We start from the raw sequence: 72,089 nt of genomic DNA on the forward strand, positions 1-72,089 counted from the left end.
ACAGTACGGCTCAATACATACAATTGTTAAGGGGATGCAGACCTGAGAAAGACGCTTGTCTTGTTTCCATCAGGGTCCCCCATTTTCAATTCATATAGACATTTATGACATACACAACATACATGACATTTATGGCATAGGGACATATAGGTATTTAGTACTGATACATTTGTGACATAAACGGTATTCAAATATACAGTACTGTTACCCCTAGATCCTGACAGAGTATATATGATGGGGAGGGGACTGTACATTAGGAGGGGGTGGGTGGGTGGGAGAGAAATATACATACGGCGGGGAGGGAATATATACATGCGGTGGGGAGGAGACTGTCTATTAGGAGGTGGTGGGGGTTTTGGGCATTTACGGTGGCCAGTTTCGAATTGCAGCCTCCCGTAGGTGCTCTTTTAAGAGCGGTTTTGAATGTGGGTTGTGATTCACATTCCTTTACAGCTTTGGGTAGGGCGTTCCACATTGTTGTGGCATAATTGCGAAACGTGTTTAGTCCCTTGTTTGAGCCGAATCTGGGTTTAACATGATTTGTGGAGCTACCTCTGGTGTTGTGATCGTGGTATTCACTGACCTTTGGGAAATATTTTGCCATGTACATGGGTACCTTGGTCGTGTAGTGTGTCTTGTAGACCAGGCCCATTGCAAGTTGCTGTACTCTGTTGTCTACTCTAAGCCATCCTAGGTTGTCAAATTGGGCAGGGGTGAGGCGGGTTCTAGGAGTAAGGTCAAGCAGTAGTCTGACCCGTTTGTTTTGAGATGTTTGTAATTTTGTTTTTAGCGCCTTTGAGGTGCTTTGGTACCATGAGGTGCAAGCATAGTCATAGTACCCTTGAATGAGTGCTCCTGCCAGAGTCTTCAGGGTATTCTTGTTTACCAGAGAGGAGATCCGGTACAAGAATCTAGTTCGTTGGTTGACTTTTTTTTTATTACATTGGATGCCATTTTGTCACAGGAGAGATTAGCCTCTAGGATGGAACCCAGGTAGGTAATTTCATCTTTCCTTGTGACAATATTGTCACCCACTGTAACTGACAGAAGAACTTGACAGAAGATGTCGCAGATGACAGAAAAAGCAACTCAAATTGACATGCCATCCTTTGCATTTGGATCATACAGATGCGATCAGATTAGGCACAGCAAGTTAGACATTACAGCAAGCTTATATGTAACGGAGATGATAAATATTGTAATAACAGGACCAAAATCCAAACTATTCAGTCAGATAGCGATTTATTATGAAAATGCAATTACAATTTCAACAATAACTTTCCAGCACTTTATACACAATTGAAGCACATTTAAAACCTTGAAAACAGCACATTGAAATACAAGCATTTTTCAAGGATTTCCAGCACCACGTACGAACTTGGCTAGCTCAGGACAACGCTGATCAATGTCACTAAGAATTGCAAAATGGGGGACCTTGATGTTTTGAAGAGAGTGTCTTTCCTCAGCCTTGGAAAATAGCCAAAGTAACTCCACTACCAAAGAACTGTAAAGAGCCATTTACAGGTTCAAACAGTAGGCCCATTAGTATTTTACCAGTAATAGGTAGAATTGGAAGTAATTGGAAGGAATTGTGTTCAAGCAGATTCAAAAGTATTTAAACGAAAACAACATTAATTCTGATTTCCAGCATGCATACAAAGTAGGATACTCTACAGGAACTGCTTTAACATCTCTTACAGATAGCTGGCTACAGCTGATCGATAGGAAGTTAGTTGTGGGTACAGTGCTCTTGGATTTCGACATCATAGATCATGACCTATTATTATTGAAATTACACTGTACTGTATTGTATTGAAGACACTGCCATGGAATGGATGAGAAGCTACTTGTCTAATAGACAACAATGTGTTATATTTAATGGTTCCATGTCAAATATGGTAACACTCCAGTGTGGTATTCCCCAAGGAAGTTGTCTTGGACCCCTCCTTTACTCTATATTTGTAAATGATATGCCTTATGTATTGGAAAGTGCAGGTACAGCGATTTATGCTGATGATACAACTATATATGCATCCGCTGAGAGCACAGAACAAGTGAATAAGATACTTCAGAGTGAATTATTTATGATTTCGAATTGGATAACTGAAAACAGACTCAAATTAAATGTAGCAAAAACAAAATGTCGCTTCTCGGGTCACATCTCGCTGAGGCGTCCGCGTGAGCCCACCTCGGATCGGAGGCTACCTGGTTGATCCTGCCAGTAGCATATGCTTGTCTCAAAGATTAAGCCATGCAAGTCTAAGTACACATGGCCGATACAGTGAAACTGCGAATGGCTCATTAAATCAGTTATGGTTCCTTTGGACGTTCACCTGTTACTTGGATAACTGTGGCAATTCTAGAGCTAATACATGCAAACATGACTCTGGTCCTCTTTGGAGCTCAGCTGGTCCTGGATGTAAGTCAGCTGCTCTGGGACCGGCGGGTGTCCAGGGAGCTGCTCAGCCCCTTGCCCATGCCCAGCTCTGGGTAGGACTCCACCAGACTCCCAGGCTTCGGGGACATCAGCACTGGGCCTGGAGGTCACAGGGAAAAAAGGCAGAAACCCGTCATTAGTCATTAGGATGTGGTCCAGGGCGCCTGTAGCTGTTCCGCAACCATTGCTATTTCCGGGGTAGGCCTGATTGGCCACACTATTACACTATTACACACTATTACACTATTACACACTATTACACTATTACACACTATTACACACTATTACACACTATTACACTATTACACTATTACACACTATTACACTATTACACACTATTTTTCCGGTTTTCGGACTTTTCCGAGTTTTTGAACTTTTTCGGATTTTTGATGTTTCCGAGTATTCGGATTTTTTAGAGTTTTTGGGTTTTCGGACTTTTCCGAGTTTTTGAACTTTTTCGGATTTTTGATGTTTCCGAGTTTTCGGAATTTTCCGAGTTTTTGCATTTTTCCGGGTTTTCGGGTTTTCGGACTTTTCCGAATTTTTGAACTTTTTCGGATTTTTGATGTTTCCGAGTTTTCGGATTTTTCCGGGTTTTCGGACTTTTCCGAGTTTTTGAACTTTTTCGGATTTTTGATGTTTCCGAGTTTTCGGATTTTTCCGAGTTTTTGAACTTTTTCGGATTTTTGATGTTTCCGAGTTTTAGAAATTTTCCGAGTTTTTGGATTTTTCCGAGTTTTCGGACTTTTCCGAGTTTTTGAACTTTTTCGGATTTTTGATGTTTCCGAGTTTTCGGATTTTTCCGAGTTTTGGGATTTTTCGGAGTTTTGGAACTTTTTAGATTTTTCCGAGTTTTCGGATTTTTCCGAGTTTTCGGGTTTTGGGATTTTTCCGAGTTTTTGAACTTTTTCGGATTTTAGATTTTTCCGAGTTTTGGGATTTTTTCGAGTTTTCGGATTTTTCCGATCAACATCGACCAATGGCACAATCCGCAAGTCTCTACGACAAACAGTTCAAGAGATACACTGAGGGGGTGTGGCCTAAGGGGGCGTGGTCTAAGGATCGGGGGAGTGGTCAACATCGACCAATGAAAGGTGGTCAACATCGACCAATGGCACAATCCCCAAGTCTCTACGACAAACGGTTCAAGAGATACACTGAGGGGGTGTGGCCTAAGGGGGCGCGGCCTAAGGATCGGGGGAGTGGTCAACATCGACCAATGAAAGGTGGTCAACAGGGGGAGTGGTCAACATCGACCAATGAAAGGTGGTCAACATCGACTAATGGCACAATCCGCAAGTCTCTACGACAAACGGTTCAAGAGATACACTGAGGGGGTGTGGCCTAAGGGGGCGTGGTCTAAGGATCGGGGGAGTGGTCAACATCGACCAATGAAAGGGGGTCAACATGGACCAATGAAAAATGAAAGAGGATATCCCTACTGAGTACAATGACACAACCCACAAGACAGAGGGCGCTGTCAGCAATTCAGTACTGCAACACAGTGATGGCCAATGATGGGTTAAGTGGATGATGTCATTGGCAGCTCAGCCACGAGCCACACAGCTGAACCAATCATGAGTGAGCCATGAGCCACACAGGTGAAGCAATCACTATGACTTGCATATTTCTATGGAGGCAGATGCATGACTGCATTGTCACATTGATTAAAAGAAAACTATAAGAGATGAAGCGTTGTGACGCGCACATGAGCACTACAACGAGTAGGCGAAGGGTTGTGCGCGATATTGTGACATTCGTGCGATATTGTGGCACTCCTTCGGCGATCGGAACAGAAGGCTAAAAAATAGTGTGAAAAATGTGATTTCTAGAGTGCGATTGCATGGCGGTCAATGGGGAGGAGAACCTTCAAACAAATGGTCGTCAGTTGAGATAGAAATGTCCAATTCCATTTATTTTTCTTTTGTGAGCGGGTTGACAGCCGTGTCATCGTTTTGATGTGTTTGTTTTATTTCTACGTCCAAAATTGAGATCACACTCGCAATTCACCCAAGGTAGGGGGAAAAAGATTATTTCAGCTGCTACACTCTAAAATGCAATGCATTCCCAATGGGACCGATATTTTACCGTTTAAAGTCGATTCGTAGCCAGACGGTGCGGTGAAACTTTACGAGTTCGGAGACCGGTGTTGCCATAGGCAAGCCGCTCGTTTTGATACCTTTCACGTGTATGGGGCGCGAACGCTTACGTGTTGCAAAGTGTTTGCAAAATCGGTGGAATAAATAAATAAATAATAAAAAGAGTATGGATATGTATACTCTATATTTGTAAATGATATGCCTTATGTATTGGAAAGTGCAGGTACAGCGATTTATGCTGATGATACAACTATATATGCATCCGCTGAGAGCACAGAACAAGTGAATAAGATACTTCAGAGTGAATTATTTATGATTTCGAATTGGATAACTGAAAACAGACTCAAATTAAATGTAGCAAAAACAAAATGTCGCTTCTCGGGTCACATCTCGCTGAGGCGTCCGCGTGAGCCCACCTCGGATCGGAGGCTACCTGGTTGATCCTGCCAGTAGCATATGCTTGTCTCAAAGATTAAGCCATGCAAGTCTAAGTACACATGGCCGATACAGTGAAACTGCGAATGGCTCATTAAATCAGTTATGGTTCCTTTGGACGTTCACCTGTTACTTGGATAACTGTGGCAATTCTAGAGCTAATACATGCAAACATGACTCTGGTCCTCTTTGGAGCTCAGCTGGTCCTGGATGTAAGTCAGCTGCTCTGGGACCGGCGGGTGTCCAGGGAGCTGCTCAGCCCCTTGCCCATGCCCAGCTCTGGGTAGGACTCCACCAGACTCCCAGGCTTCGGGGACATCAGCACTGGGCCTGGAGGTCACAGGGAAAAAAGGCAGAAACCCGTCATTAGTCATTAGGATGTGGTCCAGGGCGCCTGTAGCTGTTCCGCAACCATTGCTATTTCCGGGGTAGGCCTGATTGGCCACACTATTACACTATTACACACTATTACACTATTACACACTATTACACTATTACACACTATTACACACTATTACACACTATTACACTATTACACTATTACACACTATTACACTATTACACACTATTTTTCCGGTTTTCGGACTTTTCCGAGTTTTTGAACTTTTTCGGATTTTTGATGTTTCCGAGTATTCGGATTTTTTAGAGTTTTTGGGTTTTCGGACTTTTCCGAGTTTTTGAACTTTTTCGGATTTTTGATGTTTCCGAGTTTTCGGAATTTTCCGAGTTTTTGCATTTTTCCGGGTTTTCGGGTTTTCGGACTTTTCCGAATTTTTGAACTTTTTCGGATTTTTGATGTTTCCGAGTTTTCGGATTTTTCCGGGTTTTCGGACTTTTCCGAGTTTTTGAACTTTTTCGGATTTTTGATGTTTCCGAGTTTTCGGATTTTTCCGAGTTTTTGAACTTTTTCGGATTTTTGATGTTTCCGAGTTTTAGAAATTTTCCGAGTTTTTGGATTTTTCCGAGTTTTCGGACTTTTCCGAGTTTTTGAACTTTTTCGGATTTTTGATGTTTCCGAGTTTTCGGATTTTTCCGAGTTTTGGGATTTTTCGGAGTTTTGGAACTTTTTAGATTTTTCCGAGTTTTCGGATTTTTCCGAGTTTTCGGGTTTTGGGATTTTTCCGAGTTTTTGAACTTTTTCGGATTTTAGATTTTTCCGAGTTTTGGGATTTTTTCGAGTTTTCGGATTTTTCCGATCAACATCGACCAATGGCACAATCCGCAAGTCTCTACGACAAACAGTTCAAGAGATACACTGAGGGGGTGTGGCCTAAGGGGGCGTGGTCTAAGGATCGGGGGAGTGGTCAACATCGACCAATGAAAGGTGGTCAACATCGACCAATGGCACAATCCCCAAGTCTCTACGACAAACGGTTCAAGAGATACACTGAGGGGGTGTGGCCTAAGGGGGCGCGGCCTAAGGATCGGGGGAGTGGTCAACATCGACCAATGAAAGGTGGTCAACAGGGGGAGTGGTCAACATCGACCAATGAAAGGTGGTCAACATCGACTAATGGCACAATCCGCAAGTCTCTACGACAAACGGTTCAAGAGATACACTGAGGGGGTGTGGCCTAAGGGGGCGTGGTCTAAGGATCGGGGGAGTGGTCAACATCGACCAATGAAAGGGGGTCAACATGGACCAATGAAAAATGAAAGAGGATATCCCTACTGAGTACAATGACACAACCCACAAGACAGAGGGCGCTGTCAGCAATTCAGTACTGCAACACAGTGATGGCCAATGATGGGTTAAGTGGATGATGTCATTGGCAGCTCAGCCACGAGCCACACAGCTGAACCAATCATGAGTGAGCCATGAGCCACACAGGTGAAGCAATCACTATGACTTGCATATTTCTATGGAGGCAGATGCATGACTGCATTGTCACATTGATTAAAAGAAAACTATAAGAGATGAAGCGTTGTGACGCGCACATGAGCACTACAACGAGTAGGCGAAGGGTTGTGCGCGATATTGTGACATTCGTGCGATATTGTGGCACTCCTTCGGCGATCGGAACAGAAGGCTAAAAAATAGTGTGAAAAATGTGATTTCTAGAGTGCGATTGCATGGCGGTCAATGGGGAGGAGAACCTTCAAACAAATGGTCGTCAGTTGAGATAGAAATGTCCAATTCCATTTATTTTTCTTTTGTGAGCGGGTTGACAGCCGTGTCATCGTTTTGATGTGTTTGTTTTATTTCTACGTCCAAAATTGAGATCACACTCGCAATTCACCCAAGGTAGGGGGAAAAAGATTATTTCAGCTGCTACACTCTAAAATGCAATGCATTCCCAATGGGACCGATATTTTACCGTTTAAAGTCGATTCGTAGCCAGACGGTGCGGTGAAACTTTACGAGTTCGGAGACCGGTGTTGCCATAGGCAAGCCGCTCGTTTTGATACCTTTCACGTGTATGGGGCGCGAACGCTTACGTGTTGCAAAGTGTTTGCAAAATCGGTGGAATAAATAAATAAATAATAAAAAGAGTATGGATATGTATACTCTATATTTGTAAATGATATGCCTTATGTATTGGAAAGTGCAGGTACAGCGATTTATGCTGATGATACAACTATATATGCATCCGCTGAGAGCACAGAACAAGTGAATAAGATACTTCAGAGTGAATTATTTATGATTTCGAATTGGATAACTGAAAACAGACTCAAATTAAATGTAGCAAAAACAAAATGTCGCTTCTCGGGTCACATCTCGCTGAGGCGTCCGCGTGAGCCCACCTCGGATCGGAGGCTACCTGGTTGATCCTGCCAGTAGCATATGCTTGTCTCAAAGATTAAGCCATGCAAGTCTAAGTACACATGGCCGATACAGTGAAACTGCGAATGGCTCATTAAATCAGTTATGGTTCCTTTGGACGTTCACCTGTTACTTGGATAACTGTGGCAATTCTAGAGCTAATACATGCAAACATGACTCTGGTCCTCTTTGGAGCTCAGCTGGTCCTGGATGTAAGTCAGCTGCTCTGGGACCGGCGGGTGTCCAGGGAGCTGCTCAGCCCCTTGCCCATGCCCAGCTCTGGGTAGGACTCCACCAGACTCCCAGGCTTCGGGGACATCAGCACTGGGCCTGGAGGTCACAGGGAAAAAAGGCAGAAACCCGTCATTAGTCATTAGGATGTGGTCCAGGGCGCCTGTAGCTGTTCCGCAACCATTGCTATTTCCGGGGTAGGCCTGATTGGCCACACTATTACACTATTACACACTATTACACTATTACACACTATTACACTATTACACACTATTACACACTATTACACACTATTACACTATTACACTATTACACACTATTACACTATTACACACTATTTTTCCGGTTTTCGGACTTTTCCGAGTTTTTGAACTTTTTCGGATTTTTGATGTTTCCGAGTATTCGGATTTTTTAGAGTTTTTGGGTTTTCGGACTTTTCCGAGTTTTTGAACTTTTTCGGATTTTTGATGTTTCCGAGTTTTCGGAATTTTCCGAGTTTTTGCATTTTTCCGGGTTTTCGGGTTTTCGGACTTTTCCGAATTTTTGAACTTTTTCGGATTTTTGATGTTTCCGAGTTTTCGGATTTTTCCGGGTTTTCGGACTTTTCCGAGTTTTTGAACTTTTTCGGATTTTTGATGTTTCCGAGTTTTCGGATTTTTCCGAGTTTTTGAACTTTTTCGGATTTTTGATGTTTCCGAGTTTTAGAAATTTTCCGAGTTTTTGGATTTTTCCGAGTTTTCGGACTTTTCCGAGTTTTTGAACTTTTTCGGATTTTTGATGTTTCCGAGTTTTCGGATTTTTCCGAGTTTTGGGATTTTTCGGAGTTTTGGAACTTTTTAGATTTTTCCGAGTTTTCGGATTTTTCCGAGTTTTCGGGTTTTGGGATTTTTCCGAGTTTTTGAACTTTTTCGGATTTTAGATTTTTCCGAGTTTTGGGATTTTTTCGAGTTTTCGGATTTTTCCGATCAACATCGACCAATGGCACAATCCGCAAGTCTCTACGACAAACAGTTCAAGAGATACACTGAGGGGGTGTGGCCTAAGGGGGCGTGGTCTAAGGATCGGGGGAGTGGTCAACATCGACCAATGAAAGGTGGTCAACATCGACCAATGGCACAATCCCCAAGTCTCTACGACAAACGGTTCAAGAGATACACTGAGGGGGTGTGGCCTAAGGGGGCGCGGCCTAAGGATCGGGGGAGTGGTCAACATCGACCAATGAAAGGTGGTCAACAGGGGGAGTGGTCAACATCGACCAATGAAAGGTGGTCAACATCGACTAATGGCACAATCCGCAAGTCTCTACGACAAACGGTTCAAGAGATACACTGAGGGGGTGTGGCCTAAGGGGGCGTGGTCTAAGGATCGGGGGAGTGGTCAACATCGACCAATGAAAGGGGGTCAACATGGACCAATGAAAAATGAAAGAGGATATCCCTACTGAGTACAATGACACAACCCACAAGACAGAGGGCGCTGTCAGCAATTCAGTACTGCAACACAGTGATGGCCAATGATGGGTTAAGTGGATGATGTCATTGGCAGCTCAGCCACGAGCCACACAGCTGAACCAATCATGAGTGAGCCATGAGCCACACAGGTGAAGCAATCACTATGACTTGCATATTTCTATGGAGGCAGATGCATGACTGCATTGTCACATTGATTAAAAGAAAACTATAAGAGATGAAGCGTTGTGACGCGCACATGAGCACTACAACGAGTAGGCGAAGGGTTGTGCGCGATATTGTGACATTCGTGCGATATTGTGGCACTCCTTCGGCGATCGGAACAGAAGGCTAAAAAATAGTGTGAAAAATGTGATTTCTAGAGTGCGATTGCATGGCGGTCAATGGGGAGGAGAACCTTCAAACAAATGGTCGTCAGTTGAGATAGAAATGTCCAATTCCATTTATTTTTCTTTTGTGAGCGGGTTGACAGCCGTGTCATCGTTTTGATGTGTTTGTTTTATTTCTACGTCCAAAATTGAGATCACACTCGCAATTCACCCAAGGTAGGGGGAAAAAGATTATTTCAGCTGCTACACTCTAAAATGCAATGCATTCCCAATGGGACCGATATTTTACCGTTTAAAGTCGATTCGTAGCCAGACGGTGCGGTGAAACTTTACGAGTTCGGAGACCGGTGTTGCCATAGGCAAGCCGCTCGTTTTGATACCTTTCACGTGTATGGGGCGCGAACGCTTACGTGTTGCAAAGTGTTTGCAAAATCGGTGGAATAAATAAATAAATAATAAAAAGAGTATGGATATGTATAGTGTGGGTGGCAACCTGGCTTCGCCAGGTCACCCACACTAACTAGACAATTCCGCGCGGGGGAAATTGTGAAAGTGTGGGTGACGCCTGTGCACCGCCGGCCAACGGGGGAGAGGGTCTCTCGCGAGTCTCTATGACAAACGGTTCAAAGGATACAAAAAGGGGGCGCGGCCTAAGGATCGGGGGAGTGGTCAACATAGACCAATCAAAGAGGATATCCCTACTGTGTAGTGCAATGACACTCTCTCTGCAATGATTCTCTTTCTAATTTCATGGCCGTCAAGATCTATATGACTACAGATGTGATTTTATTAACTATAACACAAACTCCCTTTCGTGTTGTATTATTTAATACTCACCCTTTCTCATGGCACCATGTGTCCAAGAAGTGGCAGATCAAAGGTCTCTTCTCACTCAACAATTACTGAACCCCAGGATGCGTCAGTCACCATACACCGGCTGTTTCCATCATCTGCAAAAGCAACGCAAAACATCTCTGATCAGTGCTGCATAGTCAATTCAAGGTGCATCACGATTGCATTACCACAATTACATTATCACAAGTAGCTTTTATACAATGCGGATGTAGCCAAAGGATAAGATTTCAATTCTCCTTACCTAAACCAGTTGGATATGCAGACTTGTTTTGATGTTGACGTCTGTCATCACATAGCTACTGAACTTGGCACCGTGCCCTAAATTCACATAAACATATTTGTAATTAAAGAGTTTTGTTGCTGTTGTTAGTCTGACCTCTCACCTGGGACTAGTACAGCAAGGTAGAACCTTTGAGGATCTGCTCATGCTGGCATAGTACTCAGGATCATTGGGGCACACAAGCTTTCCCACCACGCCAAGGTCACAGCAAAAGGGAAAGAACTAGAGATGCACCGAAAATTCGGCTACCGAAAATTATCGGCCGACAATGGTTAAAAAGGCTCTTTCGGCTCATACTACACTACACGTATGAACTCGACATAACGTTAACGTTACTCCGTTTAAATGAAGTGTTTAATTAGCAGCAATCTGTTGTTGAAAATGTATTATCGTTAAACCGGAAATGGAAATGCGAGGACAGGAAGTCGTCATCAATCGTTGTAGTCTTTTAGTCTTAACAGTCTGGAATTAATGTATGCATTCAAAAGTGCTGAATAAATGTTTTATGGGCCCATAGTGATTATTAATATTATTTAAGTTAAGTTTAGCCATAATCATGTATTTTGCCATAATCAGGTAGCTAAAAAAAAATATATATATATATATATATATATATATATATATATATATATATATATTTATATTAATCATTTTCGGCCTTTCGGCATTCGGTTTTCGGCCAACTGTTTCCTATTTTCGGTATCGGTTTCGGCCAAGAATTTCCCATTCGGTGCATCCGTAGAAAGAACTAACTCAAACAGTCCACTCAGGTACATTCCACTCGAGGCAGTTTATACGAGTGGCAGAGATGAGTGTTCGACTAGGCTTAATCAAACCATGACGTCTTTAATTTTTTACGCCAAACGGATATTTAGTTACATTTTTATTAGAGGTCATGCAAAGCTCGATCTCTCGGTGGCGAGGAGTAACGCGTGGGAGGCTCACGCTGCCCCGACACTTCCTGATTCTACTGCGCAGGCGCACCAACCGACCTGTAGGAGTCGCTGTCCACAACGCCCAATCCCCACCCATCAGTTTCCCACCCCCTAATACGGCCAATGTGTATTAGTACGAACGACCAGCTAAACTGAAAGCAAATGTGGAGCGCTGGGCTCGAACAGGCAAGCCCAGCGTCTCCAGATTCCGTGGCAAGCGCCTTGCCCACTACGCCATGTAGCCGCCTTCCATCTCATATTTTTTTTTTATTTATTATTATATATATATATTTAACAAACATAAACAAACATGTTTTTTTTTTTTTTTTTTTTTTTTACAAACATATAAACAAGCATGACAACACATGATAAGATATACAAGCATTGGGGCACACAAGCACACAAGCTTTCCCACCACGCCAAGGTCACAGCAAAAGGGAAAGAACTAACAGTCCACTCAGGTACATTCTTTGTTTGGCTAGGCTTATCCAAAGTTTATATTAACACAACAGAACAGAATGAGAGAGAGAGAGAGAGACCACGGCAGCTTTATATGAACACAACAGAATGAGAGCGAGAGAGAAGTTGATGATAACCTGTACTTTTATAAGAGAAAGAAGGGAGGTTATAATCGTAATAATTTTGACTACGGAACACATTTTGTTCGTTTTGTAGATCTATTAATAGATCCATCTGATTGATGATAACCTGTACTTTTATAAGAGAAAGAAGGGAGGTTATAATCGTAATAATTTTGACTACGGAACACAGTTTGTTCGTTTTGTAGATCTATTAATAGATCCATCTGATTGATGATAACCTGTACTTTTATAAGAGAAAGAAGGGAGGTTATAATCGTAATAATTTTGACTACGGAACACATTTTGTTCGTTTTGTAGATCTATTAATAGATCCATCTGATTGATGATAACCTGTACTTTTATAAGAGAAAGAAGGGAGGTTATAATCGTAATAATTTTGACTACGGAACACATTTTGTTCGTTTTGTAGATCTATTAATAGATCCATCTGATTGATGATAACCTGTACTTTTATAAGAGAAAGAAGGGAGGTTATAATCGTAATAATTTTGACTACGGAACACATTTTGTTCGTTTTGTAGATCTATTAATAGATCCATCTATTTAAACGTGACGAACGGGGTATTTCGGGGGGGCCGTCCGGTCCCTGCGCGGTGTACTTTTTTCTTCGTGTACTTTTTTCAACAACCACAGTGGTTTCAGCCAAAACCACTGCACCCACCACAAGTTCACAGACTACAATCACTCCCGACACCAACCACAACCACAATGGCTACATGGAATGACGCAAAGTTCTAAGTAGAGCTCAAAATACAGTATACAGGATTGTGGTAACTCCAATATGTGCGTAATACTCCAGACTGTAGACATTGCTGCGGTCTTGAAGTGTAAATGTGATCCAACAATGTGGTCTTGTCAGTGGTGGCTTCTCGGACCAGTTGGGTATATCCTCTGCTGTTAAACAGTTCAGATATGGGCTTCCTTGATCCGGAAAGTAGATCCTCATTAAAATCTCCACAGACTACGACTGGCTGATGATTCATAATTTCCAAAGTGTCCAAAAGCGCCTGCAGTTTTGGTATGAATTGGCAAGGACTGTAATCTGGTGGTCTGTACACGGCAGCGATTAAAGCTTTGACAGGGGCCTCAACCTTCACAACGACACACTCCAGGTCAGTCACATTTTGCAGGAAATGCCTTTCAAATGCCTGGCAATGGTCCCTCACGTAGACGGCGACACCACCGCCCGCTCTTTTTGCCAACCGAGGAAGGTTTGTGTACGACTCATGTCTGTTGCGTTTGAACATGGTGTACCCTTCCAACTGCAGACTGTCGGCAACAAAAGAGCCAGAGAGGTGAGTTTCGGTGAGGCACAGAACATCGGCAAGTGGCAACTCGTGATGCCGTTTGGTATCCTGGATATGAGCCGGTAATCCTTCCGTGTTGTGGTGGACAATTGTTAATATTTGGCCATTTTCTTTTGGCTGTACATAATTTAATAGTGGCATAACCGTGTCAAACGAGGCTTTCCTCATCGACTCCAATGAAGCGGTGATTGCAGGATCAGCAAATATCTGTCTCTCATTGAAGTCGATGATGTGAAGTCCTTGCAGTGAAGTCGTTCTACTCAGAGCAACGTAGGCCATGCCTGGTGCAAAGATACGTTTCAATGAAACCACGGCAGATTGTGTCGTCATGCCTTGGACTTTATGAACGGTGCATGCGTAAGCCAGCTTGATGGGGAACTGCCTGCGAGTCACTTTCTTGAATTTCAGCCTTTCCTCTGCCCTCTCGATGTAGACCAAGTTGTCACCACGACCAGATGTCCTTTGGCGGCATCTCTGTCCTGTATCTGCATTGTCCAGCACAAGCCCAAGCATGGTCACCTCAGTAGCACCGTTGGCCGTCTGGGTGACTATTCGACCAATCGTGCCAAATGTTCCATTGACTAGCCCATCTTCAACGTCGACGTTCCGCATGATCATGACACAGGCACCCTCGGCAACTTGAAGTATGTCTAGCAGATCGCTTTTATCTCCCTTACGCGGCCTTTCTAGTCTGTCCATCTCACCCGTCATTGGATCTCTCGTGTAATCCTGTGCATCTATCTGGGTGATGTGGGAATGGAGAGCAGACAAAGTAGCGGCATTGTGCTTGGCAACCTCTTTGTTGGTTGCAAAGATGTGCATGACATCCTTAGGGCAATGGGCGGGGTTACGCACAGCCCGAACAAGCAGAGCTTTGTCCATGTGGCTTATCGGATGCGTCTTTTCCCTGACTCTGATTCTGTTCAGAAGCTCCGCAAATGGAAGGTCGTCTCTCTGTCGCATGATCTCGGTCAACGTGATCATCTCAAAGTGGCATTGCCAGAGGTCGATCGTGGCCTCCTCAAGTACGCAGAGCGGTTTGTTTTTCCCCAATGGGGGGAGCTGATAGAAATCGCCCAGCGCTATTACACACATGCCACCGAACGGTTTCTTATTGCCTTTGATTTGTTGCAGTCTCCAGTCGACGTAGGCAAACAGTTGCTTGGAAATCATTGAAACCTCATCGATGATGATGATCTCTGCATCCGACAGCTTTCCCCGCAGCACATCCAAGGTATTTCCTAGTCCTTGGTAGGGTGGCTGTAGGCTTCTTGGCAACTTCAAGAGCGAATGCAAAGTGTTACCAGAGATGTTGAAAGCTGCCGTGCCTGTAAATGCAGCCAGTATAACGGTTGGCATGGATATGTCATCATCATACAGTCTGGGGAGTTGCCGGAGTATCCTTGTTGCCTCACCGTGGATGCACTTTATGAGGTGGGATTTCCCAGTGCCAGCACCACCGGTGACAAAGTAGAAGAACTGTTGGGGGGTTTGCTCATGTTGTTGCACGCGGTCAATACACCAATCGCGAACAGAGTAAAAGATGGATGCTTGTGCCCGGTTGAGGTTCTGACACATTGTGCGCAGAAAATCGGGGCTCATCTGGGGAGCGTCCATGACTGGAATAACTCCACCAATGTACGCCGGTACATCATCTTGTTCCTCCTCATGCAGCTGAGCGTCACTTCGCTCAGCCATGCATTCCAACTGGACCACCTCACTCTCGGGGTCAAATCTGCCCCATGCATCCTCGATAGGACCATCCTTGATGAACTTGTCCATAGCTTTCTCCATCACTTTACTGTGTTTCTCAAACTTCTCTCTGTTGAGTTTAACAAATTCTGAGACTTTGACCATGTCGTGGATCCCGGGTATCGTCACCCAGGCCTGGTCGTGAAACGCTTTGTGTGTGGGTAAAAGGTCGGTTTTCAGTTTGGACACGTCACGATGGGGGAGGTACAGTTTAAGCCAATTGCCGTAGAATTTCTCTGGCTCCTTCTTCTGAGAAAAGTGACCGTATCTGATAATTGCAGGTTTCCCCCTTGTGCGTTTCTGAATGATGCCCATGTCGTTTAACAGCCTATGGCAATTTCCGCTGGTCCCCTGCTCACGGTAGAGCACTCTGTAGTGGGATGTGAAAATGGCAAGGCACATGGGTTCAAACTCCAGTGTTCGTGGTCTGGCTCTGTATCTGTCGGGAATACCCGTCATCCATACGTTCTCGTCATCCTCTGGTCTGTACTGAAGCTGGCTGAGCGGGAGACTCATTTTCAGTCCATTCTCATCAGTTTGTAGGAACAAAACCTGACGTGAGCATTTTCTCATTTTCAAACTGCACGTACGGGCCACAGCCTCCTGAGCGCTGACCTCTCTGTGTTTTGAGTAGGCTTGAAGGATTTGCTTCATTTCCTCTCGTTCAGGCACACTCTCTGGGCTGAGCTCACGGATGATTTTCGCCAGGTATTCGCTCATCTCGTGCTCCGGTTTGGTGATGTAGCTGAGCATGTACTGAATGAGCGCAAACTCGTCGAGAACGTACTGGATGTCCATGTTGGCGTTCCAGGCCGTCAACAAATATGGATTATAGTTATTCACCCAGCAGTCCTTGACATCACGCTTCATTACCATGACACTGGCATTTGTCATTTCCTGGACACATTTGGTGTACTCCGCATAAGTCAACTTGCACTGCGTCAGTAGCTGTGTCAGGTTGTCCACTTGCGCGCTGGAGTCGTTCAGTAAAGCCCACACTGGTTGGAGTTTACGTTTGGCTGCTTGCGCATCCATTGTCTGTAGTTTGCTGCTGACCTTTGCACGCTTACGTTTTTTGCTCGTACCTTCACCCGCGTTGCTCGTACCTTCACCCGCGTTGCTCGTACCTTCACCCGCGTTGCTCGTACCTTCACCCGCGTTGCTCGTACCTTCACCCTCATCGACGCCATATGATGCCGACGGATAGGTTATGAACGACATTGGCATTGGTGGTTTTGGAAATCCAAATCTGCATGCTTTCTTACCTTTCTTGCAGCTCTTGGAATGGTTTCTGCTGTGCATTTGAAGCTCTGTGACACTCTTGTGAAGCAACGGTTCCTTGTCCTTGTCAGGCAACTGGCATGAGATGTAGCGGTCCACAAACTCGCATAGTTTGGCGTCATCGGTGACGCCAAACTCTGGGGCATTTTCTACCCAACAGAGCATGTGTATGTGAGGGCTCCCTCTGGCCTGGAATTCTACCCGGTAAAAGTAATCCACAACCACACCAATTGGATGAGCCGGAGACAGCAGCAGCTCTCTCATCAGAGCATCCACCCGCTTGTCAAACATGCGCATGGTCGTCACCGGGTTGCTTCTGAGAATGTCACATTTTTGGGCCCAGTCCAGCTCATCGAAATTAACCCGTTGACCTTCTTGGGATTTTATCGCATTGACAACTTCTGGCCAACGGAATTCTGCGGCCGAGAAGGTCAGAAAAAAGGTAGGCGTCCCCAGTTGTCTGACCATGGCAAACAGATCCTTCATCGTTTTCGACCAGTAAGCTGGAGTCCCTCTCAGCGGTTGCATGAATCGGGTTGCATCTCTGTTTTTCACCAGCCTCTCGACCTCCACCTTGTCCTGTAACATCTTGTTGCATATTTTGCGTCCATCTCGGCTAAAGGGTTTGCCTTTCCTCAACTGGATGGACATGCTGTTTGTGGCCAACTGTGTCTCGGTGACAAACTGGGCAAAGAATAGGTAGCTCTGGTCTCTCGCAAAACGATTATCGACACAGAAAAGCCTTGCGTTGAAATACATGCTTGGAGACAGCCGCACTGCTCTTTCAGCATCCAATGTATTTTCTCCGGTAGGAAACTGGACAGGGAAAGCCATTGCTTCAAGTCTGGGGACCTTGAAGAAGCCGACGGGCTTGTTTCCTTGTGCGGGGGCAATGCTAAATATGCCATCACCATACGTCAGCGTCTCTTGTCCCATGTCTAGAGGTTGCAAGCAACTATCTAGGCCTAGTCCAGGTCTGAGTGCCTCTTTCTCATTCTCTGCATTGGGTGGTTGCTGCTTTTCAACACAGTCTTGTATCTCCATCATTTCTGGCTCATCACAGCTGTCAAACTCCGTGTCTGCTTGCATCTCAAGCATTTCCGAGTCATCACAGCTGTCAAACTCCATGTCTGATTCAAATGTCACTTGCATGAAGTCAAACTGCATACTGTCAAACGTGTCAGTATAGTTGTGCAGCGAGAAATTCAGCGTGTAAATCTTGTCGAACAGATCATCCAACTGTGTGAATGTCATCATTACAGCCTTTCCATTAGGCTCAGATAGCCCGTCAGCATTTCTGCTATGAGAGTCAAACAATCCATACCTCCCAGACTGGTCTCTAAACACGGCAATGGTGTATGGTGATATAGTGAGCAGAGCATGGCTCACATCTGCAGACAGACACTGAAGTCTTGTGTGAAGATTCAAAAACCAGTCCTCTATGCCAGACCTTCCCTGGTCTTTCATATATCCCATTTGCACAGTGGATCTATGCACACTGTACGCATGGTGCTCAGTCTCGATGGCGAGTGGCGTTTCTTCCATGTGTAAATGGTAGAGGCCACGGGCACGACCTTGATCCCTCAGCGCTTTGAGGGTTTTTTTGTACACACTGTGTCCCTTATCTAGTATTTTATTAAGATCAGCCTCCTTCAAGTCACAGCCCTCATTCTGGTGTTCATTCGCGTATGCTAGAAAACTCAGTGCCATACAGGCACACTGTTTATTCCGGAACTCACCGTCATATCGGTCATCAGCTTGGCTATAGGACGCCTGCACGGAGATCACAGGCGGTGGTGGGATGCGTGCTTCCTGCTGCACAGTGTCCTTTTCCAAAACCTCTAAGACCTGTTGAACCTCACACTGCATTTCTGGCAGATCACAGCTGTCAAACTCTGTGTCTGCTTGCATCTCAAGCATTTCCGAGTCATCACAGCTGTCAAACTCCGTGTCTGGTCGATTTATTGGTGCATCAGTGGGTGGGTCTTGTAGCAGGTCTTCAATAATTTCTGTAAACATGTCAGCATCATCTCTGATCGACACCTCTCTATAGTCTGGGTGTGCCTCAATCAATTTGGACAGGCCTGCAACTACATGTCTCATATTGACCGTGTGAAAGTTCTGATAGCCTTTGTAAATAAGACGTCGCTTCAGCTTCACTCTATACAAGTGGGATGAGCTGGGCAGTCTCGGTAGGGTGTTGACTGTGGTTTCCACCTCAGATGGCACGCACACTACAGCTCCATGTACAGCTTTCTGTTGACCTTTTGGAAGTGTGACAATCTTGGCAAAGGGCAGAACTTTGGCCAAAAGTTGTCTTTCCAGCACATTCAAATTGCAGAGCTCTGGGGGAATGGGTGCCAACTCCATTTTGTTTGCCACAGCTATGGACGAAGGTCTTCCTCTCTTTAAATGCAAATCACACGTCGGACAAATCCACTCAACTCTCCTTTCCTCAGGCACAGTGCATTGCTCAGGGCCTCCACACTGACCACCACACACATGAACAAATTTTCCTGTCAAACAGGCAGTAACCACATGTGGATTGTTCTTGTAATTAGTTCGCCGGCAAACCTTCACCTGATTGGGGAAAAGAGCACGGTGACACACTGTACATATAAAAGTTGGCCCCGCTTTAATGTGCTCCTGGAAAGTGGCCATTGCCATCTGAAGTAGCCAATTTCCTTCATCGATTTTGTTTAAAAGCTGGAATCTTTGGACTTTTTTGTATTTGCCTCTTATTTTCAATGAACAGCGCAGATTATGGGCCATTCTGAAATGCAAATCTGTTCTGTATCTCATGCGAAAATATCGCTTCCTATTGGCCCTGTAAATGGCATCAAACTGGTACCTTTGCACCATCACCTGCTTCTGCTTCTGCCGAAATTGTTGATCATGCTTGTACCTTTGCACCATCACCTGCTTCATTGTCTGCTTCTGCTTCTGCCGAAATTGTTGATCATGCTTGTACTTCTGCTCCTGCACCTGCTTCTTCTTCTGCCGAAATTGTTGATCAGTCTTGTAATTCTGCTCCTGCACCTGCTTCATTGTCTGCTTCTGCTTCTGCCGAAATTGTTGATCATGCTTGTACTTCTGCTCCTGCACCTGCTTCTTCTTCTGCCGAAATTGTTGATCAGTCTTGTAATTCTGCTCCTGCACCTGCTTCATTGTCTGCTTCTGCTTCTGCCTATATTTTTCATTATTTCGGTACTTCTCGATTATGGTTTGCTGCTTCCTCTTCCTGAACTCTTTATCTGTTTCATATCTCTGCCTCCGAGATATTTTCTTTTTGGGAGCTTCAGACAGTTGTGAGCTTTTTTTTTGATTCCTAATTGCTCTTTGTCGCTGTCTTTTGCTTAATTTATTAGACATCTGTGGAGCCTCTTCCGTTACATTTGTGGATGGTGCATTGACTGACAGCACACACCGTGTGCTGATTGGGAGTCCAAATTCAGTTTTGGCTCCAACAGTCACCGTCACAGGCCTTTTGTCATGCAGATCCGCTTCAGACAGTTGTGAGCTTTTTCTTTGATTCCTAATTGCTCTTTGTCGCTGTCTTTTGTTTAATTTACTAGACATCTGTGGAGCCTCTTCCGTTACATTTGTGGATGGTGCATTGACTGTGCTGATTGGGAGTCCAAATTCAGTTTTGGCTCCGACAGTCACCGTCACAGGCCTTTTGTCATGCAGATCCGGTTGCACTTGTGGCACTTGAGGCAAATGGTCTGACGGAGTCTTTGTAGGTACAAATGTCACTTGCATGAAGTCAAACTGCATACTGTCAAACATGTCAGTATAGTTGTGCAGCGAGAAATTCAGCGTGTAAATCTTGTCGAACAGATCATCCAACTGTGTGAATGTCATCATTACAGCCTTTCCATTAGGCTCAGATAGCCCGTCAGCATTTCTGCTATGAGAGTCAAACAATCCATACCTCCCAGACTGGTCTCTAAACACGGCAATGGTGTATGGTGATATAGTGAGCAGAGCATGGCTCACATCTGCAGACAGACACTGAAGTCTTGTGTGAAGATTCAAAAACCAGTCCTCTATGCCAGACCTTCCCTGGTCTTTCATATATCCCATTTGCACAGTGGATCTATGCACACTGTACGCATGGTGCTCAGTCTCGATGGCGAGTGGCGTTTCTTCCACGTGTAAATGGTAGAGGCCACGGGCACGACCTTGATCCCTCAGCGCTTTGAGGGTTTTTTTGTACACACTGTGTCCCTTATCTAGTATTTTATTAAGATCAGCCTCCTTCAAGTCACAGCCCTCATTCTGGTGTTCATTCACGTATGCTAGAAAAGTCAGTGCCATACAGGCACACTGTTGATTCCGGAACTCACCGTCATATCGGTCATCAGCTTGACTATAGGACGCCTGCACGGAGATCACAGGCGGTGGTGGGATGCGTGCTTCCTGCTGCACAGTGTCCTTTTCCAAAACCTCTAAGACCTGTTGAACCTCACACTGTACTTCCTGCTGAGCTGTGCAAACCACAGGTAGACTACATAGCTTGCTGTCACTTACCTCCACGACGTTAGTGCAGCGTCGTTTTGCAGCCGGAACTTCCTGCTGAGCTGTGCATGGGAAAGGTGGACTACATACCTTGCTGTCACTTACCTCCACGACCTTAGTGCAGTGTCGTTTTGCAGCCTGAGACCTCTTCCCCTTGCGTGGCATGCTGTTCTTCTCACTAAATTTTGCGATAGATAATGAACAAATCAGATGGGGTTTCAAATATTCACACAGACCAGAAAGTTAAAGGAGCGCTTTACTGAAAAACAATCCAGATTTATTTTGCACATAATCTCACGTAGACCAAAACTGTAAATAGTTTAGCACACATTATTTTAGTTATGTAGACTATAATATAAGCTTGTATATGTCCTCCAATCATGTCACAGGATTATATAATCTTTGTGCTGTGTGAACTACAGGTCAATTAACCTCTTGCACCCGACGGGACCGGTCCCGAAATGACATCTGGTCATAAATCAATATTTTGTTGACTGTTGTATAAAAGTAGCGGTTTTTATTTCAAAACGTATTCAAGTATTAACAGGGCTCTACAGTGCGACCATATTGCTCGCATATGCCCCTAGAAATATGTGTGTGCGAACCGGAAAAAATCAATTACTCGCACGGTGTGCGAGTGAAGATTACAGCCTTTACCGGGAATAAAACAGAAAACAATCAAAAACACACTTAATTTCTAGAAGGTATTTTTGGAAGAATCTATGAATGAAAAAGTATAACGTTCCTACATCATCCTCGTTGGCCAGGTCCTAGTGTTTAGGTTATTTGTTGTCAGGTCATGTCTAACAAGGTTTTTCCCTTTTAAGAGGTAAAATCCCCTGACCCATGGTATCAGAGGTCTGACCTCCACAGTGAGGTAGCCCCAGCTCATTTGTATTAAATTAGTTTATCCCAATATGATGTCCCCTAATACACTGTGTAAATCCTCCCCTCCCTCCCTGTGGTCGTGCAGGGGCCTTCTCACTACGTTATGTGCTAGTAAAGGGTATATCCTCTGTAGAGAGGTTAAAGAAAGGTCAGACCAGTTTATTGATGGCCCAGGAGGCCTCATACCACTATTACTTTGGAGGAGGTCTTAACCCATGGCATATGCTTGTGTACATTGATGTTACTTTGGAGAAGGTCTTCTCCCATGGCATATGCTTGTGTACATTGATGTTACATTGATGTTACTTTGGAGAGAGTCCTCTCCCATGGCATGTGCTTGTGTGCTTGACGTATTGGTTCTGGATGTCGGATGACGGTGGGTACCAGAAGAGAGAGGGGTTATCGCTCCAGTACCATCTGTATAAACAATGTTAAAACATTGTTCTCATTAATAATTTTTTTATTTATTTTTCACTACTAACACTGCAGTCAGTCTGATACTACATCACACTGTCATTAGAACCATTGTAGCCATACTCACTCTCCTTTATCATTATGAATATTTACCATTATGGATCTTATTGATCCTGTAGTTTGGTCATAAAACAAAATTCCAACCACTGTCAGTAGCAGTGAGGGGGTTGCCCCTTTGCAGAGCGGTGGTGTGGGTATGACCTCAAATCCTACCAGGTCACCTTGTGTTGTTTCAAGACACACTATATCGCATTGGGCCCTTTGGTAACAGTATAATTCAAAGGTCCACTCATCATACCTATTACAGTTAAGTGGACCCTGCTATTTCCCAGTAAACCAACTACATGTTGTCTGTCAACAGTGTGGTAGTGGAAAGTCTCCCTCCCTAATGTATGGAAATGAGTTACACCATGGCTTTCAAACCGTCATGTTGTACCCCACCCCCCAGTCGCATATCAATCACTTGGAGTGTGGTAACGGAAGGTTCGACACCTGTAGCAGGGCAGCTAGAGATCAACCATCGTCTCACGACAGTGAAAGGTCAACCCCCCATTGTCTGGTACTTGAGAGGGCTGATCAACTGTTATGTGGTAGTGGAACAGGGTTACTCCAGAAGGTTCCTAGATTAATTTTGATATGACAATTAATTGGTTGATTGAATGAGTAGTTTAGTCGTCGATTGATTGATTGATTCGTTGTTTGGGTGTGGTTGATTGATTAACAGATTGATTGATAGGTTAAATGAACCATTGATTGATTGATTAATTGATTGATTTATTAGTTAGCTAGGGTTAGAGCTTAAGTCAGGATCAAGGTATTGAGGCCCAGTCAGGGTCTCAAGAGCCTTTTTTGGGGGTCTAAGGGTTCAAAATTGTCCGTCCCTAGTAGTCGGATCAGGTTGGTGCCTAGGTTAAGGCCCTGGTCAACGGTAAGTATAAGGGTTTTATGAATTATTTGGGGTCTCTAGACTAGGCTTCGGAGTTCATCAGTGGCTAATTATGGTCAGCGTCTATGTTAGGGTCCAGGTTATGAGGTAAACAAAAGAGTTCCCCAATGTAACCCGGGGTAAGCGAAGTGTCAGGGGTCAAATAGAGTTCCAGGGAGGCAAGGGAAAAGGAAACGGGTGTGGTCAGTATCTCCAAGAGGGATTTCCCCAAAGTATTTGGTTCATTTCCGTCCTAAAATGGAGTAACATCATATCCACTACCTTTAATCGTTTAACCTTGCCCCCCCTGAATATGTTCCATAAGATCATGCCTTGTAAGAAGGTTTCATGGTCCTCTGGAACTTAGTCTATGTTTTATTTTTAAAAATTAATATTATTGGTGATTGCCCGTCCCTTCAGGGGGTAGGAGGGGTTACACCCTATCTTGACCGGTACCGTTAAAAGGGTAGGGGTCTCTGTTTTTGTTTTTATTTTTTAGAAGAGTTTTTTTAAAACATTTTTTTAATAGAGAAAAAATTATGTATATACACACACATATATATGTATATATATATACATCCTTCCTCCTCCTTTTTCTATATATATATATTCTTTTTTTTATATTTTTTTCTTTTTTGAGCACCTTTTCAGGGTCCCTAAGTTCTGCGGTGTGTCCGGTAGTGGTTCGCCACTTCTTAAGTCCTAGGCTACATAACCTACCTGAAGGGTGCTCTGTAGATACTTACCCAAAATACTTACCCGCACTATTTTGCGATTAAAATAGTCCCTGTCCTATTAATGCTGATGATAACCTGTACTTTTATAAGAGAAAGAAGGGAGGTTATAATCGTACTAATTTTGACTCTGGAACATATTTTGTTTGTTTTACAGCTCTATTGATAAATCTATTTATTTAAACGTGACGAACAGGGTCTTTTGGGGGGGGGGGGGGGCCCCCGAGTAGTCCGGTCCCTGCGCGGTGTGTTTTTTTCGGGGGAAATTTTTACATGTGTCGCTCTAGTATACTTTCCCACAGTGCCCACATGTGGATCCCTGTTTGCAGGGTCCAGTGGATGTGGTCACGCTGTGTTTGGAATAACCTCAGTCCCAGTAACGGGATGTGAAGTATGTTTTTGCGTATGGCTTCATTTAAGCTATTAATGTTGACTAGCATAGAGTCTCTTAGGCGGTAGGAGGCGTTTATGCACGCCATGTATACGAGTGCCTCCGGGAATGCCCTTTTGGCCACTGCATTCAGTCTTTTTACGTTCCTGGCTGCCAAATGCCCGTTGCAGGTTTGCTTATCGTTGATACCGAACGACAGAAGTACTGCCTTAACACTAGGAGACGTCTCAAGGTGCTCAAGTATTTGAATCGCGTGATGGATTCTGGCACCCGGGTAGCTATCTACCTGTATTAAGTTATTATGGATGGGGGGTAACAACCTTAAGTTAGAGTCCCCCATGATGACTATATTCCTATGTATGTTTAGTCTCCAGTTCTCTTTAACCCCATGGCATTCATGTCGTTCGTACCAGGGTAACTGTGGCGTGGTTTCGGGTGGCGGTGTTTCGGTTTCGGATTCTATAGGGGTTGAGTGCGCGGTAGGTCCTAGGTTATGGGTGGGTCCGGGTCCCGGGGACGGGTTGCGTCCTGGGGTTTCACGGGTCCGTCTAAGGCCCAGCGAGAGCTCTGGGGAAAGGGGTGTCTCGTGTAGAGTAAGGTCGAATATCGAGGTGGGGTCAGGCTCGTACGGTACCATGGCGTGGCCCGTGGTTCCTGATGTCCCCTCGTCACCGGCATCTATGTGTGCCGAGGATGTCGTGGTTGTGGCCACGGTTCCCCCATGGGCTGCGTGAGCGTAGACGGCGCCCCTACGAGTGCTCATATCGAGGTCTACGTGGCCAACGAGTGAGGCCTGATTAATAGGCAAAACTCTCTCCGTTCTGGCCGTATTAGGGTCACTGTCAACATTCTGGGGTTGGTTCCCCCGGTTTTGGTTCTGATTTGTGGTAGGTGAGCGTCTACGTTTAAGCGTGTTACCGCACCCAATTGTCTCTGCAGATGGTTGGGGTGTACACGTCATTTCCGTCTCAGGGGCAGGTCTGGGTTCGTCACCTGAGGACGATGTTGCTGCCTGCGTCTGTTCCGGCTCGTGGTCTAATCTAATTTGTAGAACCTGTTGTTCAAAGACCCTAAAGGCCTCTGGAGTCATATGTTTGGTGCGGTGAGTGGACCAGCTTATGGCTTTGCCCAGGGCCACCTTCCAAAAGGCTACGCTAAGCGTGGTAAAGGCCTTAAGGGCCGTGACGGTTCTAGCGCGGCGGAACCGATACTCCCTTTTCAAGTGGTCCAGGGTATCTCTCTGCCAGTTGGAGTTCCTGTCATCGGACAGTCTCCTTGTGAGTTCGGTCTGTTTCTTCTCCTTTTTAGCCAATTTTCTAATATGCACTAAGCGAGACGCGAGGGCCCTAGTGATGGGCTTTTCAAATTGGAGACTCTGGTAGTCCGCTATTAGGAGCAACTGTATCGTTTTAATCAAGTTAAACTCCTCCTCACTCCATTTTGGGTGGGCAGGTACTTTCGGGGGGGGAGGGGGGGGAGGGGGAGACGCCATATTTGTTTTGAACCTATTAAGTTAAATTCTATTTAGTAAATCGCTAGTGCTATTACGTTCTATGAAGATGGACCGGAGCTCCTGGATTGGTCCTCTGGCGTAGTCTTCGTCGGTGTATTTGTTCTGTTGAGATTAGCCAGTGGTCAGTTGAGAAGCCTCGAGTGGGTCCTGTATTTCTATTATATAATATATATATATATATATATATACACATACATACACATATGCATATGCATATATATATGCATACATACACACACACACACATATCTACGCCTCCATCTAAAAACCATTGTGTTTAACCCCACATTTCCCCCTAGTTACATGGTGTCAATATGGCTCAGAGGCCCAGATATTGCACCAGCAACCAGAATTAGTATCACATTATACACTATTGTTTCAGCGAAAAGAAAACAACACTGAGGGCAAGATTCCATGTGAAGTCAGATGCAGCAGTCAAACATTTTAAACCATGCAAATTATATCTTTCACCATACACTATGTACAAGTAGCCTATACGTTTCAACGGGAGGCATGTTAAAGGTGCTGTACGTGATATTTCTTTGTTAAAATAAGTGTTAAATAGCTCTACATTATGACAGCCATCACTGATACAGAGTGTCTGGTCTTCAATAGGCTACTGTATTTGTAAATCTGGTATGTCATAAATGTATAGATGTAGCAGTATTGTCTATCTGTATGTCATGTGTGTCATATATGTTATGATGAATTGAAAATGGGGGACCCTGATGTAAACAAGACGAAAGTCTCTCTCTGGTCTGCATCCCCTTAACAATTGTGTGTATTGAGCTGTACTGTATTGTACCCATTCTGCAATCTGTTAATAACAACCAATCAATATTTAACAGATTGCAGAATGGGTACAATACAGTACAGCTCAATACAGACAATTGTTAAGGGGATGCAGACGTAACGTTAGCCCATTGCATGTTATTAAATGCCCGCACTGGTCTGTCTAATGAAATTACAACCGGTTTACATCCATTCATTCTGCTAGCATTACTGATTGGCACTGCCACATGCCACTGGATAACATGAGCTAGTGTTAGCTATCAAACCCCGTTAGCTCAAAGCTCCTCTTTCAACTTAAGCATTAAACAAAATGGCCCAGTCATCTATTCACCTTTGTTTAATACACACAGCGTTGTCTCTAATGTTATCTAACCACTGATAGCTCCCGATATGTGCTGGCTAAGTAGCGTGAGCTAACTGCTATACTGTTATAATGGCAAGTTCCATTGACGTTAGCATGTGTTGAACAGTTGTGAACGATGCATCTCTTTAATGCTCTTATGCTGACGTCATACTTGTCAGCTTGACAATTACGCAGCTGGTTCCAATAAAGGGATCATTGCCGGCTCACTTGTGAGATTCGGTCAGTGGTGTGTGAAACTGCAATGAAGTGTGTGGCGTCTTTTATTCCTCCTTAGTAGCCCAAGGCTGTCTAGACCTTTGCTGAAAATGGCTGCTGCGCCAACAGGTTATGGGCCCAGAAAGGATCTTGGAAGCCGATGGAATCGTTTGTGCTTTGACGGAGAGGAGAAAAACTATGAGTTGTGGGAAACAAAGTTTCTTGGCCACCTGCGTCTACAAGGGCTGAAAAGCACCATATTGAAAAAACCTGACAGTGACGGGGACGAAGAAGACGCAGACGCAGCCGCAACAAGAGCCGCAGAAGATGCTGACAAAAATGAAGAAGTCTACGCTGAACTTATTCAATTGTTGGACGATACAAGTTTGTCTCTGGTCATGAGAGATGCAGCGGACGATGGGAGAAAGGCGTTGAAGATTCTGAGGGATCACTACGCAAGTACAGGAAAACCACGTGTGATCAGCTTGTACACAGAGCTTACGTCTCTCCAGAAATATGCTAATGAAAGCATTACAGACTATATTATACGAGCAGAAACTGCTATCACAGCACTGAGGAATGCAGAAGAGATTTTAAGTGACGGTTTATTAATAGCGATGATTCTGAAGGGGCTGCCAGCGTCGTTTAAACCGTTTTCTATCCACATTACACAAAGTGATGAGAAGATCACCTTCGCCGAGTTCAAAACCAAGCTGAGGAGCTACGAGAGCACTGAGAAGTTCAGTGGGAGCTCAGTTGATGACAGCGTGATGAAAGTAAGAGGCAAAGACTTTGATGTGAAGCTGCTGACCTGTTATGCTTGCGGCCAAAAGGGCCATATGGCCCGCGAGTGCAAGGCTGCTGGTCACGGGGAACAACAGAGACAGTGGTGCCGTTTTTGCAGAAGTTCCACGCACAGAGATGCAAACTGCAGGCGGAGAGGACGACGAGACAACGTAAAACAGGCCGCGGATGAAGAGGACCACGACCACCACCACACATTCGCCTTCAAGGCCCGCGAACGACAGGTGGACGGCGACCCAGGCAATGGCCTGAAGCAAAGAGGGCTTATGGTCGACACCGGTGCTACATCGCACATAGTGACTGACGTGAGCAAGTTCAAAGACTTTGACGAGAGTTTCGAGCCACGAAAACATGTCCTGGAGTTGGCTGATGGAGTGAGGGCCTCTGGCATAGCGCTGAAGAGAGGTGCAGCCAAAGTTTGGCTGAAAGACAATACGGGTCGAGAGGTGGAGACGATGCTGACGGGGGCGCTGTACGTCCCATCCTTTCCCCAAGACATTTTCTCGGTCAAGGCAGCGACGACCAACGGAGCCACGGTTGTATTCAAGGAAGGACAGAACAAGCTCATTCATGAGAACGGTACGACATTTGATATTAAGGTGTATGATAGATTGTTTTATCTAAACACAGTTAATGATGAAAATGTTGATGAATGTCATGGGTGTTATGATATCAAAACATGGCACGAAATTCTAGGTCACTGTAACTACGAAGATGTGTTAAAATTGCAAAAAGTCACAGAGGGTATGACAATTAAAGGCAAAACTGATACATCTAATTTGACATGTGAAGTGTGCACAAAGGGTAAATTTGCTCAGAGCAGGAGCAGAGAGCCAGATGAAAGAGCAAAGGCTCCACTGCAGCTTGTACACACAGATTTGTCTGGACCTATAGATCCTACAGCTAAAGATGGGTTCAGATACACATTAGCATTTACTGATGACTATTCAGGAGCAGTTTTTGTTTATTTTTTGAAATCAAAGAGTGACACAGTCAAGGCTACTGAGAAGTACATTGCTGACGTTTCACCTTATGGAAAAATCAAATGCATGAGATCTGATAATGGTACAGAGTATACTTCTGATCAATTTCAGTCATTGCTAAGTAGAAATGCCATCAGACATGAGACCTCAGCTCCTTATTCACCCCATCAAAATGGGACAGCTGAGAGAAATTGGAGAACATTGTTTGAAATGGCAAGATGCATGCTAATTGAGAGTGACCTACCAAAAGAGTTGTGGACATATGCAGTTATGACTGCTGCTGTCATTCGAAATAGGTGTTACAACAAGCGTGTAGGACAGACTCCATACTACATGTTAACAGGAAAGAAGCCTAACCTTTCAAAAATGAGAACATTTGGGTCACCATGCTATGCTTACAAGCAAAACAAGAAAAAGTTGGATTCAAGATGTGAAAAGGGTATTTTTGTAGGCTATGATAAGAACAGCCCTGCTTATTTGGTGTTTTATCCTGACACAGGAAAAGTACTTAAAAATAGGTTGGTCAAATTCATCACCAAGAGTGTCATTGAGAATCAGACTCAAACAGAGCAGGAAACAGGTGATGAAGATTTCAGTATGAGGAGAGCTGTAAACCACCTACCAAAAACTGAAAAGGCAAATGTACTCACAAAAGAGTCACAGGAGAATGAGATTTGTGATAACATTGAGACAGGTGAAGGCCAAAGTAGCCAGAGTACATCTTATCCACAAAGAGAAAGAAAACCTCCTCAATATTTCCAGAGTAAATCTTATCCACAAAGGGAAAGAAAACCTCCTCAATATTTGAAGGATTATGAGTGTAAAGTCGAATCTGATGACCAAGAAGAACTAACCCTTGATTACTGTTATAGAGTTATTTGTGATGTGCCCCAAACATTGGAGGAGGCTATGTCATCACCAAATTCTCAATTATGGACTAAAGCTATGGAAGAGGAAATGGATTCACTGAGGGAAAATGACACATTTACCCTGACCACACTGCCAGAAGGTAAACATGCAGTGGGGGGCAGATGGGTTTACACAGTGAAAGAGAACCCAGTTGAAACATGCAAAGCCAGGTATGTAGCAAAAGGCTATAGTCAAGTGTCTGGTATTGATTATAAGGAAACCTTTTCTCCAACCGCAAATATGACCTCTATACGTAGTCTAATGCAAATTGCAGTAGAACATAATTTGGAGTTGCATCAAATGGATGTTAAAACGGCATATTTACATGCTCCTATAGACTGTGAGTTGTTTATGGAGCAACCTGAAGGATTTGAGGTTAAGTCAGAGAAGGGGGAGAAACTGGTCTGTAAACTTAACAAATCACTGTATGGTCTGAAACAATCAGGACGGAATTGGAATAAAATGCTCCATGATTATCTAAGTGAAAATGGTTTTATCCAAAACCCGGCTGACCATTGTGTTTACAATAAACTAACATCTAAAGGTGAAAGGATTATTTTGATAATCTGGGTTGACGATCTTATCATTGCAGGAAGCAACAGTCAAACAATCCAAAATGTAAAAGACATTTTGGGAGCCAAATTTAAGATGAAAGATCTTGGCAAACTTAAGAACTTTCTAGGCATTGATTTCACACAGACAGATGGTGAAATAAAGATGAACCAGAAAAGGTACATCATGAAAATATTGCAAAGGTTTGACATGTCTGACTGCAAGGCAAGATCGACTCCATGTGAGTATAAACAACAATTTGACAATGAAGGTGAATCTGTTGATCAAAAGAGGTATCGTGAAGTGGTAGGCAGCTTGATTTATGTAATGACATGTACTAGACCTGATCTAAGTTTTATTGTCAGTAAGTTGTCTCAACACTTATCCGAACCAAAAGAACAGCATATGGTAACAGCAAAACATGTGTTGAGATACTTGAAGGGAACTGTAGACCAGGAGTTGTGTTACAAGAGAAGTGATTCAAAACTAAAACTTGTTGCATATTGTGATGCTGATTGGGCAGCAGATCAAAATGACAGACGGAGCACAACTGGGTACTGTTTTAGTCTATGTCAGACAGGACCTGTTATTTCCTGGAAATCTAAGAAACAGCCTACAGTTGCTTTATCCACATGTGAAGCAGAATATATGGCTTTGGCAGCTGCTACACAGGAAAGTTTTTATCTTGTGCAGTTATTAAAAGGAATGGATAGTGAAAATGATTATGCACCAGTGACAATCTTTGAGGATAACCAAGGGGCAATTGCACTTTCAAAGAATCCTGTGTGTCGCCAAAGGTGTAAACATGTTGACATTAAATATCATTTTGTTCGATCTGCAGTAAATGATGGAAACATTATTATTGAATACTGTCCAACAACAGAAATGGTAGCTGATATGTTAACCAAACCTGCAACAAAGGTCATGCTTGAAAAGTTTGTGTATTTTATTTTTGGTGTTGAAGGTTAAAAATGAAAGAAAAGAAAATGTAAATGTATGTCAAAGGTTTTATCAGAATAAGATCAAGTGGGGGTGTTGAACAGTTGTGAACGATGCATCTCTTTAATGCTCTTATGCTGACGTCATACTTGTCAGCTTGACAATTACGCAGCTGGTTCCAATAAAGGGATCATTGCCGGCTCACTTGTGAGATTCGGTCAGTGGTGTGTGAAACTGCAATGAAGTGTGTGGCGTCTTTTATTCCTCCTTAGTAGCCCAAGGCTGTCTAGACCTTTGCTGAAAATGGCTGCTGCGCCAACAGCATGCAGTGTGTAGCGTAGCATAGCATGATTCTAACGTTCGCTAATACATCGAAAGTCTTGGCTTGTACACTAAGGCATGCTTGTACACTAAATTAGTAGTCCGTTGTAGTTGTGATACAAACATAGCTCTCACCACTAGACTAAGCATGTCAATGTATTAACTAACGTTAAACTAATGCGGTAGTAGCTACTAGCGAGCTTAGCCACAATGCAAACACACAGTGACTGTAATTGTAATTCCATCGTGTATTCTGCATCACAAACCTGTTTCGGAGTCAGCTGGAACTGAAATCTGCGGTCTGTGTATATAGTTTTCGAATGAAAAATAACGAAAATGCGTAATCCGTTGTAGGAATAGTATAGAATCACTTTAGGTATGAAGTACCGGTCTTTTCTGTTCGAAGAGCAGAGAAAGACTGCCGGGCCGGGGTCGAGACGTTTGATGTACGTCACTCACTGGGGCTTTGAAGTGTGTGACTACGGGAAGCCGTCTATTCTTCTGCTGAGCTCGAAAATACACATACCGCCACCTACTGCACTGGCAGTGTAAAAGTATGCGAGCTCACACGTGGAAAACCGTGGACGTCAGCGAATATTATGTGTTTAGTATATGTTGCGACGGTCGGATTGTTATTAAAAACGGAGCGATACTAGCTATGATGTGTAGGAGTTGGCGAAAATGAATTGATTGCTTTAAAAACGAAGAGAAATGTCATATTTACGCTGTTTAAAACGGGATGGCCAAAATCTTCAGTTTGGGCTTAACGTGTGACGTTAGATTCAATTTACGTGCGGGGAAGTGGTTTACGTAAGGATTAATGACATGACCTAAGGTTGGGTGAGAGGTGTGAATGTAACTGTGAAAGCAGATTTTAAAAAATCGAACTGGTTTGGCATATAATGACGAAGTTTGCCGATAAGAATGAACGTTTTCTACTTCCTGGTTTAGTTCAGTGGGGAATATCGACGTCTCTCATTGGTCTGTGTGCCTGGTATGACTCCTGGTATAACAATGTGACCTCCCATTGGCTTAGATGAATGAATGACGTCAGCAGAATAGTGACGTGCTACACTGGTTTGCGTGAAAGCAAGTCGGATAAAGTTTGAATGAATGAATGAATGAAAACTTTATTTAACAGATTGCAGAATGGGTACAATACAGTACAGCTCAATACACACAATTGTTAAGGGGATGCAGACCAGAGAACTTCTATATGAATTGAAAATGGGGGACCCTGATGGAAACAAGACAAACGTCTTTCTCAGGTCTGCATCCCCTTAACAATTGTATGTATTGAGCCGTACTGTATTGTACCCATTCTGCAATCTGTTAAATAAAGTTTTCATTCATTCATTCATTCAGAAAGACTTTCGTCTTGTTTACATCAGGGTCCCCCATTTTCTATTCATCAGGACATATATGAATGAATGAATGAATGAATGAAAACTTTATTTAACAGATTGCAGAATGGGTACAATACAGTACGGCTCAATACATACAATTGTTAAGGGGATGCAGACCTGAGAAAGACGCTTGTCTTGTTTCCATCAGGGTCCCCCATTTTCAATTCATATAGACATTTATGACATACACAACATACATGACATTTATGGCATAGGGACATATAGGTATTTAGTACTGATACATTTGTGACATAAACGGTATTCAAATATACAGTACTGTTACCCCTAGATCCTGACAGAGTATATATGATGGGGAGGGGACTGTACATTAGGAGGGGGTGGGTGGGTGGGAGAGAAATATACATACGGCGGGGAGGGAATATATACATGCGGTGGGGAGGAGACTGTCTATTAGGAGGTGGTGGGGGTTTTGGGCATTTACGGTGGCCAGTTTCGAATTGCAGCCTCCCGTAGGTGCTCTTTTAAGAGCGGTTTTGAATGTGGGTTGTGATTCACATTCCTTTACAGCTTTGGGTAGGGCGTTCCACATTGTTGTGGCATAATTGCGAAACGTGTTTAGTCCCTTGTTTGAGCCGAATCTGGGTTTAACATGATTTGTGGAGCTACCTCTGGTGTTGTGATCGTGGTATTCACTGACCTTTGGGAAATATTTTGCCATGTACATGGGTACCTTGGTCGTGTAGTGTGTCTTGTAGACCAGGCCCATTGCAAGTTGCTGTACTCTTTTGTCTACTCTAAGCCATCCTAGGTTGTCAAATTGGGCAGGGGTGAGGCGGGTTCTAGGAGTAAGGTCAAGCAGTAGTCTGACCCGTTTGTTTTGAGATGTTTGTAATTTTGTTTTTAGCGCCTTTGAGGTGCTTTGGTACCATGAGGTGCAAGCATAGTCATAGTACCCTTGAATGAGTGCTCCTGCCAGAGTCTTCAGGGTATTCTTGTTTACCAGAGAGGAGATCCGGTACAAGAATCTAGTTCGTTGGTTGACTTTTTTTTTATTACATTGGATGCCATTTTGTCACAGGAGAGATTAGCCTCTAGGATGGAACCCAGGTAGGTAATTTCATCTTTCCTTGTGACAATATTGTCACCCACTGTAACTGACAGAAGAACTTGACAGAAGATGTCGCAGATGACAGAAAAAGCAACTCAAATTGACATGCCATCCTTTGCATTTGGATCATACAGATGCGATCAGATTAGGCACAGCAAGTTAGACATTACAGCAAGCTTATATGTAACGGAGATGATAAATATTGTAATAACAGGACCAAAATCCAAACTATTCAGTCAGATAGCGATTTATTATGAAAATGCAATTACAATTTCAACAATAACTTTCCAGCACTTTATACACAATTGAAGCACATTTAAAACCTTGAAAACAGCACATTGAAATACAAGCATTTTTCAAGGATTTCCAGCACCACGTACGAACTTGGCTAGCTCAGGACAACGCTGATCAATGTCACTAAGAATTGCAAAATGGGGGACCTTGATGTTTTGAAGAGAGTGTCTTTCCTCAGCCTTGGAAAATAGCCAAAGTAACTCCACTACCAAAGAACTGTAAAGAGCCATTTACAGGTTCAAACAGTAGGCCCATTAGTATTTTACCAGTAATAGGTAGAATTGGAAGTAATTGGAAGGAATTGTGTTCAAGCAGATTCAAAAGTATTTAAACGAAAACAACATTAATTCTGATTTCCAGCATGCATACAAAGTAGGATACTCTACAGGAACTGCTTTAACATCTCTTACAGATAGCTGGCTACAGCTGATCGATAGGAAGTTAGTTGTGGGTACAGTGCTCTTGGATTTCGACATCATAGATCATGACCTATTATTATTGAAATTACACTGTACTGTATTGTATTGAAGACACTGCCATGGAATGGATGAGAAGCTACTTGTCTAATAGACAACAATGTGTTATATTTAATGGTTCCATGTCAAATATGGTAACACTCCAGTGTGGTATTCCCCAAGGAAGTTGTCTTGGACCCCTCCTTTACTCTATATTTGTAAATGATATGCCTTATGTATTGGAAAGTGCAGGTACAGCGATTTATGCTGATGATACAACTATATATGCATCCGCTGAGAGCACAGAACAAGTGAATAAGATACTTCAGAGTGAATTATTTATGATTTCGAATTGGATAACTGAAAACAGACTCAAATTAAATGTAGCAAAAACAAAATGTCGCTTCTCGGGTCACATCTCGCTGAGGCGTCCGCGTGAGCCCACCTCGGATCGGAGGCTACCTGGTTGATCCTGCCAGTAGCATATGCTTGTCTCAAAGATTAAGCCATGCAAGTCTAAGTACACATGGCCGATACAGTGAAACTGCGAATGGCTCATTAAATCAGTTATGGTTCCTTTGGACGTTCACCTGTTACTTGGATAACTGTGGCAATTCTAGAGCTAATACATGCAAACATGACTCTGGTCCTCTTTGGAGCTCAGCTGGTCCTGGATGTAAGTCAGCTGCTCTGGGACCGGCGGGTGTCCAGGGAGCTGCTCAGCCCCTTGCCCATGCCCAGCTCTGGGTAGGACTCCACCAGACTCCCAGGCTTCGGGGACATCAGCACTGGGCCTGGAGGTCAGAGGGAAAAAAGGCAGAAACCCGTCATTAGTCATTAGGATGTGGTCCAGGGCGCCTGTAGCTGTTCCGCAACCATTGCTATTTCCGGGGTAGGCCTGATTGGCCACACTATTACACTATTACACACTATTACACTATTACACACTATTACACTATTACACACTATTACACACTATTACACACTATTACACTATTACACTATTACACACTATTACACTATTACACACTATTTTTCCGGTTTTCGGACTTTTCCGAGTTTTTGAACTTTTTCGGATTTTTGATGTTTCCGAGTATTCGGATTTTTCAGAGTTTTTGGGTTTTCGGACTTTTCCGAGTTTTTGAACTTTTTCGGATTTTTGATGTTTCCGAGTTTTCGGAATTTTCCGAGTTTTTGCATTTTTCCGGGTTTTCGGGTTTTCGGACTTTTCCGAATTTTTGAACTTTTTCGGATTTTTGATGTTTCCGAGTTTTCGGATTTTTCCGGGTTTTCGGACTTTTCCGAGTTTTTGAACTTTTTCGGATTTTTGATGTTTCCGAGTTTTCGGATTTTTCCGAGTTTTTGAACTTTTTCGGATTTTTGATGTTTCCGAGTTTTAGAAATTTTCCGAGTTTTTGGATTTTTCCGAGTTTTCGGACTTTTCCGAGTTTTTGAACTTTTTCGGATTTTTGATGTTTCCGAGTTTTCGGATTTTTCCGAGTTTTGGGATTTTTCGGAGTTTTGGAACTTTTTAGATTTTTCCGAGTTTTCGGATTTTTCCGAGTTTTCGGGTTTTGGGATTTTTCCGAGTTTTTGAACTTTTCGGATTTTAGATTTTTCCGAGTTTTGGGATTTTTTCGAGTTTTCGGATTTTTCCGATCAACATCGACCAATGGCACAATCCGCAAGTCTCTACGACAAACAGTTCAAGAGATACACTGAGGGGGTGTGGCCTAAGGGGGCGTGGTCTAAGGATCGGGGGAGTGGTCAACATCGACCAATGAAAGGTGGTCAACATCGACCAATGGCACAATCCCCAAGTCTCTACGACAAACGGTTCAAGAGATACACTGAGGGGGTGTGGCCTAAGGGGGCGCGGCCTAAGGATCGGGGGAGTGGTCAACATCGACCAATGAAAGGTGGTCAACAGGGGGAGTGGTCAACATCGACCAATGAAAGGTGGTCAACATCGACTAATGGCACAATCCGCAAGTCTCTACGACAAACGGTTCAAGAGATACACTGAGGGGGTGTGGCCTAAGGGGGCGTGGTCTAAGGATATTACACTATTACACACTATTACACACTATTACACTATTACACTATTACACACTATTACACTATTACACTATTACACTATTACACACTATTACACTATTACACACTATTACACTATTACACACTATTACACTATTACACTATTACACACTATTACACTATTACACACTATTACACTATTACACACTATTACACTATTACACACTATTACACTATTACACACTATTACACTATTACACACTATTACACTATTACACTATTACACACTATTACACTATTACACACTATTACACTATTACACTATTACACACTATTACACTATTACACACTATTACACTATTACACTATTACACACTATTACACTATTAGACACTATTACACTATTAGACACTATTACACTATTACACACTATTACACTATTACACTATTACACACTATTACACACTATTACACTATTACACACTATTACACTATTACACTATTACACACTATTACACTATTACACACTATTACACTATTACACTATTACACAATATTACACTATTACACACTATTACACTATTACACACTATTACACACTATTACACTATTACACTATTACACACTATTACACTATTACACACTATTACACTATTACACCGAGTACAATGGCACAATCCGCAAGTCTCTACGACAAACGGTTCAAGAGATACACTGAGGGGGTGTGGCCTAAGGGGGCGTGGTCTAAGGATCGGGGGAGTGGTCAACATCGACCAATGAAAGGTGGTCAACATCGACCAATGGCACAATCCCCAAGTCTCTACGACAAACGGTTCAAGAGATACACTGAGGGGGTGTGGCCTAAGGGGGCGTGGTCTAAGGATCGGGGGAGTGGTCAACATCGACCAATGAAAGGTGGTCAACAGGGGGAGTGGTCAACATCGACCAATGAAAGGTGGTCAACATCGACCAATGGCACAATCCGCAAGTCTCTACGACAAACGGTTCAAGAGATACACTGAGGGGGTGTGGCCTAAGGGGGCGTGGTCTAAGGATCGGGGGAGTGGTCAACATCGACCAATGAAAGGGGGTCAACATGGACCAATGAAAAATGAAAGAGGATATCCCTACTGAGTACAATGACACAACCCACAAGACAGAGGGCGCTGTCAGCAATTCAGTAGTGCAACACAGTGATGGCCAATGATGGGTTAAGTGGATGATGTCATTGGCAGCTCAGCCACGAGCCACACAGCTGAACCAATCATGAGTGAGCCATGAGCCACACAGGTGAAGCAATCACTATGACTTGCATATTTTCTATCTAATGCATTTCTATGGAGGCAGATGCATGACTGCATTGTCACATTGATTAAAAGAAAACTATAAGAGATGAAGCGTTGTGACGCGCACATGAGCACTACAACGAGTAGGCGAAGGGTTGTGCGCGATATTGTGACATTCGTGCGATATTGTGGCACTCCTTCGGCGATCGGAACAGAAGGCTAAAAAATAGTGTGAAAAATGTGATTTCTAGAGTGCGATTGCATGGCGGTCAATGGGGAGGAGAACCTTCAAACAAATGGTCGTCAGTTGAGATAGAAATGTCCAATTCCATTTATTTTTCTTTTGTGAGCGGGTTGACAGCCGTGTCATCGTTTTGATGTGTTTGTTTTATTTCTACGTCCAAAATTGAGATCACACTCGCAATTCACCCAAGGTAGGGGGAAAAAGATTATTTCAGCTGCTACACTCTAAAATGCAATGCATTCCCAATGGGACCGATATTTTACCGTTTAAAGTCGATTCGTAGCCAGACGGTGCGGTGAAACTTTACGAGTTCGGAGACCGGTGTTGCCATAGGCAAGCCGCTCGTTTTGATACCTTTCACGTGTATGGGGCGCGAACGCTTACGTGTTGCAAAGTGTTTGCAAAATCGGTGGAATAAAGAATAAATAAATAACTAGACAATTCCGCGCGGGGGAAATTGTGAAAGTGTGGGTGACGCCTGTGCACCGCCGGCCAACGGGGGAGAGTGTCTCTCGCGAGTCTCTATGACAAACGGTTCAAAGGATACAAAAAGGGGGCGTGGCCTAAGGATCGGGGGAGTGGTCAACATAGACCAATCAAAGAGGATATCCCTACTGAGTGCAATGACACAACCCGCAACACTATTACACTATTACACAATATTACACACTATTACACTATTACACTATTACACACTATTACACTATTACACACTATTACACTATTACACACTATTACACTATTAGACACTATTACACTATTACACACTATTACACTATTACACTATTACACATTATTACACACTATTACACTATTACACACTATTACACTATTACACACTATTACACTATTACACTATTACACACTATTACACTATTACACACTATTACACTATTACACTATTACACACTATTACACTATTACACACTATTACACTATTACACACTATTACACTATTACACTATTACACACTATTACACTATTACACACTATTACACTATTACACTATTACACACTATTACACTATTACACACTATTACACTATTACACTATTACACACTATAACACTATTACACTATTACACACTATTACACTATTACACACTATTGCACTATTACACTATTACACTATTACACACTATTACACTATTACACACTATTACACTATTACACTATTACACACTATTACACTATTACACTATTACACACTATTACACTATTACACTATTGCACACTATTACACTATTACACTATTACACACTATTACACTATTACACACTATTACACACTATTACACTATTACACACTATTACACACTATTACACTATTACACACTATTACACACTATTACACTATTACACACTATTACACTATTACACTATTACACACTATTACACTATTACACTATTACACACTATTACACTATTACACACTATTACACTATTACACACTATTACACTATTACACTATTACACACTATTACACTATTACACTATTACACACTATTACACTATTACACACTATTACACTATTACACACTATTACACTATTACACTATTACACTATTACACACTATTACACTATTACACTATTACACACTATTACACTATTACACTATTACACACTATTACACTATTACACACTATTACACTATTACACACTATTACACTATTACACTATTACACACTATTACACTATTACACACTATTACACTATTACACACTATTACACTATTACACACTATTACACTATTACACACTATTACACTATTACACTATTACACACTATTACACTATTAGACACTATTACACTATTACACACTATTACACTATTACACTATTACACACTATTACACTATTACACACTATTACACTATTACACTATTACACACTATTACACTATTACACACTATTACACTATTACACACTATTACACTATTACACTATTACACTATTACACACTATTACACTATTACACACTATTACACTATTACACTATTACACACTATTACACTATTACACTATTACACACTATTACACTATTACACTATTACACACTATTACACTATTACACTATTACACACTACACTATTACACTATTACACTATTACACACTATTACACTATTACACACTATTACACTATTACACTATTACACACTATTACACTATTACACTATTACACACTAGTACACTATTACACACTATTACACTATTACACTATTACACACTATTACACTATTACACACTATTACACTATTACACACTATTACACTATTACACTATTACACACTATTACACTATTACACTATTACACACTATTACACTATTACACTATTACACACTATTACACTATTACACACTATTACAATATTACACTATTACACACTATTACACTATTACACACTATTACACTATTACACACTATTACACTATTACACACTATTACACTATTACACACTATTACACTATTACACTATTACACTATTACACACTATTACACTATTAGACACTATTACACTATTACACTATTACACACTATTACACAATATTACACTATTACACACTATTACACTATTACACTATTACACACTATTACACTATTACACACTATTACACTATTACACTATTACACAATATTACACTATTACACACTATTACACTATTACACTATTACACACTATTACACACTATTACACTATTACACACTATTACACACTATTACACTATTACACACTATTACACTATTACACTATTACTCACTATTACACTATTACACACTATTACACTATTACACCGAGTACAATGGCACAATCCGCAAGTCTCTACGACAAACGGTTCAAGAGATACACTGAGGGGGTGTGGCCTAAGGGGGCGTGGTCTAAGGATCGGGGGAGTGGTCAACATCGACCAATGAAAGGTGGTCAACATGGACCAATGAAAAATGAAAGAGGATATCCCTACTGAGTACAATGACACAACCCACAAGACAGAGGGCGCTGTCAGCAATTCAGTACTGCAACACAGTGATGGCCAATGATGGGTTAAGTGGATGATGTCATTGGCAGCTCAGCCACGAGCCACACAGCTGAACCAATCATGAGTGAGCCATGAGCCACACAGGTGAAGCAATCACTATGACTTGCATATTTTCTATCCAATGCATTTGTATGGAGGCAGATGCATGACTGCATTGTCACATTGATTAAAAGAAAACTATAAGAGATGAAGCGTTGTGACGCGCACATGAGCACTACAACGAGTAGGCGAAGGGTTGTGCGCGATATTGTGACATTCGTGCAATATTGTGGCACTCCTTCGGCGATCGGAACAGAAGGCTAAAAAATAGTGTGAAAAATGTGATTTCTAGAGTGCGATTGCATGGCGGTCAATGGGGAGGAGAACCTTCAAACAAATGGTCGTCAGTTGAGATAGAAATGTCCAATTCCATTTATTTTTCTTTTGTGAGCGGGATGACAGCCGTGTCATCGTTTTGATGTGTTTGTTTTATTTCTACGTCCAAAATTGAGATCACACTCGCAATTCACCCAAGGTAGGGGGAAAAAGATTATTTCAGCTGCTACACTCTAAAATGCAATGCATTCCCAATGGGACCGATATTTTACCGTTTAAAGTCGATTCGTAGCCAGACGGTGCGGTGAAACTTTACGAGATCGGAGACCGGTGTTGCCATAGGCAAGCCGCTCGTTTTGATACCTTTCACGTGTATGGGGCGCGAACGCTTACGTGTTGCAAAGTGTTTGCAAAATCGGTGGAATAAATAAATAATAATAACTAGACAATTCCGCGCGGGGGAAATTGTGAAAGTGTGGGTGACGCCTGTGCACCGCCGGCCAACAGGGGAGAGGGTCTCTCGCGAGTCTCTATGACAAACGGTTCAAAGGATACAAAAAGGGGGCGCGGCTTAAGGATCGGGGGAGTGGTCAACATAGACCAATCAAAGAGGATATCCCTACTGAGTGCAATGACACAACCCGCAACACTATTACACTATTACACAATATTACACTATTACACACTATTACACACTATTACACTATTACACTATTACACACTATTACACTATTACACTATTACACACTATTACACTATTACACTATTACACGCTATTACACTATTACACTATTACACTATTACACACTATTACACTATTACACTATTACACACTATTACACTATTACACACTATTACACACTATTACACTATTACACTATTACACTATTACACGCTATTACACTATTACACTATTACACTATTACACACTATTACACACTATTACACTATTACACTATTACACACTATTACACTATTACACTATTACACACTATTACACTATTACACTATTACACGCTATTACACTATTACACTATTACACTATTACACACTATTACACTATTACACACTATTACACTATTACACTATTACACACTATTACACTATTACACTATTACACGCTATTACACTATTACACTATTACACACTATTACACACTATTACACTATTGCACTATTACACACTATTACACTATTACACACTATTACACTATTACACTATTACACACTATTACACTATTACGCTATTACACTATTACACACTATTACACTATTACACTATTACACTATTACACTATTACACACTATTACACTATTACACTATTACACACTATTACACACTATTACACTATTACACACTATTACACACTATTACACTATTACACACTATTACACTATTACACTATTACACTATTACACACTATTACACTATTACACTATTACACACTATTACACTATTACACTATTACACTATTACACTATTACACACTATTACACTATTACACACTATTACACTATTACACTATTACACACTATTACACACTATTACACTATTACACTATTACACACTATTACACTATTACACACTATTACACTATTACACACTATTACACTATTACACTATTACACAATATTACACTATTACACACTATTACACTATTACACTATTACACACTATTACACTATTACACACTATTACACTATTACACACTATTACACTATTACACTATTACACACTATTACACTATTACACACTATTACACTATTACACACTATTACACTATTACACACTATTACACACTATTACACTATTACACACTATTACACACTATTACACTATTACACACTATTACACTATTACACTATTACACAATATTACACTATTACACACTATTACACTATTACACTATTACACACTATTACACTATTACACTATTACACACTATTACACTATTACACACTATTACACTATTACACACTATTACACTATTACACGCTATTACACTATTACACTATTACACTATTACACACTATTACACTATTACACTATTACACACTATTACACTATTACACACTATTACACTATTACACACTATTACACTATTACACTATTACACTATTACACGCTATTACACTATTACACTATTACACTATTACACACTATTACACACTATTACACTATTACACTATTACACACTATTACACTATTACACTATTACACACTATTACACTATTACACTATTACACGCTATTACACTATTACACTATTACACTATTACACACTATTACACTATTACACACTATTACACTATTACACACTATTACACTATTACACACTATTACACTATTACACACTATTACACTATTACACTATTACACTATTACACTATTACACGCTATTACACGCTATTACACTATTACACACTATTACACACTATTACACTATTACACTATTACACACTATTACACTATTACACACTATTACACTATTACACTATTACACACTATTACACTATTACACTATTACGCTATTACACTATTACACACTATTACACTATTACACTATTACACACTATTACACTATTACACTATTACACACTATTACACTATTACACTATTACACACTATTACACACTATTACACTATTACACACTATTACACACTATTACACTATTACACTATTACACACTATTACACTATTACACTATTACACACTATTACACTATTACACTATTACACTATTACACTATTACACACTATTACACTATTACACACTATTACACTATTACACTATTACACACTATTACACACTATTACACTATTACACTATTACACACTATTACACTATTACACACTATTACACACTATTACACTATTACACACTATTACACTATTACACTATTACACAATATTACACTATTACACACTATTACACTATTACACACTATTACACTATTACACACTATTACACTATTACACACTATTACACACTATTACACTATTACACTATTACACACTATTACACACTATTACACACTATTACACTATTACACACTATTACACACTATTACACTATTACACACTATTACACACTATTACACTATTACACACTATTACACTATTACACTATTACACAATATTACACTATTACACACTATTACAATATTACACTATTACACACTATTACACTATTACACTATTACACACTATTACACTATTACACACTATTACACTATTACACACTATTACACTATTACACTATTACACACTATTACACTATTACACACTATTATACACTATTACACTATTACACACTATTACACTATTACACTATTACACACTATTACACTATTACACAATATTACACTATTACACACTATTACACTATTACACACTATTACACTATTACACACTATTACACTATTACACTATTACACACTATTACACTATTACACTATTACACACTATTACACTATTACACTATTACACACTATTACACACTATTACACTATTACACTATTACACACTATTACACTATTAAACCGAGTACAATGGCACAATCCGCAAGTCTCTACGACAAACGGTTCAAGAGATACACTGAGGGGGTGTGGCCTAAGGGGGCGTGGTCTAAGGATCGGGGGAGTGGTCAACATCGACCAATGAAAGGTGGTCAAGATCGACCAATGGCACAATCCGCAAGTCTCTACGACAAACGGTTCAAGAGATACACTGAGGGGGTGTGGCCTAAGGGGGCGTGGTCTAAGGATCGGGGGAGTGGTCAACATCGACCAATGAAAGGGGGTCAACATGGACCAATGAAAAATGAAAGAGGATATCCCTACTGAGTACAATGACACAACCCACAAGACAGAGGGCGCTGTCAGCAATTCAGTACTGCAACACAGTGATGGCCAATGATGGGTTAAGTGGATGATGTCATTGGCAGCTCAGCCACGAGCCACACAGCTGAACCAATCATGAGTGAGCCATGAGCCACACAGGTGAAGCAATCACTATGACTTGCATATTTCTATGGAGGCAGATGCATGACTGCATTGTCACATTGATTAAAAGAAAACTATAAGAGATGAAGCGTTGTGACGCGCACATGAGCACTACAACGAGTAGGCGAAGGGTTGTGCGCGATATTGTGACATTCGTGCGATATTGTGGCACTCCTTCGGCGATCGGAACAGAAGGCTAAAAAATAGTGTGAAAAATGTGATTTCTAGAGTGCGATTGCATGGCGGTCAATGGGGAGGAGAACCTTCAAACAAATGGTCGTCAGTTGAGATAGAAATGTCCAATTCCATTTATTTTTCTTTTGTGAGCGGGTTGACAGCCGTGTCATCGTTTTGATGTGTTTGTTTTATTTCTACGTCCAAAATTGAGATCACACTCGCAATTCACCCAAGGTAGGGGGAAAAAGATTATTTCAGCTGCTACACTCTAAAATGCAATGCATTCCCAATGGGACCGATATTTTACCGTTTAAAGTCGATTCGTAGCCAGACGGTGCGGTGAAACTTTACGAGTTCGGAGACCGGTGTTGCCATAGGCAAGCCGCTCGTTTTGATACCTTTCACGTGTATGGGGCGCGAACGCTTACGTGTTGCAAAGTGTTTGCAAAATCGGTGGAATAAATAAATAAATAATAAAAAGAGTATGGATATGTATAGTGTGGGTGGCAACCTGGCTTCGCCAGGTCACCCACACTAACTAGACAATTCCGCGCGGGGGAAATTGTGAAAGTGTGGGTGACGCCTGTGCACCGCCGGCCAACGGGGGAGAGGGTCTCTCGCGAGTCTCTATGACAAACGGTTCAAAGGATACAAAAAGGGGGCGCGGCCTAAGGATCGGGGGAGTGGTCAACATAGACCAATCAAAGAGGATATCCCTACTGTGTAGTGCAATGACACTCTCTCTGCAATGATTCTCTTTCTAATTTCATGGCCGTCAAGATCTATATGACTACAGATGTGATTTTATTAACTATAACACAAACTCCCTTTCGTGTTGTATTATTTAATACTCACCCTTTCTCATGGCACCATGTGTCCAAGAAGTGGCAGATCAAAGGTCTCTTCTCACTCAACAATTACTGAACCCCAGGATGCGTCAGTCACCATACACCGGCTGTTTCCATCATCTGCAAAAGCAACGCAAAACATCTCTGATCAGTGCTGCATAGTCAATTCAAGGTGCATCACGATTGCATTACCACAATTACATTATCACAAGTAGCTTTTATACAATGCGGATGTAGCCAAAGGATAAGATTTCAATTCTCCTTACCTAAACCAGTTGGATATGCAGACTTGTTTTGATGTTGACGTCTGTCATCACATAGCTACTGAACTTGGCACCGTGCCCTAAATTCACATAAACATATTTGTAATTAAAGAGTTTTGTTGCTGTTGTTAGTCTGACCTCTCACCTGGGACTAGTACAGCAAGGTAGAACCTTTGAGGATCTGCTCATGCTGGCATAGTACTCAGGATCATTGGGGCACACAAGCTTTCCCACCACGCCAAGGTCACAGCAAAAGGGAAAGAACTAGAGATGCACCGAAAATTCGGCTACCGAAAATTATCGGCCGACAATGGTTAAAAAGGCTCTTTCGGCTCATACTACACTACACGTATGAACTCGACATAACGTTAACGTTACTCCGTTTAAATGAAGTGTTTAATTAGCAGCAATCTGTTGTTGAAAATGTATTATCGTTAAACCGGAAATGGAAATGCGAGGACAGGAAGTCGTCATCAATCGTTGTAGTCTTTTAGTCTTAACAGTCTGGAATTAATGTATGCATTCAAAAGTGCTGAATAAATGTTTTATGGGCCCATAGTGATTATTAATATTATTTAAGTTAAGTTTAGCCATAATCATGTATTTTGCCATAATCAGGTAGCTAAAAAAAAAATATATATATATATATATTTATATTAATCATTTTCGGCCTTTCGGCATTCGGTTTTCGGCCAACTGTTTCCTATTTTCGGTATCGGTTTCGGCCAAGAATTTCCCATTCGGTGCATCCGTAGAAAGAACTAACTCAAACAGTCCACTCAGGTACATTCCACTCGAGGCAGTTTATACGAGTGGCAGAGATGAGTGTTCGACTAGGCTTAATCAAACCATGACGTCTTTAATTTTTTACGCCAAACGGATATTTAGTTGCATTTTTATTAGAGGTCATGCAAAGCTCGATCTCTCGGTGGCGAGGAGTAACGCGTGGGAGGCTCACGCTGCCCCGACACTTCCTGATTCTACTGCGCAGGCGCACCAACCGACCTGTAGGAGTCGCTGTCCACAACGCCCAATCCCCACCCATCAGTTTCCCACCCCCTAATACGGCCAATGTGTATTAGTACGAACGACCAGCTAAACTGAAAGCAAATGTGGAGCGCTGGGCTCGAACAGGCAAGCCCAGCGTCTCCAGATTCCGTGGCAAGCGCCTTGCCCACTACGCCATGTAGCCGCCTTCCATCTCATATTTTTTTTTTATTTATTATTATATATATATATTTAACAAACATAAACAAACATGTTTTTTTTTTTTTTTTTTTTTTTTACAAACATATAAACAAGCATGACAACACATGATAAGATATACAAGCATTGGGGCACACAAGCACACAAGCTTTCCCACCACGCCAAGGTCACAGCAAAAGGGAAAGAACTAACAGTCCACTCAGGTACATTCTTTGTTTGGCTAGGCTTATCCAAAGTTTATATTAACACAACAGAACAGAATGAGAGAGAGAGAGAGAGACCACGGCAGCTTTATATGAACACAACAGAATGAGAGCGAGAGAGAAGTTGATGATAACCTGTACTTTTATAAGAGAAAGAAGGGAGGTTATAATCGTAATAATTTTGACTACGGAACACATTTTGTTCGTTTTGTAGATCTATTAATAGATCCATCTGATTGATGATAACCTGTACTTTTATAAGAGAAAGAAGGGAGGTTATAATCGTAATAATTTTGACTACGGAACACAGTTTGTTCGTTTTGTAGATCTATTAATAGATCCATCTGATTGATGATAACCTGTACTTTTATAAGAGAAAGAAGGGAGGTTATAATCGTAATAATTTTGACTACGGAACACATTTTGTTCGTTTTGTAGATCTATTAATAGATCCATCTGATTGATGATAACCTGTACTTTTATAAGAGAAAGAAGGGAGGTTATAATCGTAATAATTTTGACTACGGAACACATTTTGTTCGTTTTGTAGATCTATTAATAGATCCATCTGATTGATGATAACCTGTACTTTTATAAGAGAAAGAAGGGAGGTTATAATCGTAATAATTTTGACTACGGAACACATTTTGTTCGTTTTGTAGATCTATTAATAGATCCATCTATTTAAACGTGACGAACGGGGTATTTCGGGGGGGCCGTCCGGTCCCTGCGCGGTGTACTTTTTTCTTCGTGTACTTTTTTCAACAACCACAGTGGTTTCAGCCAAAACCACTGCACCCACCACAAGTTCACAGACTACAATCACTCCCGACACCAACCACAACCACAATGGCTACATGGAATGACGCAAAGTTCTAAGTAGAGCTCAAAATACAGTATACAGGATTGTGGTAACTCCAATATGTGCGTAATACTCCAGACTGTAGACATTGCTGCGGTCTTGAAGTGTAAATGTGATCCAACAATGTGGTCTTGTCAGTGGTGGCTTCTCGGACCAGTTGGGTATATCCTCTGCTGTTAAACAGTTCAGATATGGGCTTCCTTGATCCGGAAAGTAGATCCTCATTAAAATCTCCACAGACTACGACTGGCTGATGATTCATAATTTCCAAAGTGTCCAAAAGCGCCTGCAGTTTTGGTATGAATTGGCAAGGACTGTAATCTGGTGGTCTGTACACGGCAGCGATTAAAGCTTTGACAGGGGCCTCAACCTTCACAACGACACACTCCAGGTCAGTCACATTTTGCAGGAAATGCCTTTCAAATGCCTGGCAATGGTCCCTCACGTAGACGGCGACACCACCGCCCGCTCTTTTTGCCAACCGAGGAAGGTTTGTGTACGACTCATGTCTGTTGCGTTTGAACATGGTGTACCCTTCCAACTGCAGACTGTCGGCAACAAAAGAGCCAGAGAGGTGAGTTTCGGTGAGGCACAGAACATCGGCAAGTGGCAACTCGTGATGCCGTTTGGTATCCTGGATATGAGCCGGTAATCCTTCCGTGTTGTGGTGGACAATTGTTAATATTTGGCCATTTTCTTTTGGCTGTACATAATTTAATAGTGGCATAACCGTGTCAAACGAGGCTTTCCTCATCGACTCCAATGAAGCGGTGATTGCAGGATCAGCAAATATCTGTCTCTCATTGAAGTCGATGATGTGAAGTCCTTGCAGTGAAGTCGTTCTACTCAGAGCAACGTAGGCCATGCCTGGTGCAAAGATACGTTTCAATGAAACCACGGCAGATTGTGTCGTCATGCCTTGGACTTTATGAACGGTGCATGCGTAAGCCAGCTTGATGGGGAACTGCCTGCGAGTCACTTTCTTGAATTTCAGCCTTTCCTCTGCCCTCTCGATGTAGACCAAGTTGTCACCACGACCAGATGTCCTTTGGCGGCATCTCTGTCCTGTATCTGCATTGTCCAGCACAAGCCCAAGCATGGTCACCTCAGTAGCACCGTTGGCCGTCTGGGTGACTATTCGACCAATCGTGCCAAATGTTCCATTGACTAGCCCATCTTCAACGTCGACGTTCCGCATGATCATGACACAGGCACCCTCGGCAACTTGAAGTATGTCTAGCAGATCGCTTTTATCTCCCTTACGCGGCCTTTCTAGTCTGTCCATCTCACCCGTCATTGGATCTCTCGTGTAATCCTGTGCATCTATCTGGGTGATGTGGGAATGGAGAGCAGACAAAGTAGCGGCATTGTGCTTGGCAACCTCTTTGTTGGTTGCAAAGATGTGCATGACATCCTTAGGGCAATGGGCGGGGTTACGCACAGCCCGAACAAGCAGAGCTTTGTCCATGTGGCTTATCGGATGCGTCTTTTCCCTGACTCTGATTCTGTTCAGAAGCTCCGCAAATGGAAGGTCGTCTCTCTGTCGCATGATCTCGGTCAACGTGATCATCTCAAAGTGGCATTGCCAGAGGTCGATCGTGGCCTCCTCAAGTACGCAGAGCGGTTTGTTTTTCCCCAATGGGGGGAGCTGATAGAAATCGCCCAGCGCTATTACACACATGCCACCGAACGGTTTCTTATTGCCTTTGATTTGTTGCAGTCTCCAGTCGACGTAGGCAAACAGTTGCTTGGAAATCATTGAAACCTCATCGATGATGATGATCTCTGCATCCGACAGCTTTCCCCGCAGCACATCCAAGGTATTTCCTAGTCCTTGGTAGGGTGGCTGTAGGCTTCTTGGCAACTTCAAGAGCGAATGCAAAGTGTTACCAGAGATGTTGAAAGCTGCCGTGCCTGTAAATGCAGCCAGTATAACGGTTGGCATGGATATGTCATCATCATACAGTCTGGGGAGTTGCCGGAGTATCCTTGTTGCCTCACCGTGGATGCACTTTATGAGGTGGGATTTCCCAGTGCCAGCACCACCGGTGACAAAGTAGAAGAACTGTTGGGGGGTTTGCTCATGTTGTTGCACGCGGTCAATACACCAATCGCGAACAGAGTAAAAGATGGATGCTTGTGCCCGGTTGAGGTTCTGACACATTGTGCGCAGAAAATCGGGGCTCATCTGGGGAGCGTCCATGACTGGAATAACTCCACCAATGTACGCCGGTACATCATCTTGTTCCTCCTCATGCAGCTGAGCGTCACTTCGCTCAGCCATGCATTCCAACTGGACCACCTCACTCTCGGGGTCAAATCTGCCCCATGCATCCTCGATAGGACCATCCTTGATGAACTTGTCCATAGCTTTCTCCATCACTTTACTGTGTTTCTCAAACTTCTCTCTGTTGAGTTTAACAAATTCTGAGACTTTGACCATGTCGTGGATCCCGGGTATCGTCACCCAGGCCTGGTCGTGAAACGCTTTGTGTGTGGGTAAAAGGTCGGTTTTCAGTTTGGACACGTCACGATGGGGGAGGTACAGTTTAAGCCAATTGCCGTAGAATTTCTCTGGCTCCTTCTTCTGAGAAAAGTGACCGTATCTGATAATTGCAGGTTTCCCCCTCGTGCGTTTCTGAATGATGCCCATGTCGTTTAACAGCCTATGGCAATTTCCGCTGGTCCCCTGCTCACGGTAGAGCACTCTGTAGTGGGATGTGAAAATGGCAAGGCACATGGGTTCAAACTCCAGTGTTCGTGGTCTGGCTCTGTATCTGTCGGGAATACCCGTCATCCATACGTTCTCGTCATCCTCTGGTCTGTACTGAAGCTGGCTGAGCGGGAGACTCATTTTCAGTCCATTCTCATCAGTTTGTAGGAACAAAACCTGACGTGAGCATTTTCTCATTTTCAAACTGCACGTACGGGCCACAGCCTCCTGAGCGCTGACCTCTCTGTGTTTTGAGTAGGCTTGAAGGATTTGCTTCATTTCCTCTCGTTCAGGCACACTCTCTGGGCTGAGCTCACGGATGATTTTCGCCAGGTATTCGCTCATCTCGTGCTCCGGTTTGGTGATGTAGCTGAGCATGTACTGAATGAGCGCAAACTCGTCGAGAACGTACTGGATGTCCATGTTGGCGTTCCAGGCCGTCAACAAATATGGATTATAGTTATTCACCCAGCAGTCCTTGACATCACGCTTCATTACCATGACACTGGCATTTGTCATTTCCTGGACACATTTGGTGTACTCCGCATAAGTCAACTTGCACTGCGTCAGTAGCTGTGTCAGGTTGTCCACTTGCGCGCTGGAGTCGTTCAGTAAAGCCCACACTGGTTGGAGTTTACGTTTGGCTGCTTGCGCATCCATTGTCTGTAGTTTGCTGCTGACCTTTGCACGCTTACGTTTTTTGCTCGTACCTTCACCCGCGTTGCTCGTACCTTCACCCGCGTTGCTCGTACCTTCACCCGCGTTGCTCGTACCTTCACCCGCGTTGCTCGTACCTTCACCCTCATCGACGCCATATGATGCCGACGGATAGGTTATGAACGACATTGGCATTGGTGGTTTTGGAAATCCAAATCTGCATGCTTTCTTACCTTTCTTGCAGCTCTTGGAATGGTTTCTGCTGTGCATTTGAAGCTCTGTGACACTCTTGTGAAGCAACGGTTCCTTGTCCTTGTCAGGCAACTGGCATGAGATGTAGCGGTCCACAAACTCGCATAGTTTGGCGTCATCGGTGACGCCAAACTCTGGGGCATTTTCTACCCAACAGAGCATGTGTATGTGAGGGCTCCCTCTGGCCTGGAATTCTACCCGGTAAAAGTAATCCACAACCACACCAATTGGATGAGCCGGAGACAGCAGCAGCTCTCTCATCAGAGCATCCACCCGCTTGTCAAACATGCGCATGGTCGTCACCGGGTTGCTTCTGAGAATGTCACATTTTTGGGCCCAGTCCAGCTCATCGAAATTAACCCGTTGACCTTCTTGGGATTTTATCGCATTGACAACTTCTGGCCAACGGAATTCTGCGGCCGAGAAGGTCAGAAAAAAGGTAGGCGTCCCCAGTTGTCTGACCATGGCATACAGATCCTTCATCGTTTTCGACCAGTAAGCTGGAGTCCCTCTCAGCGGTTGCATGAATCGGGTTGCATCTCTGTTTTTCACCAGCCTCTCGACCTCCACCTTGTCCTGTAACATCTTGTTGCATATTTTGCGTCCATCTCGGCTAAAGGGTTTGCCTTTCCTCAACTGGATGGACATGCTGTTTGTGGCCAACTGTGTCTCGGTGACAAACTGGGCAAAGAATAGGTAGCTCTGGTCTCTCGCAAAACGATTATCGACACAGAAAAGCCTTGCGTTGAAATACATGCTTGGAGACAGCCGCACTGCTCTTTCAGCATCCAATGTATTTTCTCCGGTAGGAAACTGGACAGGGAAAGCCATTGCTTCAAGTCTGGGGACCTTGAAGAAGCCGACGGGCTTGTTTCCTTGTGCGGGGGCAATGCTAAATATGCCATCACCATACGTCAGCGTCTCTTGTCCCATGTCTAGAGGTTGCAAGCAACTATCTAGGCCTAGTCCAGGTCTGAGTGCCTCTTTCTCATTCTCTGCATTGGGTGGTTGCTGCTTTTCAACACAGTCTTGTATCTCCATCATTTCTGGCTCATCACAGCTGTCAAACTCCGTGTCTGCTTGCATCTCAAGCATTTCCGAGTCATCACAGCTGTCAAACTCCATGTCTGATTCAAATGTCACTTGCATGAAGTCAAACTGCATACTGTCAAACGTGTCAGTATAGTTGTGCAGCGAGAAATTCAGCGTGTAAATCTTGTCGAACAGATCATCCAACTGTGTGAATGTCATCATTACAGCCTTTCCATTAGGCTCAGATAGCCCGTCAGCATTTCTGCTATGAGAGTCAAACAATCCATACCTCCCAGACTGGTCTCTAAACACGGCAATGGTGTATGGTGATATAGTGAGCAGAGCATGGCTCACATCTGCAGACAGACACTGAAGTCTTGTGTGAAGATTCAAAAACCAGTCCTCTATGCCAGACCTTCCCTGGTCTTTCATATATCCCATTTGCACAGTGGATCTATGCACACTGTACGCATGGTGCTCAGTCTCGATGGCGAGTGGCGTTTCTTCCACGTCTAAATGGTAGAGGCCACGGTCACGACCTTGATCCCTCAGCGCTTTGAGGGTTTTTTTGTACACACTGTGTCCCTTATCTAGTATTTTATTAAGATCAGCCTCCTTCAAGTCACGGCCCTCATTCTGGTGTTCATTCGCGTATGCTAGAAAACTCAGTGCCATACAGGCACACTGTTTATTCCGGAACTCACCGTCATATCGGTCATCAGCTTGGCTATAGGACGCCTGCACGGAGATCACAGGCGGTGGTGGGATGCGTGCTTCCTGCTGCACAGTGTCCTTTTCCAAAACCTCTAAGACCTGTTGAACCTCACACTGCATTTCTGGCAGATCACAGCTGTCAAACTCTGTGTCTGCTTGCATCTCAAGCATTTCCGAGTCATCACAGCTGTCAAACTCCGTGTCTGGTCGATTTATTGGTGCATCAGTGGGTGGGTCTTGTAGCAGGTCTTCAATAATTTCTGTAAACATGTCAGCATCATCTCTGATCGACACCTCTCTATAGTCTGGGTGTGCCTCAATCAATTTGGACAGGCCTGCAACTACATGTCTCATATTGACCGTGTGAAAGTTCTGATAGCCTTTGTAAATAAGACGTCGCTTCAGCTTCACTCTATACAAGTGGGATGAGCTGGGCAGTCTCGGTAGGGTGTTGACTGTGGTTTCCACCTCAGATGGCACGCACACTACAGCTCCATGTACAGCTTTCTGTTGACCTTTTGGAAGTGTGACAATCTTGGCAAAGGGCAGAACTTTGGCCAAAAGTTGTCTTTCCAGCACATTCAAATTGCAGAGCTCTGGGGGAATGGGTGCCAACTCCATTTTGTTTGCCACAGCTATGGACGAAGGTCTTCCTCTCTTTAAATGCAAATCACACGTCGGACAAATCCACTCAACTCTCCTTTCCTCAGGCACAGTGCATTGCTCAGGGCCTCCACACTGACCACCACACACATGAACAAATTTTCCTGTCAAACAGGCAGTAACCACATGTGGATTGTTCTTGTAATTAGTTCGCCGGCAAACCTTCACCTGATTGGGGAAAAGAGCACGGTGACACACTGTACATATAAAAGTTGGCCCCGCTTTAATGTGCTCCTGGAAAGTGGCCATTGCCATCTGAAGTAGCCAATTTCCTTCATCGATTTTGTTTAAAAGCTGGAATCTTTGGACTTTTTTGTATTTGCCTCTTATTTTCAATGAACAGCGCAGATTATGGGCCATTCTGAAATGCAAATCTGTTCTGTATCTCATGCGAAAATATCGCTTCCTATTGGCCCTGTAAATGGCATCAAACTGGTACCTTTGCACCATCACCTGCTTCTGCTTCTGCCGAAATTGTTGATCATGCTTGTACCTTTGCACCATCACCTGCTTCTGCTTCTGCCGAAATTGTTGATCATGCTTGTACTTCTGCTCCTGCACCTGCTTCATCACCTGCTTCTGCTTCTGCCGAAATTGTTGATCATGCTTGTACTTCTGCTCCTGCACCTGCTTCATCACCTGCTTCTGCTTCTGCCGAAATTGTTGATCATGCTTGTACTTCTGCTCCTGCACCTGCTTCATTGTCTGCTTCTGCTTCTGCCTATATTTTTCATTATTTCGGTACTTCTCGATTATGGTTTGCTGCTTCCTCTTCCTGAACTCTTTATCTGTTTCATATCTCTGCCTCCGAGATATTTTCTTTTTGGGAGCTTCAGACAGTTGTGAGCTTTTTTTTTGATTCCTAATTGCTCTTTGTCGCTGTCTTTTGCTTAATTTATTAGACATCTGTGGAGCCTCTTCCGTTACATTTGTGGATGGTGCATTGACTGACAGCACACACCGTGTGCTGATTGGGAGTCCAAATTCAGTTTTGGCTCCAACAGTCACCGTCACAGGCCTTTTGTCATGCAGATCCGCTTCAGACAGTTGTGAGCTTTTTCTTTGATTCCTAATTGCTCTTTGTCGCTGTCTTTTGTTTAATTTACTAGACATCTGTGGAGCCTCTTCCGTTACATTTGTGGATGGTGCATTGACTGTGCTGATTGGGAGTCCAAATTCAGTTTTGGCTCCGACAGTCACCGTCACAGGCCTTTTGTCATGCAGATCCGGTTGCACTTGTGGCACTTGAGGCAAATGGTCTGACGGAGTCTTTGTAGGTACAAATGTCACTTGCATGAAGTCAAACTGCATACTGTCAAACATGTCAGTATAGTTGTGCAGCGAGAAATTCAGCGTGTAAATCTTGTCGAACAGATCATCCAACTGTGTGAATGTCATCATTACAGCCTTTCCATTAGGCTCAGATAGCCCGTCAGCATTTCTGCTATGAGAGTCAAACAATCCATACCTCCCAGACTGGTCTCTAAACACGGCAATGGTGTATGGTGATATAGTGAGCAGAGCATGGCTCACATCTGCAGACAGACACTGAAGTCTTGTGTGAAGATTCAAAAACCAGTCCTCTATGCCAGACCTTCCCTGGTCTTTCATATATCCCATTTGCACAGTGGATCTATGCACACTGTACGCATGGTGCTCAGTCTCGATGGCGAGTGGCGTTTCTTCCACTTGTAAATGGTAGAGGCCACGGTCACGACCTTGATCCCTCAGCGCTTTGAGGGTTTTTTTGTACACACTGTGTCCCTTATCTAGTATTTTATTAAGATCAGCCTCCTTCAAGTCACAGCCCTCATTCTGGTGTTCATTCACGTATGCTAGAAAAGTCAGTGCCATACAGGCACACTGTTGATTCCGGAACTCACCGTCATATCGGTCATCAGCTTGACTATAGGACGCCTGCACGGAGATCACAGGCGGTGGTGGGATGCGTGCTTCCTGCTGCACAGTGTCCTTTTCCAAAACCTCTAAGACCTGTTGAACCTCACACTGTACTTCCTGCTGAGCTGTGCAAACCACAGGTAGACTACATAGCTTGCTGTCACTTACCTCCACGACGTTAGTGCAGCGTCGTTTTGCAGCCGGAACTTCCTGCTGAGCTGTGCATGGGAAAGGTGGACTACATACCTTGCTGTCACTTACCTCCACGACCTTAGTGCAGTGTCGTTTTGCAGCCTGAGACCTCTTCCCCTTGCGTGGCATGCTGTTCTTCTCACTAAATTTTGCGATAGATAATGAACAAATCAGATGGGGTTTCAAATATTCACACAGACCAGAAAGTTAAAGGAGCGCTTTACTGAAAAACAATCCAGATTTATTTTGCACATAATCTCACGTAGACCAAAACTGTAAATAGTTTAGCACACATTATTTTAGTTATGTAGACTATAATATAAGCTTGTATATGTCCTCCAATCATGTCACAGGATTATATAATCTTTGTGCTGTGTGAACTACAGGTCAATTAACCTCTTGCACCCGACGGGACCGGTCCCGAAATGACATCTGGTCATAAATCAATATTTTGTTGACTGTTGTATAAAAGTAGCGGTTTTTATTTCAAAACGTATTCAAGTATTAACAGGGCTCTACAGTGCGACCATATTGCTCGCATATGCCCCTAGAAATATGTGTGTGCGAACCGGAAAAAATCAATTACTCGCACGGTGTGCGAGTGAAGATTACAGCCTTTACCGGGAATAAAACAGAAAACAATCAAAAACACACTTAATTTCTAGAAGGTATTTTTGGAAGAATCTATGAATGAAAAAGTATAACGTTCCTACATCATCCTCGTTGGCCAGGTCCTAGTGTTTAGGTTATTTGTTGTCAGGTCATGTCTAACAAGGTTTTTCCCTTTTAAGAGGTAAAATCCCCTGACCCATGGTATCAGAGGTCTGACCTCCACAGTGAGGTAGCCCCAGCTCATTTGTATTAAATTAGTTTATCCCAATATGATGTCCCCTAATACACTGTGTAAATCCTCCCCTCCCTCCCTGTGGTCGTGCGGCAAATGTACTCACAAAAGAGTCACAGGAGAATGAGATTTGTGATAACATTGAGACAGGTGAAGGCCAAAGTAGCCAGAGTACATCTTATCCACAAAGAGAAAGAAAACCTCCTCAATATTTCCAGAGTAAATCTTATCCACAAAGGGAAAGAAAACCTCCTCAATATTTGAAGGATTATGAGTGTAAAGTCGAATCTGATGACCAAGAAGAACTAACCCTTGATTACTGTTATAGAGTTATTTGTGATGTGCCCCAAACATTGGAGGAGGCTATGTCATCACCAAATTCTCAATTATGGACTAAAGCTATGGAAGAGGAAATGGATTCACTGAGGGAAAATGACACATTTACCCTGACCACACTGCCAGAAGGTAAACATGCAGTGGGGGGCAGATGGGTTTACACAGTGAAAGAGAACCCAGTTGAAACATGCAAAGCCAGGTATGTAGCAAAAGGCTATAGTCAAGTGTCTGGTATTGATTATAAGGAAACCTTTTCTCCAACCGCAAATATGACCTCTATACGTAGTCTAATGCAAATTGCAGTAGAACATAATTTGGAGTTGCATCAAATGGATGTTAAAACGGCATATTTACATGCTCCTATAGACTGTGAGTTGTTTATGGAGCAACCTGAAGGATTTGAGGTTAAGTCAGAGAAGGGGGAGAAACTGGTCTGTAAACTTAACAAATCACTGTATGGTCTGAAACAATCAGGACGGAATTGGAATAAAATGCTCCATGATTATCTAAGTGAAAATGGTTTTATCCAAAACCCGGCTGACCATTGTGTTTACAATAAACTAACATCTAAAGGTGAAAGGATTATTTTGATAATCTGGGTTGACGATCTTATCATTGCAGGAAGCAACAGTCAAACAATCCAAAATGTAAAAGACATTTTGGGAGCCAAATTTAAGATGAAAGATCTTGGCAAACTTAAGAACTTTCTAGGCATTGATTTCACACAGACAGATGGTGAAATAAAGATGAACCAGAAAAGGTACATCATGAAAATATTGCAAAGGTTTGACATGTCTGACTGCAAGGCAAGATCGACTCCATGTGAGTATAAACAACAATTTGACAATGAAGGTGAATCTGTTGATCAAAAGAGGTATCGTGAAGTGGTAGGCAGCTTGATTTATGTAATGACATGTACTAGACCTGATCTAAGTTTTATTGTCAGTAAGTTGTCTCAACACTTATCCGAACCAAAAGAACAGCATATGGTAACAGCAAAACATGTGTTGAGATACTTGAAGGGAACTGTAGACCAGGAGTTGTGTTACAAGAGAAGTGATTCAAAACTAAAACTTGTTGCATATTGTGATGCTGATTGGGCAGCAGATCAAAATGACAGACGGAGCACAACTGGGTACTGTTTTAGTCTATGTCAGACAGGACCTGTTATTTCCTGGAAATCTAAGAAACAGCCTACAGTTGCTTTATCCACATGTGAAGCAGAATATATGGCTTTGGCAGCTGCTACACAGGAAAGTTTTTATCTTGTGCAGTTATTAAAAGGAATGGATAGTGAAAATGATTATGCACCAGTGACAATCTTTGAGGATAACCAAGGGGCAATTGCACTTTCAAAGAATCCTGTGTGTCGCCAAAGGTGTAAACATGTTGACATTAAATATCATTTTGTTCGATCTGCAGTAAATGATGGAAACATTATTATTGAATACTGTCCAACAACAGAAATGGTAGCTGATATGTTAACCAAACCTGCAACAAAGGTCATGCTTGAAAAGTTTGTGTATTTTATTTTTGGTGTTGAAGGTTAAAAATGAAAGAAAAGAAAATGTAAATGTATGTCAAAGGTTTTATCAGAATAAGATCAAGTGGGGGTGTTGAACAGTTGTGAACGATGCATCTCTTTAATGCTCTTATGCTGACGTCATACTTGTCAGCTTGACAATTACGCAGCTGGTTCCAATAAAGGGATCATTGCCGGCTCACTTGTGAGATTCGGTCAGTGGTGTGTGAAACTGCAATGAAGTGTGTGGCGTCTTTTATTCCTCCTTAGTAGCCCAAGGCTGTCTAGACCTTTGCTGAAAATGGCTGCTGCGCCAACAGCATGCAGTGTGTAGCGTAGCATAGCATGATTCTAACGTTCGCTAATACATCGAAAGTCTTGGCTTGTACACTAAGGCATGCTTGTACACTAAATTAGTAGTCCGTTGTAGTTGTGATACAAACATAGCTCTCACCACTAGACTAAGCATGTCAATGTATTAACTAACGTTAAACTAATGCGGTAGTAGCTACTAGCGAGCTTAGCCACAATGCAAACACACAGTGACTGTAATTGTAATTCCAACGTGTATTCTGCATCACAAACCTGTTTCGGAGTCAGCTGGAACTGAAATCTGCGGTCTGTGTATATAGTTTTCGAATGAAAAATAACGAAAATGCGTAATCCGTTGTAGGAATAGTATAGAATCACTTTAGGTATGAAGTACCGGTCTTTTCTGTTCGAAGAGCAGAGAAAGACTGGCCGGGCCGGGGTCGAGACGTTTGATGTACGTCACTCACTGGGGCTTTGAAGTGTGTGACTACGGGAAGCCGTCTATTCTTCTGCTGAGCTCGAAAATACACATACCGCCACCTACTGCACTGGCAGTGTAAAAGTATGCGAGCTCACACGTGGAAAACCGTGGACGTCAGCGAATATTATGTGTTTAGTATATGTTGCGACGGTCGGATTGTTATTAAAAACGGAGCGATACTAGCTATGATGTGTAGGAGTTGGCGAAAATGAATTGATTGCTTTAAAAACGAAGAGAAATGTCATATTTACGCTGTTTAAAACGGGATGGCCAAAATCTTCAGTTTGGGCTTAACGTGTGACGTTAGATTCCATTTAAGTGCGGGGAAGTGGTTTACGTAAGGATTAATGACATGACCTAAGGTTGGGTGAGAGGTGTGAATGTAACTGTGAAAGCAGATTTTAAAAAATCGAACTGGTTTGGCATATAATGACGAAGTTTGCCGATAAGAATGAACGTTTTCTACTTCCTGGTTTAGTTCAGTGGGGAATATCGACGTCTCTCATTGGTCTGTGTGCCTGGTATGACTCCTGGTATAACAATGTGACCTCCCATTGGCTTAGATGAATGAATGACGTCAGCAGAATAGTGACGTGCTACACTGGTTTGCGTGAAAGCAAGTCGGATAAAGTTTGAATGAATGAATGAATGAAAACTTTATTTAACAGATTGCAGAATGGGTACAATACAGTACAGCTCAATACACACAATTGTTAAGGGGATGCAGACCAGAGAACTTCTATATGAATTGAAAATGGGGGACCCTGATGGAAACAAGACAAACGTCTTTCTCAGGTCTGCATCCCCTTAACAATTGTATGTATTGAGCCGTACTGTATTGTACCCATTCTGCAATCTGTTAAATAAAGTTTTCATTCATTCATTCATTCAGAAAGACTTTCGTCTTGTTTACATCAGGGTCCCCCATTTTCTATTCATCAGGACATATATGAATGAATGAATGAATGAATGAAAACTTTATTTAACAGATTGCAGAATGGGTACAATACAGTACGGCTCAATACATACAATTGTTAAGGGGATGCAGACCTGAGAAAGACGCTTGTCTTGTTTCCATCAGGGTCCCCCATTTTCAATTCATATAGACATTTATGACATACACAACATACATGACATTTATGGCATAGGGACATATAGGTATTTAGTACTGATACATTTGTGACATAAACGGTATTCAAATATACAGTACTGTTACCCCTAGATCCTGACAGAGTATATATGATGGGGAGGGGACTGTACATTAGGAGGGGGTGGGTGGGTGGGAGAGAAATATACATACGGCGGGGAGGGAATATATACATGCGGTGGGGAGGAGACTGTCTATTAGGAGGTGGTGGGGGTTTTGGGCATTTACGGTGGCCAGTTTCGAATTGCAGCCTCCCGTAGGTGCTCTTTTAAGAGCGGTTTTGAATGTGGGTTGTGATTCACATTCCTTTACAGCTTTGGGTAGGGCGTTCCACATTGTTGTGGCATAATTGCGAAACGTGTTTAGTCCCTTGTTTGAGCCGAATCTGGGTTTAACATGATTTGTGGAGCTACCTCTGGTGTTGTGATCGTGGTATTCACTGACCTTTGGGAAATATTTTGCCATGTACATGGGTACCTTGGTCGTGTAGTGTGTCTTGTAGACCAGGCCCATTGCAAGTTGCTGTACTCTGTTGTCTACTCTAAGCCATCCTAGGTTGTCAAATTGGGCAGGGGTGAGGCGGGTTCTAGGAGTAAGGTCAAGCAGTAGTCTGACCCGTTTGTTTTGAGATGTTTGTAATTTTGTTTTTAGCGCCTTTGAGGTGCTTTGGTACCATGAGGTGCAAGCATAGTCATAGTACCCTTGAATGAGTGCTCCTGCCAGAGTCTTCAGGGTATTCTTGTTTACCAGAGAGGAGATCCGGTACAAGAATCTAGTTCGTTGGTTGACTTTTTTTTTATTACATTGGATGCCATTTTGTCACAGGAGAGATTAGCCTCTAGGATGGAACCCAGGTAGGTAATTTCATCTTTCCTTGTGACAATATTGTCACCCACTGTAACTGACAGAAGAACTTGACAGAAGATGTCGCAGATGACAGAAAAAGCAACTCAAATTGACATGCCATCCTTTGCATTTGGATCATACAGATGCGATCAGATTAGGCACAGCAAGTTAGACATTACAGCAAGCTTATATGTAACGGAGATGATAAATATTGTAATAACAGGACCAAAATCCAAACTATTCAGTCAGATAGCGATTTATTATGAAAATGCAATTACAATTTCAACAATAACTTTCCAGCACTTTATACACAATTGAAGCACATTTAAAACCTTGAAAACAGCACATTGAAATACAAGCATTTTTCAAGGATTTCCAGCACCACGTACGAACTTGGCTAGCTCAGGACAACGCTGATCAATGTCACTAAGAATTGCAAAATGGGGGACCTTGATGTTTTGAAGAGAGTGTCTTTCCTCAGCCTTGGAAAATAGCCAAAGTAACTCCACTACCAAAGAACTGTAAAGAGCCATTTACAGGTTCAAACAGTAGGCCCATTAGTATTTTACCAGTAATAGGTAGAATTGGAAGTAATTGGAAGGAATTGTGTTCAAGCAGATTCAAAAGTATTTAAACGAAAACAACATTAATTCTGATTTCCAGCATGCATACAAAGTAGGATACTCTACAGGAACTGCTTTAACATCTCTTACAGATAGCTGGCTACAGCTGATCGATAGGAAGTTAGTTGTGGGTACAGTGCTCTTGGATTTCGACATCATAGATCATGACCTATTATTATTGAAATTACACTGTACTGTATTGTATTGAAGACACTGCCATGGAATGGATGAGAAGCTACTTGTCTAATAGACAACAATGTGTTATATTTAATGGTTCCATGTCAAATATGGTAACACTCCAGTGTGGTATTCCCCAAGGAAGTTGTCTTGGACCCCTCCTTTACTCTATATTTGTAAATGATATGCCTTATGTATTGGAAAGTGCAGGTACAGCGATTTATGCTGATGATACAACTATATATGCATCCGCTGAGAGCACAGAACAAGTGAATAAGATACTTCAGAGTGAATTATTTATGATTTCGAATTGGATAACTGAAAACAGACTCAAATTAAATGTAGCAAAAACAAAATGTCGCTTCTCGGGTCACATCTCGCTGAGGCGTCCGCGTGAGCCCACCTCGGATCGGAGGCTACCTGGTTGATCCTGCCAGTAGCATATGCTTGTCTCAAAGATTAAGCCATGCAAGTCTAAGTACACATGGCCGATACAGTGAAACTGCGAATGGCTCATTAAATCAGTTATGGTTCCTTTGGACGTTCACCTGTTACTTGGATAACTGTGGCAATTCTAGAGCTAATACATGCAAACATGACTCTGGTCCTCTTTGGAGCTCAGCTGGTCCTGGATGTAAGTCAGCTGCTCTGGGACCGGCGGGTGTCCAGGGAGCTGCTCAGCCCCTTGCCCATGCCCAGCTCTGGGTAGGACTCCACCAGACTCCCAGGCTTCGGGGACATCAGCACTGGGCCTGGAGGTCACAGGGAAAAAAGGCAGAAACCCGTCATTAGTCATTAGGATGTGGTCCAGGGCGCCTGTAGCTGTTCCGCAACCATTGCTATTTCCGGGGTAGGCCTGATTGGCCACACTATTACACTATTACACACTATTACACTATTACACACTATTACACTATTACACACTATTACACACTATTACACACTATTACACTATTACACTATTACACACTATTACACTATTACACACTATTTTTCCGGTTTTCGGACTTTTCCGAGTTTTTGAACTTTTTCGGATTTTTGATGTTTCCGAGTATTCGGATTTTTTAGAGTTTTTGGGTTTTCGGACTTTTCCGAGTTTTTGAACTTTTTCGGATTTTTGATGTTTCCGAGTTTTCGGAATTTTCCGAGTTTTTGCATTTTTCCGGGTTTTCGGGTTTTCGGACTTTTCCGAATTTTTGAACTTTTTCGGATTTTTGATGTTTCCGAGTTTTCGGATTTTTCCGGGTTTTCGGACTTTTCCGAGTTTTTGAACTTTTTCGGATTTTTGATGTTTCCGAGTTTTCGGATTTTTCCGAGTTTTTGAACTTTTTCGGATTTTTGATGTTTCCGAGTTTTAGAAATTTTCCGAGTTTTTGGATTTTTCCGAGTTTTCGGACTTTTCCGAGTTTTTGAACTTTTTCGGATTTTTGATGTTTCCGAGTTTTCGGATTTTTCCGAGTTTTGGGATTTTTCGGAGTTTTGGAACTTTTTAGATTTTTCCGAGTTTTCGGATTTTTCCGAGTTTTCGGGTTTTGGGATTTTTCCGAGTTTTTGAACTTTTTCGGATTTTAGATTTTTCCGAGTTTTGGGATTTTTTCGAGTTTTCGGATTTTTCCGATCAACATCGACCAATGGCACAATCCGCAAGTCTCTACGACAAACAGTTCAAGAGATACACTGAGGGGGTGTGGCCTAAGGGGGCGTGGTCTAAGGATCGGGGGAGTGGTCAACATCGACCAATGAAAGGTGGTCAACATCGACCAATGGCACAATCCCCAAGTCTCTACGACAAACGGTTCAAGAGATACACTGAGGGGGTGTGGCCTAAGGGGGCGCGGCCTAAGGATCGGGGGAGTGGTCAACATCGACCAATGAAAGGTGGTCAACAGGGGGAGTGGTCAACATCGACCAATGAAAGGTGGTCAACATCGACTAATGGCACAATCCGCAAGTCTCTACGACAAACGGTTCAAGAGATACACTGAGGGGGTGTGGCCTAAGGGGGCGTGGTCTAAGGATCGGGGGAGTGGTCAACATCGACCAATGAAAGGGGGTCAACATGGACCAATGAAAAATGAAAGAGGATATCCCTACTGAGTACAATGACACAACCCACAAGACAGAGGGCGCTGTCAGCAATTCAGTACTGCAACACAGTGATGGCCAATGATGGGTTAAGTGGATGATGTCATTGGCAGCTCAGCCACGAGCCACACAGCTGAACCAATCATGAGTGAGCCATGAGCCACACAGGTGAAGCAATCACTATGACTTGCATATTTCTATGGAGGCAGATGCATGACTGCATTGTCACATTGATTAAAAGAAAACTATAAGAGATGAAGCGTTGTGACGCGCACATGAGCACTACAACGAGTAGGCGAAGGGTTGTGCGCGATATTGTGACATTCGTGCGATATTGTGGCACTCCTTCGGCGATCGGAACAGAAGGCTAAAAAATAGTGTGAAAAATGTGATTTCTAGAGTGCGATTGCATGGCGGTCAATGGGGAGGAGAACCTTCAAACAAATGGTCGTCAGTTGAGATAGAAATGTCCAATTCCATTTATTTTTCTTTTGTGAGCGGGTTGACAGCCGTGTCATCGTTTTGATGTGTTTGTTTTATTTCTACGTCCAAAATTGAGATCACACTCGCAATTCACCCAAGGTAGGGGGAAAAAGATTATTTCAGCTGCTACACTCTAAAATGCAATGCATTCCCAATGGGACCGATATTTTACCGTTTAAAGTCGATTCGTAGCCAGACGGTGCGGTGAAACTTTACGAGTTCGGAGACCGGTGTTGCCATAGGCAAGCCGCTCGTTTTGATACCTTTCACGTGTATGGGGCGCGAACGCTTACGTGTTGCAAAGTGTTTGCAAAATCGGTGGAATAAATAAATAAATAATAAAAAGAGTATGGATATGTATACTCTATATTTGTAAATGATATGCCTTATGTATTGGAAAGTGCAGGTACAGCGATTTATGCTGATGATACAACTATATATGCATCCGCTGAGAGCACAGAACAAGTGAATAAGATACTTCAGAGTGAATTATTTATGATTTCGAATTGGATAACTGAAAACAGACTCAAATTAAATGTAGCAAAAACAAAATGTCGCTTCTCGGGTCACATCTCGCTGAGGCGTCCGCGTGAGCCCACCTCGGATCGGAGGCTACCTGGTTGATCCTGCCAGTAGCATATGCTTGTCTCAAAGATTAAGCCATGCAAGTCTAAGTACACATGGCCGATACAGTGAAACTGCGAATGGCTCATTAAATCAGTTATGGTTCCTTTGGACGTTCACCTGTTACTTGGATAACTGTGGCAATTCTAGAGCTAATACATGCAAACATGACTCTGGTCCTCTTTGGAGCTCAGCTGGTCCTGGATGTAAGTCAGCTGCTCTGGGACCGGCGGGTGTCCAGGGAGCTGCTCAGCCCCTTGCCCATGCCCAGCTCTGGGTAGGACTCCACCAGACTCCCAGGCTTCGGGGACATCAGCACTGGGCCTGGAGGTCACAGGGAAAAAAGGCAGAAACCCGTCATTAGTCATTAGGATGTGGTCCAGGGCGCCTGTAGCTGTTCCGCAACCATTGCTATTTCCGGGGTAGGCCTGATTGGCCACACTATTACACTATTACACACTATTACACTATTACACACTATTACACTATTACACACTATTACACACTATTACACACTATTACACTATTACACTATTACACACTATTACACTATTACACACTATTTTTCCGGTTTTCGGACTTTTCCGAGTTTTTGAACTTTTTCGGATTTTTGATGTTTCCGAGTATTCGGATTTTTTAGAGTTTTTGGGTTTTCGGACTTTTCCGAGTTTTTGAACTTTTTCGGATTTTTGATGTTTCCGAGTTTTCGGAATTTTCCGAGTTTTTGCATTTTTCCGGGTTTTCGGGTTTTCGGACTTTTCCGAATTTTTGAACTTTTTCGGATTTTTGATGTTTCCGAGTTTTCGGATTTTTCCGGGTTTTCGGACTTTTCCGAGTTTTTGAACTTTTTCGGATTTTTGATGTTTCCGAGTTTTCGGATTTTTCCGAGTTTTTGAACTTTTTCGGATTTTTGATGTTTCCGAGTTTTAGAAATTTTCCGAGTTTTTGGATTTTTCCGAGTTTTCGGACTTTTCCGAGTTTTTGAACTTTTTCGGATTTTTGATGTTTCCGAGTTTTCGGATTTTTCCGAGTTTTGGGATTTTTCGGAGTTTTGGAACTTTTTAGATTTTTCCGAGTTTTCGGATTTTTCCGAGTTTTCGGGTTTTGGGATTTTTCCGAGTTTTTGAACTTTTTCGGATTTTAGATTTTTCCGAGTTTTGGGATTTTTTCGAGTTTTCGGATTTTTCCGATCAACATCGACCAATGGCACAATCCGCAAGTCTCTACGACAAACAGTTCAAGAGATACACTGAGGGGGTGTGGCCTAAGGGGGCGTGGTCTAAGGATCGGGGGAGTGGTCAACATCGACCAATGAAAGGTGGTCAACATCGACCAATGGCACAATCCCCAAGTCTCTACGACAAACGGTTCAAGAGATACACTGAGGGGGTGTGGCCTAAGGGGGCGCGGCCTAAGGATCGGGGGAGTGGTCAACATCGACCAATGAAAGGTGGTCAACAGGGGGAGTGGTCAACATCGACCAATGAAAGGTGGTCAACATCGACTAATGGCACAATCCGCAAGTCTCTACGACAAACGGTTCAAGAGATACACTGAGGGGGTGTGGCCTAAGGGGGCGTGGTCTAAGGATCGGGGGAGTGGTCAACATCGACCAATGAAAGGGGGTCAACATGGACCAATGAAAAATGAAAGAGGATATCCCTACTGAGTACAATGACACAACCCACAAGACAGAGGGCGCTGTCAGCAATTCAGTACTGCAACACAGTGATGGCCAATGATGGGTTAAGTGGATGATGTCATTGGCAGCTCAGCCACGAGCCACACAGCTGAACCAATCATGAGTGAGCCATGAGCCACACAGGTGAAGCAATCACTATGACTTGCATATTTCTATGGAGGCAGATGCATGACTGCATTGTCACATTGATTAAAAGAAAACTATAAGAGATGAAGCGTTGTGACGCGCACATGAGCACTACAACGAGTAGGCGAAGGGTTGTGCGCGATATTGTGACATTCGTGCGATATTGTGGCACTCCTTCGGCGATCGGAACAGAAGGCTAAAAAATAGTGTGAAAAATGTGATTTCTAGAGTGCGATTGCATGGCGGTCAATGGGGAGGAGAACCTTCAAACAAATGGTCGTCAGTTGAGATAGAAATGTCCAATTCCATTTATTTTTCTTTTGTGAGCGGGTTGACAGCCGTGTCATCGTTTTGATGTGTTTGTTTTATTTCTACGTCCAAAATTGAGATCACACTCGCAATTCACCCAAGGTAGGGGGAAAAAGATTATTTCAGCTGCTACACTCTAAAATGCAATGCATTCCCAATGGGACCGATATTTTACCGTTTAAAGTCGATTCGTAGCCAGACGGTGCGGTGAAACTTTACGAGTTCGGAGACCGGTGTTGCCATAGGCAAGCCGCTCGTTTTGATACCTTTCACGTGTATGGGGCGCGAACGCTTACGTGTTGCAAAGTGTTTGCAAAATCGGTGGAATAAATAAATAAATAATAAAAAGAGTATGGATATGTATAGTGTGGGTGGCAACCTGGCTTCGCCAGGTCACCCACACTAATAAATAAAAAGAGTATGGATATGTATAGTGTGGGTGGCAACCTGGCCTTCGCCAGGTCACCCACACTAATAAAAAGAGTATGGATATGTATAGTGTGGGTGGCAACCTGGCTTCGCCAGGTCACCCACACTAAAAAGAGTATGGATATGTATAGTGTGGGTGGCAACCTGGCTTCGCCAGGTCGAACGCTTACGTGTTGCAAAGTGTTTGCAAAATCGGTGGAATAAATAAATAATAATAAAAAGAGTATGGATATGTATAGTGTGGGTGGCAACCTGGCTTCGCCAGGTCACCCACACTAATAATAAAAAGAGTATGGATATGTATAGTGTGGGTGGCAACCTGGCTTCGCCAGGTCACCCACACTAATAATAATAATAATAATAATAATAATAATAATAATAATAATAATAATAATAATAATAATAATAATAATAATAATAATAATAATAATAATAATAATAATAATAATAATAATAATAATAATAATAATAATAATAATAATAATAATAATAATAATAATAATAATAATAATAATAATAATAATAATAATAATAATAATAATAATAATAATAATAATAATAATAATAATAATAATAATAATAATAAACTTTATTTGTAGAGCACCTTTCATACAGAAACTGCAGCTCAAAGTGCTTCATAACAGAAAAAAGACAAAAGGCATAAAATGAGCACATAATAAAGTGCAGACGTATAAAATCACAGTTTTTACATTAGGATCTAACATCCCAACACCTTGTTTATGGTTTGATTCAGTTTTAAATAGACAATAATAAAAAGAGTAAGATAAAATAGACAGAGTAAAATAGTGCAGCAGTGCAATAAAATTGTAGAATAGAATAGATTAAAAAAAATATATTTTACAGTGCAATAAAATAGTTCTGGATTACTGTTCAACAGTTCAAAGTCGTACAATGGTAAAACTGTTCTGAATGACTGTTTCAACAGTTCAAAGCCGTCCCAAACCTTTGTTCGGTATCCATAGTTCAAAACATGACAGTCTTCTCTTCTGCCTGACACCACAATGCACATTTTAAGGCAAGCCGTATCAGACAGTATTAAAGCTGACAGTCTCCCCTGCTCATGACAGTCTCCTGTTGCCTGACACCACAAATGCACATTTTAAGGCAAGCCGTATCAGACAGTAGTGTCCTGCTCATGACAGTCTCTTCTGCTCGATACACACACAGTTCAATACCCGACAGTTTTGAACCTGTAATAAACAATAGACAGACAGCTGTAGCCCAGTGCAATAAAAACCTGACAGTTTTGAACCTGTAATAAACAATAGACAGACAGCTGTAGCCCAGTGCAATAAAAACCGGACAGTTTTGAACCTGTAATAAAAAGCAATAGACAGAGTAAAATAATACAGTGCAATAATAATATAGTAGAATAGAATAGATAGTAGAATTATGCAATAGAATGGACAGAGTAAAATAGTACAGTACAGCGGAGTGTATTAGAAGGCTATGGTGAAGAGGTACGTGTTTAGCTTATTTCTGAAAATATTAAGAGATCTAGCTTCCCTAATGTCCATAGGTAATGTGTTCCATAACTTTGGTGCATAGTTTGCAAAGGCTGCATCCCCGATTTTCCAAAGACTGTGGCTTGGAACCTTCAATAGACCAGTAGTAGATGATCACAATGTTCTAGGAGGCACATAGTTGACTAGAGAATTTGCAATATAGCTTGGTCCTGTTCCATTTAGTGCTTTGTATATAAGGAGGAGGACCTTGAAATCAATTATGATTGTTACCGGAAGCCAGTGTAGGTTAGCTAATACAGGACTGATGTGGTCTCTCCTCTTGGTTCTAGTTAGTAGCCTAGCTGCCGAGTTTTGAATGAGTTGGAGTCGTTCTGTGGGTTTTCTTGGGAGGCCGGTGAGGAGTGCATTACAGTAGTCAAGTCGTCTTGAGATAAAGGCATGGATCAGTTTTTCAGCGTCTTTTTGATTTATAAACGGCCGTACCTTAGCTATGTTTCTAAGGTGGAAAATGATGTTTTTGTCACCTTGTTGATGTGTGATTTAAAGCTTAGGTCTGAGTCTCTTATAACACCAAGACTTGTAACTTCGGGTTTGATCCAAGGAGTGAGTTGCCCCATATTGCTCTGTAACATTTTTCTTTTTGTTATAGG

This window comes from Notolepis coatsorum (genome assembly GCF_963971535.1).
Source record: "Notolepis coatsorum genome assembly, chromosome: 6".
NCBI classification, from domain to species: domain Eukaryota; kingdom Metazoa; phylum Chordata; class Actinopteri; order Aulopiformes; family Paralepididae; genus Notolepis; species Notolepis coatsorum.